Source organism: Pinus tabuliformis, chromosome 9 (assembly GCF_031772625.1).
Source record: "Pinus tabuliformis cultivar Carrire ecotype Pingquan chromosome 9, CPIR1, whole genome shotgun sequence".
NCBI classification, from domain to species: domain Eukaryota; kingdom Viridiplantae; phylum Streptophyta; class Pinopsida; order Pinales; family Pinaceae; genus Pinus; species Pinus tabuliformis.
The window spans coordinates 381884383-381956471 of record NC_142307.1 but is presented as its reverse complement, the minus strand read 5'-3'; positions in this window follow the sequence as shown (position 1 = coordinate 381956471).

Sequence of the window (72089 nt, the reverse complement as noted above, 5' to 3'; positions counted from 1 at the left end):
AATCCACCACAAGTGGAAGTTCCTGTAGAATCGCTAGGCAATCTATTGGATAGACTTAAAATGTTTGAACAACCGTCATCATCTAGGACTGTGTCAAATGACACAGCGACAGCAGAAGCTCCTGCCGTCACTCCGACGATGTTTGCCGGCATACCAGCTGTCCCGACTAGTTCTCAACAGCTAGAAGGAGTCCACCAAGGGACTATTTCGACAGTGTGGTCTGTTCCAGTTTGTTCATCTGGAGTAATACCCGGCAACTCTTATGTTGAGACTCAACAGATTGATCCTCATGGAGGACAATCTGGGCCATCAATCCCTTTTAATTCCGGATTGCTACCGTATGGGGGGCAATATGCCCTTTCATTACCCCCTCCGGGAGGGTATCCATACGTGAGTTCACAACAATGTTCAGGTTATACTGGAATTGCATCAAGTAGTTGCGTACCCATCCTACCTTAACAACCAAGGATTGTATATTCTATGCAACAGTGTGTACCTGTGACGAACATCCCAACCACACCGGCTATTGTAACCGTGTCACAAGTTCAAGCGATACCTGTCACATGTCAACCTCAGGTTGTAATGCAACAGTCGCTTGACCATGGGTCACAACCACAATCGCCAACTGGTGGGTCAACACAAGTACAAACGGGTACAATTACCCCACACCTTGGTCCAATGGTTAGCATGGCACAACAGAACATGGCGTCGCAACCATGGCTTGTGCAATACCAACAACCGCAGTTCCAGCAAGTATACCAAGGTTCTGAGCAGCAGATCTTTGCGAATAGTGGACAACCGTATATCCAAAACGGTCAAAACCAACCACTTTACAGTGGTCAAGTCCACCAACCGTATCAATCATACCAACATCAATTACATTATGTTGGTATGCAAAGACCCACTGCTCAAGCGATTCCATCGTACCCTGGTTACGCTTCGCCTAACCTGAATCAACAGTTACCATTCGTGGCAACTTTAGAGTTACCTGATTTACATCGGTTAACGAACGATCCGATTTCTTATGCCCCTTGGTGGCCAGCGATTCCTCATAAACTTCCATCTGACATTCCTAAATTCAATGGAAATCCAGGTGAAGACCCGTCGAATCACGTGATGACCTTTCATCTGTGGTGTTCATCGAACACCCTTAACGATGATTCGATAAGACTTCGCCTTTTTCAGAGGACATTGACAGGTCCAGCGGCTAAATGGTATATTGAATTTCCAAGAGCCTCTTTCGACAACTTTAGTTCCCTAGCCACGACCTTCTTAACCCATTTTCAATTACCAATAAGGTATGAAACGGGAACAGAAATATTAACCAACTTCAAACAGACAACTGCTACCCATATATCTGATCATATACATGAGTGGCGTCGTCGTCGTAGGATGGTGAAAACATATGTTCCCGATCAACTATTAGCTGAATGGTTTATAAAGTCGTTACTTCCAGCTATTACAGAAGATGTGGCCAAGGGCGGAGTCGTAACAGAGGAGCAAGTGATTGCTCGTGCACAATATTTGGACTTGGTGTATACCCAGTCCGGCACCCTCTATGACAAAATACCTGACGCCCCTAGATAGGAATTTTCAATTCCTCCCCCTCCTAAATCAAATAGTGACTCTCATGCCGGTGATGGCGTGATTGGCACCGCAAACACGAAATCGATAAAGGCTTCCGCAAAGAAAGCCCGTAAGAATTCGGATCAAAATGCAAAAGCAGATATTCTTGCTTCGGAAGTAAATGCCGTTTCGGAAGATAAAGGCAAAGAAACCAATCAACCAGGAAGCAAGAAGAAAAAGCAAAACAAAGGGAAAAAGAAGAAACAGGGTGAGTCATCCCCTGGAAAAAATTCTTCAAACCCTCCTGGAAAAGGGAAACCAAATTATCCATGTCAGATATGTGATGATGAGGATCATTACACAAAGAATTGCCCATTCAAAGTTGAGTTAAATAGGTTCTTTAAAAATTCCCAAACATCAGCTGTGTTAACTTATCCATTTCCCAACCCAGGTCAAAATCTGGTTGATAGCGGAAATGCTTCCCCGTCGCAAGTACTTATGTTGTCGGTTTCAAAATAGCAAAATGATGCTTTGATTTCGACAAGGAACAAAGATTATGGAAATCCTCAGGTGTCAAACGAAAAAGGTAAAGATCAACCAAGTAGTTCGACAACGACTTCGACAGAAGTTACACCCACCATCCCTAAATTAACAATAAAACCACCAAAGGGTGTAGTACATAAGTCGACATTTAATCCTCGCGCCAGAGCGTCGCAGCATTATAACATAGTGGAAGATTTGGCCCAATCGCCATCCGCTATGTCGACCCTTGAAGTGCTACAAAATTGTCCAACCCAAAGGCAGGCATTGTTATCAGCCATTGGTGGAGTAGATCCTAAGGATTCAAATTTGGTATCCTTTGATCACAAGGGATATGATCCTCAGTTACCGGCTCAACTAGCTTTCCTTATTCAAGTGAAAGCCCTCAACAAAACTGTTCACAGAACGATAATTGATGAGGGGGCATCGACATGTATTATGTCGATGAGCTACTGGAAAACTTTAGGATCTCCAACCTTGTCTCGATCATCGACGACATTAAAGGCTTTCGACGGAAGGACTTATACCCCTTACGGTATCCTTAATAACTTGAAAGTTGAACTTGGGGGAAAAACAGTAGAAATTGATGTTGAAGTCATTGATGGAAATCTTGATTATAACATCCTACTGGGAAGACCATGGATTTATGACATGGCAGCTGTCGTGTCGACTTATTTTAGGAAGATCGCATTCCCGTTTGAAGGAGGGATTACGATCTTCGACCAACAGAATTTCCTCCCAAATGGTTCACAAGTTACAGGAAGCATTCCCGTGATCCATGAAAGTAACCATTCAATTCAAGATATCAGAGTAGGATTATTGAAAGACCCCATTTTGATGGGAACTTTCGCGCTACCACCTCCTGTTTATTCGGGAAATGTACCATTTGTAGCAACCTGCAACATGATATCTTCCATGAAGGTCAACATGGATCATGCAAAGGTATTGTCCCCAAGCCCTTTGGAAATATTGTAGCAATCAATGTTTCAGGCATGGGAGGTGAGCCCAAATCAACACTCGTCAAGCGTTTGGGTAGATAGGTCTAGAGAGTATGGAACGCCACTAGATCCTTGGTCGAAAGTACATGGGACTGACGAAGGAATCTTACAATCAATGGTGATTGAGGGGACACCATGGAATGATCACCACCATCGTTCCCTTCTTCCGGAATATGAAGAAGATACTCAAAGCGACCTTTATCACCCTTCAGTATTTGAATTCCTAAAAAATACTGTAAATACGGTGGATTCCGAGCGAAACCTATCCAATATTGAAGACACTATAGCCTTAAATATCTCGACCAAGACAGATGTTGTAGAGAATATTTATGTCGGCAAAGGTTGTTCCCCTTCAGAACTAGAAATATATAACGCTCTTTTTCGCGAATTTAGAGATGTCTTTGCTTGGTCATATGATGAAATGCCAGGCATTGACTCGAGTATAGTTGAACATGAAATTAAAATGTATCCTGATGTCAAACCAGTAAGACAACGGCTTCGGCAAGTGCACCCGAAGAAAGCCGCTGCCATTAAGGCAGAAGTTGAAAAACTTCTCCATGCTGGATTCATCTACCCAGTTCCTCTAACCGATTGGGTATCGAATATTGTCCCTGTTATGAAGAAACAAGGGACGATTAGAGTGTGTGTTGATTATAGGGATGTAAACCATGCTTGTCCAAAGGACAGCTACCCTACACCCTTCATCGACTAGATAATTGATGAATGCGCTGGATGTGAAATCTTTTCATTTATGGATGGATTCTCTGGGTATAATCAAATAAATATCCGCCCACAGGACCAGTCGAAGACTGCATTTATTTGTCCGTGGGGCACATTCGCTTATCGAAAATTACCCTTTGGTTTAAAGAATGCAGGGGTGACGTTTCAGAGGGCGATGAATTATGCCTTCCATGACATCAAGAACATTGTTCAAACCTATCTCGACGATCTTCCGGCTCATTCGCGAAAGCGGACTGATCATCCGCAGCATTTAAGAGCGATATTTCTATGTTGCCGACACTACAAGATAAGACTAAACCCACACAAATGTGTGTTTTGCGTCAGTTCTGGTCGTTTGCTTGGCTTTGTAGTCTCTAAATATGGGATTCGTCTCGACCCCTGTAAGGTTCAGGAAATCATTAATTTGCCTCCACCTTCAAATTTGCTTCAGATTCAGAAACTCCAAGGGAAAGAAAACTTTCTGAGGAGGTTCATTCCAAATTACGCGGAACTTGCTAAAGGTTATACTCGTCTTTTGAAAAAGGATGTACCTTTTGTCTAGGACCAGGTGGCGCAAGCTTCCTTTGATGCTCTGAAAGAATGTCTAGTAAAAGCATCATTAATGTACGCCCCAGACTATCAAAGAGATTTTAACCTATATCTGGCTGCAGCGGATATGACCATTGCGATGGTTTTGGTTCAAGAAGTGGATGGAATTAAACATCCTATCTATTATTTAAGTAAAAACTTAAACGATACAGAAAGTAAATATTCTTATGTGGAAAAACTAGCGCTTGCAGCTGTTCAGGCGATTCAAAGGTTTCGACATTATGTCCTCTTTCGGAAAACTACCGTCTTGTCAGATTGCAACCCCATGACTTATATACTGTCACGACAGTTGCTTGGGGGCAAATATTCAAAATGGATAGCGATCCTTCAAGAGTTTGATCTGGAATTTGTAAAATCCAAATCAAAGAAAGCTCTAGTTTTCGCAGAATTATTATGTGATTTCCCATCATCGTCCAAAGATGAAACATCAAAAGAGTCAATCGTGGACGAAAGTTTGTTTCTCATATCTGCCAGCGATGAATGGTATGGAGATATCATAGTTTATCTCCAAACCCAAAAGTTTAGGTCTAATAGCTCTCACTCAGAACAAAAACGTATACGATACCAAGAAAAAGACTACACGATCGTCGGTGATACACTTTACCGTCGTGGTGTCGATACAGTTCTGAGGAGGTGCCTTACCCATGAGGAGGCTGACAAAGCCCTGAATGATTGTCATTCAGGCGCGTGTGGGGGGCATCAATCTGGATATGCAACAGCACAAAGAATCTTACGAGCAGGATACTTCTGGCCAACCATGTTTAAAGATTGCAGAATAGCAGTCAGAAGTTGCCATGCTTGTCAAATCTTTGATAGCAAAACCAGACGACCACCCGCACCCTTGCAACCTATAGTTGTTGTTGGGCCCTTCGCCAAGTGGGGCATCGATTTCATGCAATGTAACCCCACCTCGACCGGGGGGCATGGGTATATAATAGTCACTGTAGACTATTTTACCAAATGGGCCGAGGCGATGCCTACATTGGATAACACTGGTGAAACAACTGCCCTTTTCTTTTTCAATCATGTAGTCGCCAGGTTCGGCGTACCACAGGCTATAGTTACAGATCATGGATCGCATTTTCGCAATCACATGATGGTCGAATTAGCTGCCAAGCTAGGGATATCTCACGACAGCTCTACCCCATATTATCCACAAGCCAACGGACAAGTTGAGGCAATCAACAAGGTCCTGAAACGTATGTTGCAAAGGATGATCGGGGTTCATAAAAGAAGATGGCACCTAATCCTGTACTCAGCTTTGTGGGCTTACCGGACCTCGGTAAAGAACGCAACGGGGTTCACGCCTTTTCAATTGGTGTATGGCCTGGAATCAGTCTTGCCAATCCAGTGCGAAATTTCGTCGCTTAAACTCGCGATCAACCTCCTCCCCGGAACTTCAGAGGGAGAGGCTCGTTTCTTGGAATTAATCCAGTTGGATGAAACCCGTCGTGATGCCGCTTTGGCTAACGAGGCCCATAAGAAATGAGTCAAGGCTCAGTTCGACAAAAATGTCAAACCCCGTGTCTTCTCAGAAGGTGATTTGGTCTTGCTTTATGATCAAGAATCCGATAAATTGGGAGCAGTTAAAATCAAGTCCTTATGGATGGCCCCCTATATTGTTAAAAGGGTGTTAGCAAAAGGAGCCTACGAGTTAATGGATTACGATGGAATTCCACTGGCGCAGCCCCGCAGCGAGTTGTATCTCAAGCGTTACTATGCTTAAATAGTAACCTGTATGCTTTTGTTGTATTTTGTTTTCGCTAAAGTATTTGTTCTGGTCGAGTGATCCACCTTTTTCATTGATGGCAAATGTCAAACCTTATGGAGACATGTGTTGGATATGCCGACGGAGCGAGTCGTAGTTCGCGGAACCTGTCCTCCGCAGCCTGGGCCATTTTTGATCCAAGCGGCGAGTTAGTAAGTTTCAGAGGTGTATGTATTGGGCAATCAACGAATAACATCGTTGAGTATAGCGCGTTGATAGAACTAATCTCTAATGCCATCACACGTGGCATACGCCGACTAATTGTTAGGCTAGACTCACAGCTCGTCATACTACAACTCAATGGTATATATTCTGTTCGCAATCCGGCTATTTATCGCATGTTCCTAAGAGTTAAGATCTTGGAAAGACGATTTGATTCAATTCAATATCAACATCTTTCAAGAAATTTAAACACATTAACCGACTCATTAGCAAACTATGTGTTAGATAGACATTTGCAACATTTATAAAAAGGACACATCATCAAAGATTGTACATATGGATCACGTAAAACAACCAGAATAAAATCCGAAAATCAAAATATATAAGTTGTTTATATAAGTTCATACATAATGTTCTGTAACCAAGACAAAATTGGTCATGTGACCGAAAAACTCAAAAAGATGCTAGGGGGCACCCTAGCCTAATGGTGCTCATGATAGTACGTCACGGCCTGTGCAATCATGCACAAGAGACGAGTCCATCGTCTAGGCACGCCAATGGTATGACGCTGCATCTGTAAAGGTAACTCATCGATCTGTACATCCGGAAGGCCACGAGTAAGGCTCTCAACCTGCTCCTGCACAGCTGTAAGGGTCTCGGTGTCGTCAAGATTGCGGATAGCAACTCTCCTAGCAGGCTCCCCTGCTGGGGCAGCAGCTGGCGATCTCGGGCGAACTGCTGGACGAACAGGACCAATATCTGCATGCACCCAAGAGTACAATTAAAATTCTTGATAGAATAAAGCACAACAACGTTATGAACAAGAACAATAAACAGTAATGTGGTCAAAGAGTTTACCAATGGCACCCCACTGCTCGCCATCCGGTAGAACCAAATCCGGATCACCTTCGGAAATCCATGCCCACATATGGATACTCAGAAAACACCATCTCCTAGCGCTCGAACCACCTAAAGAAGGCCTCAGTGAAAGTAATCTGAGGTTGACCTGCATGCCTAGACATGTGGTCAACCCACCTCTGCATGCGTGGCTCGGTCGGAGAGGGCAAGTCAAGTATGATGTACTGAGGCTGCATCAGTGGGATTTTCTCCAAGGCAAAGGCAGTCAGAATAGAACCAAATCCAAAGTTCTTCAGCTCCCCGTCCTTTATCTTGGTCAATTGACTTTTCATCTGAACAAGTACTGCATCACACCAGTTGAATACTTTCGGTTGGAGACACTCCAGGGCGTGCTGCATATAGGACCTGTTGGCAACATGTAAAGCTATGCTGCCGGCCATCCTACCAATAGTAAATAGAATGGACCTGAGAGCCCGATCAGTAATCTCACGGATAACAATCTTGCCATCTCTGCTCGGCTGAGAACCTTCCCTGCAATACTGGCGGACATAATCTCTGGTGGAATCAGTCCCCCGGGTCGTACCCGATAAGGAAACGAAGGCACCACGTCTTGACAACCCAGTCAAGAAGTACATGTCCTCTATGGTCAAGGGGATGGTCTTCCCCCTAATCTGGAATACTTGGTTAACAGGATACCAAGCATCAAGCATATACTGCAGTAAAGAAATATGTGCTCTCATACTAGAGATCTGGAAGAACTTCACCAGGCCACATTTCCGCAGCGCGTTCACCGTGACCGGGTCATGCAGGGCAAGCATGTCCTCCTCTTCATGTTCTCGTTCTCACCATGTAAGGGACATTTTTCTCAAGTCACCCTGCAAAACAAACAAGAGAGAGAATGAGTTCCTGTTTTGGTGAAAAACTGGCGAAAAATCATCAAAAATAACCTTAAAACTCAGTCTTTTTGAGCCCAGCGTAGGCAGGAAGTCTCCCACTTGCACTGAAGGTCAGGATGCCTTAAGGCAGCTTGACCTTCAGCGCAGGTTTCGAAAGGGAAACCTGCGCTGATCCTAAGGCGCCCTGGCAAAACCCCAGGGGCTCAGAAAGACCGGAAAACAGGCAAAAAACAGGAAAAGGAAACCATGAAAAGAAAGAGCTAGGGTTTAGCTCCTACCTGGTCTAGACGGCGCCGAAAATCGTCCGCAGAATGTCCTGGAATCAGCTGGTGAAAATCAAGGGGGAAGAGGCACCTCCAGAGCTCCAACAAACCAAACGCAAATGAAATGGTAAATGAGAGCTAAAAAACACCTTTTAATGGCTTTTTACATAGTACAAAGTGAAATATTAGGGTTATATTCTCATTTTCATGCAAATATTATCCATTTCTAACATAGTTTGTTGCAGCAATTGAAAATACAATACTATATTTGAAAAGAGAAAAGCTAGTAATAGTAAAAAATCAAAAAAAGTTGATCACAAATCGAGCAGTTTTAGCATAAAGTTCATGCTCGTTAAAAAATAAACGCAAGATCCGAGCAGTTTTAGCGTCATAGTTCATGCTCGTTAAAAAATAAACATAAGCTTTTGAGCAGTGTTTTGGCGCATTCAAGCTCTTTAAAAAATGAACCTAGTACCGGTAAATAACCATTGTGATCGTAAATTTATTAGCCATAAAAGCCTTGGTCGTGTTTGCACCCGCCACCTCCATTCCATTTGGCCGATCATTCACCCCCATATGATTGTTTACCCATTTTGAGGAACAGCTGCGAAGAGTGATTTCACTTAGCCATCCTTGTGACACTGCCGTGATTGGAAAATTCCAACCTGTACCTGGAATCCGCTGCTATCCCTGTTTATCACTCGTTCCTCAAAAGACGAGTCTTCTTTGAGCTCTTTTCATCTGACTCGTAAAATATGAAAAGTTTGCCGAGTTTTGGCCTTCTAGCTCGTTAAAAGGACCGAAAGAGCTATCCCTCCTCTAGATTTTAATCTTTTTGGACCTGAGGGATTATTGCACAAAAAGGTCGAGCGCTTGTTTTATTCGGCTCGTTAAAGTTATCGAAAATTCATCCCTTTTGTATTGTTTTATACTTTTTCGGACTTAAGGGATTAGATGACGAAAAAGGAATTTTGGAGTTAACTTTCTGTACCTTTTCAGACTCTCTAAAAATGAAAATGACCGAGTTGTCTTTGTCGCTAGACTCGTTAAAATGATTAAATAGCGACAAACTTGTCTTTAGACGAGAACGAGTTTCCCTATCGCTAGGCTTGTTAAAACATAGCGATGGGCTTGCCCGAAGGGTAGGTTATAGAACAAGCATATGTTATCCTCCTCAAGATTGACAAAAATAAAGAGGTACTGGTCAGAAATGACTGGGGAAAAATTGGGAGAACCTCAAAGCTTTGATGGTAGCAAGTCGCTCTTGAACATGACACTTTGTCCTCCGTACCACATCGGGTTGGGTTGTTTCATTCACCGGTCTCATCACCATGGTCCTCGCCAAACCATCCGTATTTGGGGTAATGCTACCGATCCATCACATTAGTGTCGTTATATGTTCAAGAGATGTGTTCAGAAAGAGTCAACCGTGTCCCATCCACTGCCATACATTATCCGTCATCCACCCATGATCGCCACCCTGAATCATATCTCACAGTTTGTTTTCACCTCCACTAAAGTCATTAGCTCCGTTCCGTGTCACTGATGTGGGATTCATTAAGGCCCTCCTTTGACAGATCGCTTCTTGTCGACTTCAGCTCATTATCCAAGAAGTTGATCTAGGAACACCCCCCCAGTACTTTGAAGCTTGCATGCCTCAATGGCAAGTTTCTCACTTCCAGCGACAGGTATACATCAATGACCTTCGACCAGATGATTTTGCGTGGTGTTCGATGCCAAGTCCTTTATTCACACCACGTGAATTGTACTGCAGTACCTTGAGGATCATTGTCATTATTGGTGACTCCTCTCGCGCTTGTTAACGGTTTACATTATTGACCGGTAATCAAGCGATGTCTTTCCATGTTCGACTTCAACGCAATTCTCACATGGATCGACTTGTACTTAGAGTGAAGATCGAACGAGATTGAAGACCCCGGATCTAGTTTCATCCATCCGGGCTGCGATATATATTCAGGAAATATAAAGACATTTGATATGTACATTATTACAGCGGATGATCATCCTACTCAAAGGATGATAATTTCAGCAGAGAATTATCAGTCTATCATCAGACAGTCATCTGTTATATGTACCAAAATGAATTTATAAAGCTGAGCATGGGAATGCCCACCTCAGCTAGATCATGAAAGCAGAATGAAAAATAGTGTATTGTATTGTATTTTATTGCAGGGCACCTCTCAGCCGATTGAATGAACTTCGGATCTTCCTAATAAATCATTTCACCCGATAAACGACCTCATACTTTAGGGGGCAACTGTTATAGACATTTTTGTGCCTAACAGCATGGAGCATGAAATGTCAATAATCTGAGGGATCCAAAGTCCCTAAACATGTTGTTCTTACCCTTAGAGGAACAAGGTCTGCAAACCACAGCACTGAAATTAGTTCTCCACCTGAAAACACTCAGAAACAGGGTATTTCTGGATCATGTCAGCTGCTCCACTGAGCATCTGCACTGAATGTCAACTGCTCCTCCTTGTACCTGCGCTGAAGGTCAAAACTGATGAAGGCTACCTGCGCTGGGCGAGATTGGCCAAGTGGCACAGTCATTCTGCAAGGTGTCAACTACCCAGGAAGCTTCCAAACTGACACTTGGGTCAAGGAATTCGCCTAGTGATGAATAAGAGGGTCTTGATCTCCAAGTGGAAGCAAGATTCTCCAAGTGGACTCAAGAACTGAAGATTAACTAAAGTGGGAGAGGACACAAGTTAGCTTCAGGCCAGTCTCAAGATGACTCATCCTTTCTCCAAAACCCTATATATAGATCTCTCTCATGAGGTCTAGGGAGGCTGGAATTTTGTACAAGTAAGGAAGTGCTGTTGGTTTTTGTATAGAGCTATTGGGTGTTTTGCTTGAAGGAGGTGAAGAGGAGATTTATTTCAGCTGGGAGGTGTTGCTGGATTGGGCCCATTGTGGTTGTAACTCTCTTAGAACTTTACTTCTATTATCAATAAAGTATTTGAGGTTCTTCTTTATGCATGTGTCTTTATGATGAATAGATGCTTGTATATTTGATTTATGCTAATCCTATGATCGATTATGGATGTATGCTTCTTGTAGTTTCCTTTTCTTGTGCTTTTACAGGATCTGTGTGTAGCTGGGCCAGTGAAAGGGCAAGGAGCTAGGAGCAAGCAGCAAGGAGTGAAGACTGGATCGACTATTAGCGCAAGATAACAGTTAGTAGATCATCCTTTTCTTCCCTCTCTCATCTCATAAAGAAGAAACTTTGAATAACTTTGCATTCAGTTGTTGCTGAAGTAATATCACCTTCAGAGTGGGATAGAGGCATTCTGCATTAGATACTTTTCCCCACAACATGTTCCTTTCAGGATACGTACTATTATAGGATTCTAAGCAATACAATTTCTTTTCCCCCTTCGTGTGTTAGAACCCCCCATGAATCTCACTTGTCTCGCTGCAAGGTCACACAATTTCTTTCGATAAAGATATATTTCTTACCTTTGTGCTCTATCACAGTAAAGGCATAGCTTTGCTACCCACATCTCGGACTCCTACTCCAAACATTATGAGATCTAGTTGGGACTTCTTATCAAGGAGATCCCTTGAGATGTTTGCAGGTCTAACACCGTCAATATTTCTAGCACTAAAAGGAGTGCTAGATGAAAATCTCAGTCCTCAAAGCCTGTTTTGAATCTCTTAACATCTTTCATGAATAACATTATAGTTCGACCTTTGACATGCCTTTACCATGGACATGATTTCGAAGTGTCGAAGGATGTCTTCAATGACTTGTCACATAGCTTGTATGATGGTGAAGGTGGAGGAACTTTGTTTTTTCATGGAGTTGCATTCATGGGTTTTAGTGAAATAAATGAAATCCATGAGGATCACATTACCTTCTCGCTATTTGCATTCACATTTCGAGGGCATGCACTACAATGGTGTGTCACATTACCCATAGCATGTATTCACTATTTTGGTCAATTGATTGGCAAGTTGGAGTGTTCTTGCTATCAATACAATCATATAACACTCAATAAAAAAAATTTGTATTTATGGAATGAACCTAATGAATCCGATGATAAATTTCACGACTGCTTTCGTAAGCTTTCACTTCAAATTCTTGAAGATGAAATTTATTGGAAATTTGTCAATGAAATATTTGAGTGTCTTCTTTGCATATCTGAAAATATGTATGTCTTAGAATCAATTCAACCCCTCCCAGCATACCTCGAGGTTAGATATTCCAAATCTAAAAATTGTTTTCCCAAGTGACCCTCCATCTACTTCTCATCAAACATCTCTAGCTCCATAGTGCAAGGTTAGAGAAAGTGCACACAGATATGTTAAACTATCACATCTTCACACCCCACATGCTGTGAACACTTTTGTAGATTTGGCTTGCAAGCTTGTTGGTTCTCATGATGTTTTCGCAACCTTCGTCTGCTCATTATGTTGATCCTCTAGATTGCACTGTGTTTTTTTCTCCTATTCTAGAGTCCACATTTGTTGTTCACGACGATCAAGTTGTTGATGGAGTTGGTTTTGAGCCACCAACTTTTGTTGTCATTTATGATGAGTATGTGTGGGAATCTGAAGAAGAACCTATGATGAAGGATGACCTTCTTTTGTCCACACCTCATCTGCTATTTCGTGACATCTTTTATGATTCTTCCATTTTGAATTTTTCTTGTGAAAATTCATCCCTAGATGCTTTTACTTCTGATCATTCATAGAACATATCAGATGTTATTTTGTCATTGTATTATGGATAGGACAATTATTTCTTTCCAAATACTCCCAATATATCATCTTTTCTTTCTGAAAACTCAGAGGATAAACATTCGTGTTTCTCATGAACCCCTCTGTATGAGTAGTCAGATCATGAGGATGTTGATGATCATACAGAATTCTCTAATCGTGGTTGTCTTAATCTCCTTACTCCTTCATTTGATCATGATGTTGGTTCATTCATTGATGATCTTTCCAAGCCACTAGTATTTGATGATCTACCTACTAATGAACTGGAAACCCCGCAATCTATCGAGGCAGTACACCCTGAGCTAATGGTTATGCCAGGTCCTTGCTTTTTTATGTCGGTTCCACTTCAGATAAGAAATTTGTTCAAATGACCAAGGCTCCTCATCACTCTCTTTTCTACATTGAAGATCAATCTAGTTCACATATTTCACATCCTCCACCTGAATCACATGATCTCAACTCTCATGCATCGGAGGAATCATACACAACAAGCACTCCTGTGAAACGTAATATGTCTTCCTTTCTCATGTTTGTTAATTTGTCATGACCAAAAGAGTGTGCATGTTTATAGTTTGTGCATAGTGTGTTGCAACACCATGATATGTCAACATAATGCTTATCCTGTGCTTTTACATGTTTCCTTTTTGTGTACGCTTTTAAACTCGGAGCATGTTTGTTTTCACTATTTTATCTTTCTTGTTTGTTGGTTTACATGCTTATATTACTTGTTAACTAGGCCTTCACCATGATGGGTCAACCAATGTGTCAGTGGCTACATTGGAAATATCACTTTCCCTGATTAGGCCCATGTGTTGTTTAGTTTAGGAGTAGGACTAGTGTTTTCTTTTGTTTTTCTTTGTTTTCATGTTTTGTTTTCTTTCTTGTTTGTATGCTTGCCTGCTTACATGGTTTTCTTTATTTTTATTTTTGTCTTTTCTTGTTTTTATGTTTGTTTTTTGTGCACCCATAGGCTTAGTTTCGCATGAAATAGTGTGTCCCTCTTGGAACAAGCAAGGTGAAGTACAAGAGGACTTGTACAACTATCAGTACTTGGTTATCTATTGTCCTATCTCTTAATCAAGAGATTTTTTTCTTCAGATGATGCTACCATGATGGAAAATACGTTATGTTCAGAGTGAGTCTTTGTGAAAACATAGCCCTTACACTTTTAACTGGTACTGCCTACTCTAACTATTTTTTGGGTTAACCCTTGTCAGCTTAGTCAACTAGTGTAAGGTGAGGGGGAAACCATAACAAGTATTATCAGAGGTATATATAAAATACTTCTTTGAAGGGACAAGCTATTATTCTCTCAATAAGTCAGGATACCTCTTCTGCCTCATGAAAAAAAATAAGTTCATATGCACATTTCTTTGAGAATGAAAAAAATGAAAATAGAAAAAACAAATAAGGTGAAAGAAGAGAATGGCTTCCTATGGAGAGACGTGATGTAAGTATATTTGTCGAGGTACTGATAATGCTCGCAGGAAATGGGTAGATGCTTTTATTCTTGCATGACTCCATCTAGGTACTATTCGGGCCTGCTGCTAGGGGAGAAAAACCAGAGATGAGACTAAGACTCTGACATTTATATTACTTGTGCACCAATATACCCCTAATCCCCAATCAAAACAAATCAGTTGAATTGGCATGGTATGTGTGCTGAACAATCAAAAGAAGGACATGGAATATATATTTAACTCAAGGTTAGTGCTGAAGCCATGATGATCAAAGAATTGAACAATACTTCTGGATGAGTTAGAATTGCTTTACACAAAAAAAGGTCCATATAGAGAGTTGGAGTTCCACCAGTGTGTTGCCAATGTTGTAGTGTCTACAACCACCATCCAAAAATTTTCTTTAGCTTCATTTTGGAGCCTCCCTACCAAAAACCTAGTAGCCATATTTCGCTACTCAGGTACTTGTGTTTCATTTGACTTTATTTTTTTCCTAACATATTGTGTTCACTTACTTGTTTTGTCGACTATCCGCAAGTTGACCAAGAAACTTGGTTCACATTATTGGGTTGTGTTATATTCTTTCCATGACTATCCCACGTAGTTAACCAAGCGTTAGAAGGGGGGAGGTCATAGGGGGTTTGAGGGGTGCCCGTAACCCAAGTTTATGGGGTTTGGGGCAACACCGCAGAAAATTTTGGTTTTGGACCCTATGTTAGGTTGGTCGGACCCACCTATGGTTTTGTGCAGGATTTTCACACATGTTTTTTGGACACGATGGTTTTCGGTCCATGGTTTTGGATGCGATGGTTTTCGGTCCATGGTATTGGATGCTTCGGCATGTATAAATATGTATTGTAATAGTGAAAGGAACATAATGAAAAATCAAGCTGGTAGTCCTAGTTCTGAGATCCTAGGGAAAATCTCTGTGTATATGTGTTTTATGTGTTATGTTCTCGCATTGTTTATTTTTCGCATTCGTAAGAGGTAATTTCTGTATGGGGTTAAAACCTACATTTGGTATTGTTTTGGCTTCAAGGGGACGCCTTTGTTTTTGAGGGGTTTCACTCAGGTCTGTGGTAGACCCTATTCTGTGGGAGATTTGTGAGATCGATTCTATTGCTGAAAGAACATGGCGAGCAGTGGAAAGATAGAGATCAAGAAATTTAATGGTAAGAGTATTGATTTGTGGAAACTGAAGATGGAGGATCTGTTGGTGGATAAAGATCAGTGGATCACGGTAGATCCAGGTACTAAACCAATGGAAGTGTCCAATGAAGAATGGAAGAAGTTGGATCAAAAGGAAAAGAGCACAATACGATTATATGTCGCAGATTCAATATTGTTGAATGTATCAGGGGAAGCTACAGTGAAGGCTTTGTGGGACAAGTTAGGGATATTATACCAATCTAAGTCTCTGGTGAATAAACTGTTCCTACGGAAAAAGATGTATAACCTGAGGATGAAAGATGGAGACTCAGTGACAAAGCATTTGAATGCATTTAATACTGTGGTAAGTCAGTAAGCATCTGTTGATATTAAAATTTCAGCTGAAGATAAGTGCATCAGTTTGTTGTGTTCTCTACCAGATTCGTGGGATGGTCTAGTTATTGCAATAGGTAGCAATGAAACTCCCTTGCAGTTTGATGAAATAGTCTCATCCTTGCTGATCGAGGAGATGAGATGGAAAAATATGGAGAGCCAGAATGGTGATGCCTTTTGTGTATGAGGATGGTCCCAGAATAGAAACAAAAATAAGTCATCAAGTGGGAGATCTAAATCTAGAGGAAGCTCTAAATCTCCAGGAAAACCTGTAAAGGTGGTGTGCTAGAAATGTAGAAAGGAAAGCCACTACAAAAGGGACTGTAAATCTAAAGCTCCTAAGAAAGGAAAGGCATCTGATGATTCTCTTTCTGTAGAGGAAAAAACCACCTTAGATGAAGGTGGGGATGTGTACTTGGCTTCTTCAAGTACACATGTAGATCATGAGGCATGGTTAATTGACCCAGGTGCATCTTCTCACTTCACTCCCCATAGAGAGTGGTTCTGTGAGTATGAGAAATAAGATGGTGGTGATGTCTTCTTAGGGGATGACAAGAAGGCTAGAATCATTGGTCACGGAGAAGTAAAATTGAAGTTGCAAGGTGGAAGGGTTATAACACTTCTCAGTGTTCTGTATATTCCTACATTGGCCAGAAATCTGATTTCTGTAAGCAAGTTGGATGATGCAGGTGTAAAAACAGTGTTCGAGAAGGATACCTACAAAATGGTTTAGGGAGCACTGGTATTGATGGGGGGGGGTTCAGATTAGAACTTTGTACAAGCTGCAAGGTAGCACTATTATTGATGGGTGCAATAGTTCTGTGGTTCCTTAATGTGGAGCAGACAATCTAGTGGTCTCTGGAGAGAAGACCATGTTGTGGCATAAAAGGCTTGGACATATTGGACAGAAAGGCCTTTAAATACTTCATGGTAAAGGTATGGTAGAAGGTATGAGTAATAGCTCTCTGGATTCTGATTTCTGTGAAAATTGTGTATATGGGAAGAAAAATCGGGTGAGTTTCCCCTCTCATGGTAAGAGGAAAAAATATATATTAGAGCTTGTGTAGAGTGATGTGTTTGGACTTGTGATGGTTACATCACTGGGTAAGTCTGTGTACTATGTATCATTTATAGATGACTTCTCAAGGAATACATGGATATATTTCCTTAAGAAGAAATCTAAATTCTTTGATAGGTTTAAAGAATTTAAGGCTCTCATGCAAAATTAGATAGAGAAGAAGATAAAGGTGTTGAGGACAGATAATGGTGGAGAGTTTTGTAGCAAGGAATTTGAAGAATTTTGTAAGAAGTGTGGTATAGCATGGTAGAAGACTACTCCATATACACCTCAGCAACATGGAGTTGAAGAAAGAGTGAACAAGATGTTGACGGAAAGGGCAAGAAGCATGCTCAGTGGTGCCGAGTTAGGACAGGAATTTTGGGCAGAGGCGATGGATACTACATGTTACCTAGTTAATAGGTCACCTTCATCGGCGTTGGAAGATAAGACTCCACAAGAGTTATGGACTCGTAATAAACCCTCTCTTTCACATCTGAGGGTATTTGGATGTCATTCATATGTACATGTTCCAAAGGAGAAACAAACCAAGTTGGATGGTAAATCTAAAAAGTGCATCTTTATTAGGTACAAGGATGGTGTAAAGGGTTATAAGCTTTGGAACCCAGTAAAATGCTTGTGTACAACCAAGATGTGGTGTTTAGAGTGGTAAAAGATGTTATTAAACATGAATTCCAGCGAAAGGAACCTGAGAAGATAGACTTTGAGCTAAAGGAGGAAGAATCATACTTTATAGTAGAGGAGGAATCAGAAGATGAAGAGCCACAAACTCCAGGTGTGAGAAGATCAGTTCGAGGAAGAAGGCAGCCAGAAAGGTATAGTCCATTTGCTTTCTATTCAAATTTTGCTTCAACTGTTACTGATGATGATCCCAGAACTGTGAAGGAAGCAGTGGATTCAGAGGATGGAAAACTCTAGAAGGAGGCCTTGGTTGACGAAATGGCATCTTTGCACAAAAATGAGGCTTGGGATCTGGTGGAGTTGTCGGCTGGAAAGAAACCCATTGGCAGCAAATGGTTGTTCAAAAAGAAGACAAATGTAGAAGGAAAACTAGAGAAATATAAATCTCGGTTGGTAGCAAAAGGTTATTCCTAGGTGTCGGGAATTGATTTTGGTGATAATTTTTCTCTTGTTTCCAAGGTAACTTCTATTAGATTACTTTTATCTGTTGTTGCTGCTTTTGATTTTGAAGTAGAAAAGATGGATGTGAAGACAACATTTCTTCACGGGGATCTGGAAGAGGAAATCCACATGAAGCAACCTAAAGGCTTTGCGGTTAAGGGTAAGAAAGAACTGGTATGCAAGTTGAAGAAGTCTTTGTATGGGTTAAAACAGTCACCAAGGATGTGGTATCAAAAATTTGATATATTTATATAGGTACTTGGCTTCACCAGAAGTAAAGTAGATCACTGTGTGTATTTTAAATTAATTGGTGACCGTGTTATTTATCTGGTCTTGTATGTGGATGATATGTTGCTGGTTAGAAATGACAAAGAAATTATCCAAGATTTGAAGGCCCAATTGTCGTCCAAATTCGACATGAATGATCTTGGTGCCGCAAACTATATTTTGGGCATGGAAATTAAAAGAGATGAGGCAAAGAGAAAGCTCTAGTTAAACCAGAGGAAGTATGTCAAGACAATACCGCATAGGTTTAACATCCAGGATAGTAACCTTTTGAAGGTTCCTATTCCTATAGGTGTGAGGTTATCTTTTGAACAGTGTCCCAAGACACAAGAAGTGGAAGAGGACATGTCTCATGTTCCATATTCAAGTGTAGTTGGTAGCCTGATGTATGCAATGGTCTATACTAGACCAGACATTACACATGCAGTGGGAGTATTGAGCAAGTTTATGTCAAAACCAGGAAAGGAGCATTTGAGAGTAGTGAAGCGAGTTTTCAGGTACTTGCATGGCACTAGTGATTATGGGTTGTGCTACCAAGGAAGACTAGTATTGGATAGAGTGTTGGATATTCGCAGCTTTGTTGAAGCAAATTGGACTCGAGATCTGGATCAAAGATGATCTACAAGTGGGTATGTGTTTGACCTATTTGGAGGTGTAGTTAGTTGGAAGAGTAAGATACAATCTATAGTGGCACTATCAACTACAGAGGAAGAATACATGGCAGCCACTCATGCAAGCAAGGAAGCAGTTTGGTTGCAAATATTGTGTTCAAGTATGGGGTTTGTATAGGAAGCTATAAGGATATACTGTGATAACCAAAGTGAAATTTTATTGGAAAAGAACCCTGCATATCATTCGAAGACAAGGCACATTGATGTTGAGTATCACTTTGTGAGGGATATGATAGAAGACAAAAACGCGTTGTTGGTAAAGGTGGACACTTTGACGAACACTACAGATGCATGGACAAATTCTGTGAGCTTTGAGAAGTTCTCTTGGTGTAGAGAAATAATGGGTGTTGCATGGCTAGATAAATGACTAAGCTCTCTTGTGGCCCCTTGTGGAAAGAAAACAACAAGGGGGAGAATGTTGGGTTGTGTTATATTCTTTCCACGACTAGCCCACGTAATTAATTAGGGGTTATAAGTGGGGAGGTCATAGGGGGTTTGAAGGGTACCTGTAACCCCACTTTATGACGTCCAGGGCAGCGCCCTGGAAAATTTTGGTTTTGGACCCTATGTTAGGTTGGGCGGACCCACCTATGGTTTTATGCATGATTTTCACATGTGTTTTTTGGACATGATTGTTTTCAATCCATGGTTTAGGATGTGATGGATTTCAGTCCATGGTTTTGGACACAATGGTTTTCGTTCCATGATATTGGATGCTTCGATATGTCTAAATATGTATTGTTACATTGAAAGGAACATAAAGAAAAATCAAGCTGGTAGTCCCGGTTTTGGGATCCAGGGGAAAATCTCTGTGTATATGTGTTTTATGTGTTATGTTCTTGCATTGTTTATTTTCTATATTCGTATGCAGGTAATTTCTATATGGGGTTAAAACCAACACACATCCGATATTTTTTCTATCTGGGAAACTACAAAATCCTAGAAGGAAGTGTGTCTTCCACTCAAAAATTATGCAGAATAGCCCAACAACTTCCTTGCTCCCAGAAATTGTGCAAAGAAGGTAGCTCAAATTTTCTCTGGAAAACTGTGCAGACCATCCCATTAGTGAGCTGAGGCTTATAGGTGTGTGGTCCCAGCAGAAAGTTATCCTTGTTCTGGGAAATTTCTCACAACTTGTGAGACAACTAGAGCCACTCAGCCCAGAAAAAATGAAGAAACTTTCGTTTAGTGGCTATCTATTGCACGTGCTGGTAGGTTTCTGGTTTCCCTGAGAACTACACAATTCTTCCTTGCATGCAAGACAAATTTTCCCAAAAAAGAAAAAAAAAAAAGTAAAGAAAAGCATCGCTATATTGTAGGGATCAATTTTTAACACTCAGAGTTACATACCAAATCAATTTTATAAATGGCTTGCCAAATGTCACATTTTACTATATTTGTGGCATGCATGTTATAAACCCTAAAAATAAAAAATCTATTTAATCGACGAACCATAGCTCATTATTAACATTCAATATTGGAGCTCTGGCATTCCGAAGACATCTAGGAAACCTTCAGCACAATCGAAACAACTTTTCGAGGTAAGTTTTTATTTTCATGTGTTTTATTGCTTCTCTGTCACTTTTGAGTTCTTGGATTTTCTTATGTTGTTTTTATTTTTTTATTGGACAACTGCTAGTGATTCAATCTCTTTTAACTTGTAGAAGTTTTGTTTCAAGTTTTACATTACATTTCCTTAATGTTGAATGCATAAACCTATTTTTGCATTGTTAGTCACCATTGTGGAGACTCTCATCATGAGCTTCATTGTCCTTCTGTTTGACTAATTTCTACACTTTCTTGGATTGCATGTATGTCTATTCACTCAAATCTGCATGGTCTTTACACACTCATTTCAATCGTTCTCATTTTTAGGTTTTCCATGGGAAAATTTGAGTTGCCTTGACCGAGATCTTTCTTCTCATGGCATCCACTATGCATTCCTGGAAGTCAAGGCTTTGCCTTGACTCTAGGGATTACAAAGAGGTTTCATGACACTAGCTCCCAATTATGTTCTACGCAATTCTCGAATACAATTTCTAGTCCGACCCACTGGGACTGCACAATGCACAGTTCCACCAAACAATGCAGCTCAACTAAATTTTCCGTTAGTCAAAATTCAACCACTCTGTACTGTGCTCTCGGAAGTTCTAGTCAGCAAAAAAATCCCACTGACAACTCATTTTGCGCAATACCTATTTCCGATTGATAGTCTCCTTGCCTCTCAGATTCAATGCTCTGCAATATTTCCTAGCATTCACGCAGTTTGTTACATGATTGATTCCCTAGTTTCTTTATGTTTTTTAGCTCACATTGGCTTGTCGTGAGTGCCTTCTTTGTCTTTAGGTACAACAAATGTTGACCAACTTCTCAGTAGTACAGGTAACATGGACTCCAAGAGAGCTGGATGAAAGGACACAATTGAAAGTAGTACTGGAGATGTGGTTGAACATGTGTTTATGAGCTTTCCCATTTATTTTGACACACATTTTTTTATTGATAAATACATTAAGAGAAGGGAAAATTTTAAGAACCACCCTAAATTTATATGTATAATAAATGGGCGAATCCCCATGATACATAGGAAAAATGGGAGGCTATTTTATCATTAATATAATATGTGTATATAATTTTTTTGACGAATTTATCACTAGATTATATTATCTTATAAAATCATGGCGAATATTTCACTGAATTATAGAATCTTGTAAGATCTTGGCAAATATTTCACTAAATAATAAGACATTTTGAAGTTTTGGCAAATGTTTTGTTAAAGTATGAAACCATATATGATAATAGGAAAACATATTCATTAAATTGTAATATACTAACATACCTGTTTGGAAAAAAGATACATAATTTTCTCTTCTAGCAAACAATCTTGCAAGTTTCAATGGCCTTGTTTGTCAAGGTTCTTACTTACACTCTTTCATATCCTTCTATTAGTTTTGATAATATTCCATAACAAAGTTCTTGTATGTGTTTATCTTTACCACCAGTTCTGTCAATGTAGGAGAGGTTAATCTTTTCTCTACCACTTTTTTCAAGATATCAAATTTCTTTCTTATTCCATAGACTCCAACTGTGAGATAAACAAGAACACATCAAGTTTGTTTACCCCAACATACCAACAAGTAGCAAGCCCAAAATATATAATATTAGAAATTAGTAGCTATCTTAAAGGCTTGAAGAGGATCTAATGGAAAGAAGTGACCATTTTCAAACACGTTCCAATCAGATATCTTTTTGGGATTCAACTGCGTTAAGTAAGTCATTCACATATGACCTATTTCCATGAGAGGTAGTCGTAACTGACTAATTTCTCATGATTTTGAATAGTTCACTTAGCACCTTCAAATCAATTTATAAATATATAAATGTAGATTTATTATTATCTTAATTGGAAATATTCAATTAAATAATGAAATTTAATTACATCTCTCCCAATCTAAATTTCTTATTAGCATTTTTTACTACTTTCATACGTCTTTCATTTTTTAACAATGTTGTAACATGTGGATTAATTTCTTTTTTGGTGCACAATATCTACCTTCTAGGACAATATCGTCCACTGGCCCAACCCCTACAGATCATTACGACAAACTAAAAAGAACATAGAAGATGAAAGGTTGTACAAACCAGCATATTTTTCAAACAACTAATCCAACTTCAGTACCTTAACTTTTTCATGAAGATATCATATTGAGAACGTTTGAAAAATGATGGGAAATCTGGGAAGCGACTATCTTTCTTCTGTGAGGGTGATGAGGAAAGAGTGATAAGATTTCACTTTTTTTATTTTCTTTTTGTTAAATCATAAAAGAAAAAAATATTAATGGAGATATTGGTATTTTTTACTAAATTTTGTGAAGTGACTAAATGTAGCTTTAACCATTCACCTTAAGATGTTTTCTACAATATAATTTCCTAAGTCTATTTAATATCTTCATTATCATAAAAACCAACCTATATCCATCTTAACTCCACATCTACCACTCTTAGAGGGATGAAATCTATTTATCCCTCTCAGCACTTGGTAGGCTTGGAATTAAGATCGATCTAAGCTGATATAATTTCCCCTTTAAATAGTTTAGGCTCACATGAATACCATGTTCTTACCATGGGTCAATACCATGGGTTATCATAAACTTGGAGCTTGAAGAGTACTATTAGTATTTTATAAAAATTAATAAAATAAATAATTGATTTTTTTTAACCAAGTTAAAATGTTTAAGTGACATTAAATTACAAGATCAATTTTTACTCTTGATCTACCAAGCCCCGAGAAGGGTCAATTTTTTTTCACTATATGCTAGTTTGCATATCACGATATTTGATCCCTCTTGGCACTTAGTAGTTCGAGAGTGAAGATGGATCTATGATGGTTTAACTCCCCCTTTAAATAGGCTACATTCCACGTGAATACCACAATTCAATACCATGTTCCATCTTTATCTTTATTAATACTAATATTAGGATTAATAATTTTTTTTGCATGGTATTAATAATAATTTGGCCCATGGTATTTGGCCCATAGGCTTCACCTAAATATAACCCATTTTTTTAATGTTCGTAAATACAAGGTGAATTATGGAGTAAATATAAAAAAATGTCTTATTTATTTACCATACCACTGGTTTATTTATATTTTTACTTAATTTACCATACCTATTTTATAAATATGGTATTTGGCCCATAGGATTCAGTTAAATAAAACCTATTTTTGAGCCTTCTTAAATAGAAAGAGGGTTATGGACTAAATATAAAAAGAGGTTTTATTTATTTACCATACCTCTAATTTATTTATATTTTTATTTATTTACCGTACCTTTGGAGTAAGTATAAAAAGAGGTTTTGTTTATTTACCATACCTCCACTTTATTTATATTTTTATTTATTTACACCCTTGCGTGTTTGTAAATATAAGATGATTTATGGAGTAAATATAAAAAAAATGTTTTATTTATTTACCATACCTCTTTTATAAATATAGTATTTGGCCCATAGGATTCACTTAAATAAAACCTCTTTTTTGAGCTCTCTTAAATAGAAAGAGGGTTATGGACCAAATACAACCTCCCAAACCACCTCCCAAACCAGAAAATGGGCGATTGCAAACGAATTTAACATTGCAAAGCAAAAAATTAGGCGATTGTAATGGAATCTAACCTCCCAAGCTAGGTGAATCAAGTCAAATGAGTCTTTTCATAGTTTATTCGCCATTTTTTTTTGGCTAAAATGAAAAAAATATTTATTTTTTAAATAAAATTTGGGTTAAATATATGAAATGGGTGTTTTATAAAAATTTCTCTCCTCTAAAATTAAAAACCCCTTAAATTTTGCCTTTGGCCTAAAATTTGCCCCTAAAATTTACCATGACTAAGAGCACATGGAAAGACATCAACATTATACTTGTATTAAATTTTGAGGAGAATGTGGACGACTGTCATGTCTATGTCAACACTCATAAGTCAAGATTGTAAAAGATTTCATGTAGGTATCTCACCTCCCTGTGCACATACATGATCCACTAGATTGTCTCACTTACTGATCATGAGAAAATGATACTTACAAGTGTGAGTGGAGTAGATTTGGCTACCTTCATGGTAGAATATTGTCAGCAAGTGTATCATTTGTCACACCTAGTGAATAGGATGGATGCATCGTTCTACGCTCCCAACAACAGTTCAAACACAAGAGACATCTTGAAGTGTTGGGTAAGGGAGCCATAAAAATTGAGGATGATACCAACCTAGCTATACAAGAAAAAGAAACTCAAGAAGTCTTACCAAGTCTTGGTCATCTTTGCATGTTGCGTGTATGGAAAAGAGAGTAAGGAGACATTCCTACCTAGTTGGGTAGTTCTATTAGATCAGCTTTCAAGTGAAGGTAAACCCTTCAACTAGTTTGACATGTTGGCTCTTCATCTAAAAGTTCATGTATCGAATGCCCAAAATGCACCCAAGGATTGGTGAGAAAGATTCTTCATGTTCACCTACCTCCTTGATGCAATCTATGTCCATCAACAATTTCTTGGCATGGTTTGGGCATGAACACCTTCAGAGAATGCTGTGGACATATATTGTAAGTTGTTCTCACAGTGCAACTATCGAAGAATCATGGCTAGACTATTTAACTACTTCATTGCCCCTCTATACACAATGATATTTGAACAAGATACACCTTGTATGTTCGAGGCAATAATGGAGGCATGTTGGAAATACTGAGAGGGGGGGTGAATCAATATTCCTTCGCAATTAGCACCCTTAAATATTTTCAGAGCATTAGTTAATCTTCAATTATTATCAATGTTTATGCAGTAATAATAGTAAATAAAAGTACACACTAGACACAATATTTTAAGGTGGAAAATCCCCTCGGGTCAAAAACCATCAAACAATTTTCTAATAAATTCTTTAATATTCAGACTCAACTGAAATGAAAGCAACAACTTCCTAGAATTCTAGAAAAGAATTCTTCTTCAAATCCCACTGAAAGGATGCCCCAATACCTTGATTTCTTCAGTAGTCAACTGAATTGATGCCTCAACATCCTAGACTAACCTACCACCTTGAAGTGTTCACAGGATCCAACATATAGGAGACTTCATGCACTATCCTAGCACCTCCCAACCACCCTATAATGAGTGAAATGAGACAACAGTGTGGATTCCCACACCAGGGACAACAATCCATGATACATTATGGTTTACAATTATTTTTACTGAACACCCAATCACACTATGACTTGTAACCCAACCATGACATCCTCCCAACAGAGACTACTATACCTCCCAATAATGCCTTTTTGACTATAGGCATATTAACTCTTTTACAATAATGACTCTTCCATGATGACACTTTTAAGAATGGCTCTTTTAGAACTTTACAATGATGACTCTTGGCCTTGACATTGATTCACAATATAGATATGGCTTTCATGTCTTTAAAGGATGTCTCGTTGCAATGCTTCCCTTGATTTGATACTTGTGCTCTTGAATTGTTTCTTTAAGTTGTACTTGAATCTTCTTCTACATGCATGCAAAATTTTCCCAGTGAAACCAATCCCAAAACAAAACAAAATACCCTTCAACTTACCTCTTCCTGCAAAATACATGTAAGTAGATAATAATGGATAAATACAAATTAAAATTATAATGCATACCTAAAGTGTGCTTGTCACTTTTGTTGTTGACTTGTTGCAGCAGTAAACAAAGACTCCCAATCTTGATATAGGCCTTGACTCTATGCAAGACTATATCCAAAATTGACCTAAAGATATATACAATAAAAACTTATGACGGGCCTTCGACTTGTGATGGACCAAGTTCTAAGTACAACAACATGGACCATTCTATCAACTATCATAAGACAAGTAACATGAACTTACAAAATCATATAGATTTAGCAGACTTGGTGAATCATCATGGATATGTAGCATTAGATGTGTAGTATCAAGAATAGGACATTCAAAATGTGGTATCAAAACAAATTGTGACATATAGAGACATAGAGATATAACCAAGACCCTGTATGTACTTCTGTTGTCCTATAAAAACATATGTTAGAGATGATACTCATATTTCAAATGTAAACACTAATCATATATATCTTGTTGTAGGATACTTACCCTTCATTGTTGATGTGTGGTCCTTACTACAGTGATCATTGAATGCATTCTTTTTCTTGCCTTCTAGGATCTTGATATTGAATCTATGGTATCTATGTAATTTAGGATCTGCAGGGCCTGAAATTCCATCCTTTGGTATCACTTTGAGTCCTCTTTGTAGCCCCATAACTCTGATCAATATTGGATTCTTCACAAAAGAGTTACGCTCGATACTCCACGATAACCTAGTTATAGACTATTTCAGTAAAGCGAACTTGTATAAAGTTCTGCGTGTCATTCTTGCAACCTCTGGCCCTAAAAAAGCTATTCAATAAACTATAACCTATCCTTTTCCTATGACTATTTACGAAATTTTAATTCGAGGCTCAGAGAGAACATTATGAAAGTTTTCCCAACGTCACCTGTTTGACATGGAATTTTGGAGCCTCAAAAAAGGCTAACTTCCTCACACCATATCTCCAAAAATGTTACAAACCAAGATCTGAAATTATTTCAAGAGGTCCATCAATATTTTGGTCAAATGGTTTTTAATTGTAGCTTCTTAAGATTTTTAGGAAACAAGTTATAGCGAAAATGCAACGATGATCTGTTTGATGCCTCAAAATCCCTACTAGAGGACGATATGAAGATCATTATTTATATGAATTGCTTGAGTTGACATGGTCCTCAACAAGTGAAAATTGGAGGGATTTTAGGAGAATTTTTTTATTATTAATTATTGCCTATTCAATGACCACAACCAATTATGAGTGCCATGCAACAACCCCATAGGGTTTTAGTACACTGACTTGGGTAACTAACTTCAAACACAAATATCTCTCAAATCGTGAAGAATTATGTGGCATGCCATATATCAGCAGAAACATATTGGCACATAGAATCCATATAGAAGATCCTTAACTCTGAATAGAGTAAATTGTCAAGTGAAAATTCCAATGCAAGATCCGTGTAGCCCATGTTGTTGCTTGAGTTGACATCAATGACAACCACTGATCAAGAAGGCATTGTTGAACATTGTAAATTGTTAAGCCTCACCTAATGATACCTTCATCAAGATGTACAATGCAGAGAAGGCTCCACATTTTTTTCTAAAATTTGCCATGAACAAGGTGGTCATGCAAGAGGTTGCATACCACATCTCGATAGGGTTATCAGGTGAATTTCATGAGAAGAAGAAGGCACCATGGCCTATGGTTCCTTTTTGAATTGGGTTGTACGTGATCTAGAGTTTGAAATAAGCAGATGTCAAGGTTGAGGATTTAGAGAAGTTTAAGTTTTGCATGGAGGGTTTCAATCCATATGATTTGCATCAGTTATGTAGGGACCATTGTACCAGAGTGTACTATCCTTGGATCCATAGGGAATGCCATTGGCCAAAGGAATACCCTTTGATATATTTCTCTAACTCCTCTAGGCTCAATGAACCATTCAACATTGCAGTAGAGTGGCTATCAACATTCAAGGTAGCAGCACCACAGGGAGTAGCCACAACAACAACAAGAAGTAGCAAACCTGCACAAGATAAAGGAAAGAGGAACATTGTTGAAAGTGCAGAAGCGAAGCAAAGATACAAGTTTAAGGAAGATCCACTTGTTGAGAGAGTAGCTTTGGATATAGAAGAAAAGAGGGGACAATGCAACACTAGAGGAGCACAAAAAATAAGAGTTAAGAAAATACTCAAAGAGACAGAGATGATGTTGCAGGAAGTAGAGCAGAAGCCCAAAGAAGAACAAGAGCTATGTAGAAGAGAAAAGGAAGCGCAACATGGATAAGAATAAGAAAAATAATAGGAGGAAGTGCAAGGAACTCAGACAACATAAATTGTGCCATTAAAGGTTGAATACTTAGATCCAATAGCAGTAGATGATGAACATGGTGAGTAGTCACGAGAACAAGTACTTGGTCAATAGGATGAACCAATAGTAGAATTGATGGACATGGAGATGGTATAGTCAGAACAAGATCAAGACACTTATCTCATGTCAAAAGCAACCGAGGTCACCCCATAAGCTTCACCACCTCCATTAGTAGAGAAATTCACAAGTGAAAAAGGGGATACCATTCTCATTCGGGATCATCTTGAACAATGTGTACAACATAGCCTTTGATGAGTCATAACACAAAGTTCTACAACCACAGAGAATGCACATCCTATATTAGAATGAATCACCTGTGCACTTTGAATAATGTGTGATTGTGTTAGATGTACGAAGACATCTTGATACCTTGGTTGATGCTACAAAGGATTATGCCAAAGCCAGGAGCTCAAGTTTCAAGTTCTTCATAGCATAAAATGAGTGTATGGCTAAACAATTTCAAGCATCCAGGCAGAGAGAGGAATAATCAATAGGATCCGCCAAAGGAGAGATGGAAATAATGATACCTGATGAGGTGTTGGATCTTGATATAGTCATGCCAAGACTGTATGATAGGTTCATCACCACGCATAAGGTAGTTTCCCATCTACATGGTCATCAATGGTGTTGGATCAAGATAGCGCACACTCACAGACATACATGCCATTTTTGATAATGTATAGACATGGAAAGTGAGGTATAAGGGAACCCCGCTTCACTTGCACAAGGTAATTAAGCTGTAGGTAGAGTTGGACAAAGAACGCATTTGAATTTTGATCCAGAACTATGTGGAACTCCTACTGCTCATCACCAATGTGCACGCTTCGTACGCATGGTTTTTTAGGAGTTTGGATGTCATGGTGAGAAAGTATGACACCCCATCAATTGGAACACTCACAAAAGCTGAAGAAAAGAACTAAGTCTGACTTGAGCTAGACAAATACTTTGATGAGTTGATGCACATGGACACCAGTGTAGATTTACACATCGACACAGAGCACATGTAGATATATGTCATCAGTCTAGTCATGCTCAGGACTAAGCTGCACATGTTACAGGACAAGTCGGACAGAGATTGTAGATCAATATACCCAGAAGCAATGGAGGCAAGAGTTCATTTCCAGAAACACATCATAAAATGGTATGTGGACACCATTTTGCACTACCAATCTTAGCATCATTTGGTCACCAAATATCATGGAGAGGATGTTGACGAGTTAGTATTTCCATAGTCATATGAGTCTTAGTTTTGTCTTATCTAGTTGACTCAAGCCTATTTTTTTCCCACCTGGGTATATGTGGAAAATCTATTATTATTGTAAACATGATGAAAAGTGAAATCCCAAGTGTCACTAGTGGAATGCAAACAATCATATGTAATGTTCAAAGTTATATGTAATGAATTTAAAGATTTATGAAAGTATTCCAAGAGTCAAAGGGGAATGTGAAGGATCACCCCACCCTTTGCTATATATAAAACCTCATAACTCATAGAACAAGATTTTGAGAACCAAGGTTTTAGCTAGGCATTACTTAGAGGAGGCTTGGAGATTATCATGATGAGATTTGGCTTATCCACTATTAAATGTGAATACATCTCTTTGGAGGAGCATGCTTGTTGATTCTAATGTTCCACTATTGGGGCTAGTGGCTCTCAATGGTGTATGTATGGATGGAACTTTCACTTCATATATATATATATAAGAGAGCTAGAACATCTTCATGCATATGTTGTTACTTTAGTTCTACTATTACAGTTACATTAGCAATGTATGTTATTTAACTTACGCATTTGTGTATGAACTACTTTTTAAATGATTTTATAAATCTTGTTGGCATCATGTTGTTGGTTTAACCCATCTGTTATAGGTCAATTTGGGAACATCAACCCCGACTTCGAGATCAGTACTATTAGGGTCCATCCAAACCCTAATTTACTTGTTTTCATTCCCTAATGAGGTCAACCTACATCATGCTTGCCTCCCAAGAGCTTCCATGACACCATTCATCCAAAAAGTGTCCCTAAGGAGATGAGTGTAGGTAGCCTTCTATCAGGCTGCATTGTGATGCAGGAACTGCACTAATTGTGTGCCCTGTAGTGCACTTAACCTTTGTTTCACTTGTGCTGAGTAGGTTTCAACTAATATTTTAAATTAATCCATTGGATTCCTCATCCAATGGATACTTCTGGAAGTTTCCAAGTTGCTTGATCTCGCATTTGGATGAGGAAGAGGATGAGTGAACCTCAATCCATTATCCCTTCCTCCATGGAACCACCTCCCAAATTTGGCAGAGCATTCATGAGGGTCATTAATTGCTTAACCTCCTCCATTAAGCTATAAATTGATCAAGCATTAAAAGTTTGGTATAGGTTGGAATTTATTGTGCTAAGGAGATGTTGTTTGAATAAGATTAGTAAGAGTATTGTAATGATGTCAAATTTTTGCCTCATGGGGAGAGAAGGTATTGAACTGGAAGGAAGGCATTGAATCAAGCATGAAAATTCATGGGTTCTAATCTTTCCTTCTATCAATAAATAATTCAAAGCTTTTTCCATTCATGTTTATATATGATGTATATCGTATTCTGGATTCTATGATATGTTTAATTAACAGATCTCTATTGTATGCTTTGATGGGTTTCTGTCTTGGCTTGTGTGCAGGTACTTTCCAAGCAAATTAAGTACGGAAAGGATCGGCGGAATCAGTCAAAGGAGAGAGGGAGCAAGTGAAATCTACAAGTTAGTTTCTCTTCTTGCTTCTCTTATTTGTTGATTATATGAAAAGCAGTGAATTACTTTCTCTATTATTTCTAGACTAGCTACTAGGTCTAGAGGGTTAGGCATTTGTAGAAACACTAAATTTTCCCATAACAAATTTGTGACTCCATTGGGGAAATCTTTGCCCTTTTAGTACGTTATCCACCTCCTTACACTCCTTGACATACTTTACTTGTTGTAATTCAGTCTTTTGCATTGAATTTTGGTGAAAATTTGAGGTTAGATGACTCTTGAGTTGCCTCACAGGAACTAGTGCAGGCTAGCCTTAGCGACAGTGTGCTCTAGTGTAGTTAGGCCTTCCTTCACCTACACTGATTAAGATTGGAATATTTTGATCAGTGCAGTTTGGCCCTCTCCACCCTGTGTTGATCAGTGTAGATTGACCCTCTTTGGCCTGCACTGATCAGTTTTGTAATCATTGAAATTAGCACAGTATTTAGTGAAAGCCATACTCTGCAGCACAATTTGGTCCTCTGTGATGTGTGCTAATCAACCTTAGGTTAAATTCCCACCTTTGAATTGATTTTTTGCGAAAATTCTTCTGATTGCTTGCTTGCTGAATATCAATGATGTCTTATCTCTGAAAATAGTTTTTCATATCCTTAATCAAACCTTACTTTGATTGGATTTATTAATGTTTCTTTAATGTTCCATTTGTCATTATCAGTCTATAGTGAAACTTTGAATATAGTTGATTGATCTTTGTTGAAAGAAAGTGTTATAAAATTGTCTTTCCCTTCGAAAGTTGAATTGTTGTAAAGTCTTCATTCATGCGAGATCGATTGATTTATGTGTGCATTTGATTTGTATTTTCGTTTAAAGTGTCAAAAATATTCATTTCATTAAAATCAAATGTGTCGTACAATCTTCCTTTCCCTTTAAAAGAAATTGTCGCAAATCGTCATTTTTTATGAAAAGAGTTCTAAATCATTTGGGTATTACTTTTTCTTATTGCATCATTCAAATTAAGAGAAACTGAAAGGAAATCCATGTAATTTTCATTTTGTAGTTTTTGAATGCTTGAAAGGAATAGTGTAGGGAATTGCATTAGTTTGTGCTCTTTGTTGCTTGTTCAAAAAGTACTTGTATGCTCTATCCCTCATAGCTAGGATTTTCATTGCTTAAATTAAATGGAAAGAGTGCTTCTCATTCTAGTTGTATTCTTAGGAATTTCGAAAAACATGACGTGGTGAACCTTGAAAGGAAAATTCTAAAGAAGATAAACTTAAAATTTATCTGAATTAATCTGATAATGCATTGGAACTTAATGAAAAATATTTAGAGGTCTAGGCTAGATACGTGTTCCGGCATATTTAAACCTAGTGGCTATTGTTTTCACTAAGGTTGGGTGATTCCTCCTCTCTCATTCGATAAGTGCTAGTACGGACTTGTGCTCCCTCTACCATCGAGTATATGGTGGGAGACCCTAATACGTTGAAATCCTTTATCCCTAGGAAGCCAAGTCTGCCACCTTACTAATCGCAATGCATCGAACACAGCATTCAGGAAGATTGATCGTTGTACGTAAAGTCCTTGGTCATCCCTCTTTCATTTATCACCAAGGTGTATATTGCAGTTTTGCGAATTGTCTGGTAAACCCTGTTGTCTAGAATCTCTAGCACAGTCACTTTCGTTCCTTTTTGACTCGTTAAATGTAAAAGGATTGTTTGAGTGCTTGTCCTTTCAGGCTCATTAAACATCAAAGGTGACTAGAGTGATGTTTTGTTTTTTCTCGACTCTTTAAAAATGAAAAAGCGAAGTTGTGTTCCAGTGTCGTAAAAATTAATTGACAGCGGATAACATCGTCCACGCTCACTCTTTAGTTGATATTAGGTTGAAAAATATGGCAACAAATCCGAAGTTCACCGATCAAGGAATTCCTTTTGATGGGAATCCTAGTCCTTTTCTTCCTTTTGGAAATATTGGTGCTCCATATATGGATACATTGTCCCTTCCAAGATTTACCATTGGCTTGTGAGTATGGTTGTTTTCAACCTGCTTGGTTCAAAATATCGTGATTTCTCTGCAATTGAGTACTCCTCCAACTGGACAAAGTCAACCTAATCCTAAAGTTGACCCTTTGCCTTCTTCCTTGGTTGCTTCTTCCTCCCCTTCTTCCTCTTCGCCTGGTGAAAGTATTAGTACCAATAACTAGGTGGCTAAAAAGAAGAAGAACGAGAAGAAGACAAAGAAAATTCAACAAAGGCGCAACCAAGGGACCATTGCTTTGAATGAAACATCTAATGAGAAACCATCCATCAAGCCTCACAAATTTTGGTATCCATGCAAACTTTGTGTGAGAGACCATGTTCTTCGAAATTGTCTTGATATTCCTCACATCTAAAAAGAATGGTCTTCTTGTTCATATCATCTTATGTCATCAACTTCTAGAGATCATGTTGGTGACACACCATCAACTAGTGGTAGTAAATATCATGGAAAGAAGGTAAAAGTTAAGTTTCCATGTAGGTTATGTGAAGGGAATCATCCCATTTACCTTTGTCCCTATATCGATGAACCCCAAAAAGTGTTGGATAACCGTCCTGCTTCACCACGACGACTTCCATTTGGTTACAGGAAACTCTCCCTGAATCCTTCACTAGTTGACGAATTGACTGATTAAAATCAACAACCAGTTGAACCCGCTCTCTATGGAAATGAATCCTATGAGTCTATACCTGACCCAAATCAACATGTTGAGGTAACAGTTGACCTGATTTCACCTTTAGCTAATCGTACCTTTCTTGAAGAGAGTGAAAACGATACCACTGAGGTTATTTTTGTTTCTTCAGATTCAAATGAGCTTGGGAGAAATCCTCTTGTTTCATCAAGACAGGAGGAAAATCCTTCTGCTTTCATAACTCAAGGGGTTAATTCTCCCATTTCTATGGTACCCCCTACAGGTAGTCTGGTCACTTCCTTTGATTGGAATCGACTAGCAAGATTTTGTCTTCCTTCTTATGTGCCTTTCCAAATCATGGTACAAGTTTGTAATATGATTGTATCTGGCACTATTATAGATGAAGGTGCATCCGTGAGTATCCTTTCCTCAACTACTTGGCTAGCACTCGGTTTACTGTCGCTTGTGCCTGTTATGTAGAATTTGTTGGCTTTTAACAGAGGAACCATTCACCCACTAGGGATCCTCCATCAGTTACCCATTACATTGGGAGGAAAAATCATTTATCTGAACGTGATGGTAGTCCCAAGCCCTTTAGATTATAATTTACTTCTTTGGCGTGAATATGTTTATGACATGGGAGTTATTGTTTCAACACTCTTTCGAGTGATTTGTTTCCTGCATGAAGGCAAGATTGTAACTGTTGACCAGATTTCATTTCCCAGTCCAAATATGGCTCCTAGTCAACCATCTTCCCTAATTGGTCCTTTTGTACCAATGGTATCATCCCTGCCACAGGTTAATTATGTTGTAACCTATTCCATACCTACATCAAATCACGATCAATTTAGTGATGTACTGGGGGAATTGGAACCAGATATCCCTTTCATGACCTCTTATGAGTTGTGATCAGGTGAAGGAGGATAGTTCTTTTATTGTGTCAACCTTGTTAAAAACTGAAACAGGTCCATGAGGATAGTTCCTGGTCTTGTGTCAACCTCGTTAAAAAATGAAACAAGCGTCTATGAGGATAGTTCATTTTATTGTGTCAAACTCATTAAAAAATGAAACAAGGGTATGAGGATAGTTTGTTGTCTTGTGTCAACCTCGTTAAAAAATGAAACCAAGGATATGACGATAGTCCTTGGTCTTGTGTCAACCTCATTAAAAAATGAAATAAGGATCTCCGAGGATAGTTTGTTGTCTTGTGTCAATCTCGTTAAAAAAATGATACCAGGGGCTATGAGGATAGTTCTTTTACTATGTCGACCTCACTAAAAATATGAAAGAGCTCCCATGAGGATAGTTCCTGGTCTTGTGTCAACATTGTTAAAAAATGGAACAAGGAATCTAAGCAGGATTCCTTGTCTTATGTCAACCTCATTAAAAAATGAAAAAAGGTCCCCTGGATAAAAGTTCCAAGTCAAGTCTTTGACTAGATATCATAAAACCCCGATCGAGTCTTTTACTTGATCTTGTAAAAGAACCTTCATTGCATCCACCAGATAGCCACGAGTAGTCTACTTAGGTGAATGTAATGAAACTTGGGGGGCATGCACCTAGTAGTAAAATTAAGTTTCCCTCTAAGTTATGTGAATGGAATCACCACATTCACCTTTCTCCCTATCTGGACAAAGCAAAAAAGTGATGGATAATCATCCTGCTTCACCGCATTGACTTCAATCTGGTTACCGGAGACTCTCCTTTTCATTATGCTAGGGGCATGTAAACTAATCCAGGCATATTTCTTCATTTTAAGCTTGTGTAAAAATGAAACTGAATTCAAGCATACTTTTTTGTTTCAAGCTGGTATAAACATGAAACTGAACCCAAGCATAGTTCCTTATGGTTCAAGCTTGTGTAAAAATGAATCCATTTTCATTTTAACCCTTGTGATTGCCATTCTATCAGCCTCTTTCACCATATGAGCCTTGGTTGTTTTCATCCCATCGCCACCATCCCTTTGGTCAATCATATGCTTTCCCTTGGTTTTTTTACCCTTTTTGAGGAACAGTTGCAATGAGTGCTCTTATTAGCTAGCCTCTTCACATAAATAAACTTGTTTTCAGAAGTTCCAACATCACCGGAACCAGTTGCTACCCTAGACACCACTCATCCCTCAAAATGGAGTCCTCTTTAAGCTCTTTTTAGACTCTCTAAACATGAAAATATTGTCAAGCACTTGTCATTTCTAGCTCGTTAACGAATTAGAACCAATATCTACTTAGTATAGTTTTACCCCCTTTTCGGGCTGAGATAGATTAACTACGAAAAAGGTACTCATTGATTGAACATGATCAACAGGTTCTCTCTTGTATTATTTTATGCTTTTTTGGACTTGAGAGACAAATTTACGAAAAAGAACTTGTGGAGTTTCCCTTTAGTTCCTTTTTAGACTCTCTAAATGTGAAAAGGACCGAGTTATCTTTGTCGTTGAACTCGTTAAAAACATTAAACAGCGACAAACTTGTCCATCTAGACAAGACCAAGTTTCACCTTTGCTAGACTCATTAAAACATCAAATACCGATGGATTCACGTAAAGGGTGGAATTATACAACAAGCATATGTTATCCTCCTCAAGCTTGATAAACAATAAAGAGGTACTGGTCAGAAATGACTGGGGAAAATGGGAAAAAGTCAAGAAAAATTTATGGTAGATGGTCGCTCGTGAACATGACACTTTTACCTCATCATTGTGACTATGTAGGTTGGGTCATTCAGCTTGATGGTTATCACATTGTTGGTCTATCATACCATCCATCACTTTGTTTTTGGTCAATGCTACAAATTCACCTCAGTGTCACCGATATGTTCAAGAGAAGTAATTCAGTTCAAAACTTCATCCTTTACAATACAGTAAACCTTCATTTTCATGCCCACCATTCCTAAACCTTATGTCATGATTCGATGTTTCATCTCCAAAATCATTTACGTCATTTCGTGTCGTTGAAGTGGGATACATCAAGGCCCTCCTATGACGAGTCGCTTCTTGTCGACATCATTACATCATCAAATAAGTTGACTTAGAAACACCCTTCAGTACCTCAAGGCTTGCATATATCAACAACAAGTTTCTTGCTTCCAGCGATAGGTTAACATCATTGGACTTTGACCGAAAGACTTTGTATGGTGTTTGACTTCAAATCATTTATTCACACCATGAAAAATGTACTGCAGTACATTGAGGGCCATTATCCTTATCGGTGATTCCTCTCGCATCTATTAATGGCTCACATCATTGGCTAGTAATCAGACGATGTCTCTCCATGTTCGACTTTAGATAATCTATTCACATGGTTAGATTTGTACATTGAGTGAAGATTGAATGAAATTGAAGACCCCGGATCTAGTTTCATCCATCCGGGCTGCGACATATTTTCAGGAGTACTATATCAAATGTACAAATGGCCTTACATTAATGGGCATCCATTCAGTGGTCTATATCTCTAGACGACTATATTTTTACATGTAATGAAAGTTTATAAGCTGAGCACGGGTATGCCTTCCCTTAGCTAGTTCGTAAAAAATCAAATTATCATGATATTTGTATTGTAACTAATGCAGGTCACCTTCCACTTTGAAACCTTCTCTCTAAATGGTAAAGAATCTCACTCGACATGTTTATTTTCAACTTCATGCTTTAGGGGGAAACTATTATAGGTGAAGTTGGGAACAACAACCCTAATTTCTTGATCAGTACTATTAGGGTCCATCAATCCATAATTCAGTTATTTTCATTCCCTAATGAGGTCATCCCACATCATGTTTGCCTCCCAAGAACTTCCATGACACCATTCATCCAAAAAGTGTCCCTAAGGAGATCAACACAGGTAGCCTTCTATTAGGCTACATTGCAATGCAGGAACTACACTGACTGGGTGTGTTGCAACGCACTTAGCCTTTATTTCACATGCACTGAGTGGGTTTCAACTAATTTTTTAAATGAATCCATTGGATTAATCATCTAATGGATACTTCTGGAAGTTTCCATGTTGGTTGAGCTTGCATTTGGATGAGGAAAAGGATGAATGAACCTCAATCCATTATCCCTTCCTCCATGGAACCACCTCCTGAATTTGGTAGAGCGTTCATGAGGGCCATTAATGGCTTAACCTCCTGCATTCAACTATAAATTGATCAAGCATTCAAAGGCTAGTATAGGTTGGAATTTCTTGAGCTAAGGAGATGTTGTTTGAGTGAGATTAGTAAGAGTATTGTAATGATGTCGAATTGTTGCTTCATGGGGAGAGAAGGGATTGAACTAGAAGGAAGACGCTGGATCAAGCATGAAAATTCATGGGTTGTAATATTTCCTTTTATTAATAAAGAATTCAAAGCTTTTTCCATTCATGTTCTTATATGATGTATATGATATTCTGGATTCTCTGATATGTTTAATTAACAGATATTTATTATAGTCTTTGATGGGTTTCTATATCAGCTTCTCTCCAGGTACTTTCCAAGAAAATTAAGTAGGGAAAGGAGCGGTGGAATCGGTCAAAGGACAAAGGGAGCAAGCAAAAGCTATAGGTTGGTTTCTCTTCCTGCTTCTCTTATCTATTGATTATAGGAAAAGCAGTGAATTACTTTGTCTATTGTTTCTAGACTAGCTACTAGGTCTAGAGGGTTAGGTGTTTGTAGAAACACTAAATTTTCCCAAAACAAATTGGCGACTCGACTGGGGAAATCTTAGTCCTTTTAGTAGCTTATCCACCTTGTTAGACACCTTGACATACTTTACTTGTTGTAACTCAACTTTTTGCATTAAATTTTGGTCAAAATTTAAGGTTTGATGACTCTTGAGTGGCCTCATAAGAATCAGTGTAGGCTACCCTTAGAGACAGTGCGTTGCAGCACAATTAGGCCTTCTTTGACCTATGCTGATTAGGATTTGAATATTTCGATCAGTGTAGTTTGGCCCTCTTTGCCCTGAGCTGATCAGTGCAGATTGGCCTTCTTTGGCCTGTGCTAATTAGTTTTGAAATCATTGAAATTAGTGTAGTCTTTAGTTAGAGCTAGTGCTCTGTAGTGCAATTTTCTCCTCTGTGACCTGCGCTGATCAACCTTAGGTTAAATTCCCACCTTTGGATTGATTTTTTTCCAAAATTCTTATGATTGCTTGCTTGTTGAATATCAACGATGTATTTTCTTTGAAAATAGTTTTTCATATCCTTAATCTAGCCCTACTTTGATTCGATTGGTTAATGTTTCTTTAATGTTCTCTTTGTCATTATCAGTCTATAGTCAAAGTTAGAATATAGTTGATTGATCTTTATTGAAAGAAAGTGTCATAAAGTCATCTTTTTCTTCGAATGTTGAATTGTCGTAAAGTCTTCATTCATGAAAGATCGATTGATTGATGTGTGCGTTTGATTTGTATTTTCATTCAAAGTTTCGAAAATATTGATTTCTTTAAAACCGAAAGTTTCGTACAGTCTTCCTTTCCCTTTAAAAGAAATTTTCACAAATCGTCATTTTTTATGAAAAGAGTTATGAATCATTTGTGCATTAGTTTTTCTTATTGCATCATTCACATTAAGAGAAACTGAAAAGAAATACATGCAACTTGCATTTTGTAGTTTGTGAATGCTTGAAAGGAATAGTGTAGGGAATTGCATTAATTTCTGCTCTTTGTTACTTGTTCAAAAAGTACTTGTATGATTTATCCCTCATAGCTAGGAATTTTATTGCTGAAATTAAATGGAAAGAGTGCTTCTCATTCTATTTTCATTCTTAGGAATTTCAAAAAACATCACGTGGTGAACCTTGAAAGAAAAGTTCTAAAGAAGATCAACTTAAACTTTATGTAAATTAATCTAATAACGAATTGGAACTTAATGAAAAACTTCTAGAGGTCTATGTTAGAGATGTGTTACAATGTCTTTAGACCTAGTGGCTATTGTTTTCACTTAGGTTGGGTGATTCCTCCTCTCTAATTCGATAAGTGATAGTACGGGCTTGTGCTTCCTGTACCATCAAGTATATGGTGGGAGACCCCAATAGGTTGAAATCCTTTATCCCTAGGAAGCTAAATCTGTTGCCCTATGAATTGTAATGCACCAAGCACATCATTCGGGAAGATTGACTACTGTACGTAAAGTCCTTGGTCATTTCTCTTTCATTTATCAACAAGGTGTATATTGCAGTTTTGCGATTTGTCTGGTAAACCCTCTTGTCTAGAATCTCGAGAGCAATCACTTTCATTCCTTTTTGAGTCCTTAAAAATAAAAGGATCATTTGAGCACTTATCCTTTCAGGCTCATTAAACATCGAAGGAAATTAGATCCATCTTTTGTTTTTTCTCGACTCTATAAAAATGGAAATGTGAAGTTGTGTTCCAGTGTCATCAAAATTAATTGACTGCGGATAACATCCTCCACACTTGCTCCTTAGTTGATCTTAGGTTGAAACATATGGTGACAAATCCGTAGTTCACCGTTCAAGGAATTCCTTTGATGGGAATCCTAGTCCTTTTCCTCCTTTTGGAAATATTGGTGCTCCATATATGGCTACATTTCCCTTCTGGGATTTACCATTGGCTTCCGAGTATGGTTTTTTCAACCTCCTCTGTTCAAAATATCTTGATTTCAACCTACTAGGAGTTGTGTGTACTCCTACAACTAGACAAAATCAACCTCCATTTGATCCTAAATTTTACCCTTTTCCTTCTTCCTCGGTTGTTTCTTCCTCCCCTTCTTCCTCTTCATTTTGTAGTATCCCTACCAAATTTTCACAACACCTTTTCTTGCTTTGTCAAGTACACAAGATTCAGTGTTTTTCTTGCATGAAGACAACGTGTCGATCAAATATTGACGCATTCCCCTCATAGGTTGTTCATCTAGACTTGGTCCAACTGTAGGTTAAGTAGCTCCCCCAATAAATTGCACAATTTTGGAGAGAAACCAGCCTTCCCTCTGGAAATTGTGCAATTATGTTTTGCATCCTATTGGGCTCTAGAATGGTGCAATCTTTCCAGTTAGGTTTCACCCAGAAAATTGCGTAATCCTTCTCAGAAGGGCTGCTCAGCCTAGGAATTGTGCAATCCTAGGCAACAGTTAGTTTCCTTGCCCAAGAATTGCACAAATCTCCTAGGGAGCCAACCCATCTCCTAGCTAGAAATGCACATTTCCTCTTAGAAGTTCAGAAGCCTCATGCATGAGTAGATGGGTTGAATAGTTCGACCTGCGACCAAGGAAGCTTCACATGCATGCATGGCTTTCGTTTTCCTGTAATAGAAAAAGGGAACATGCAAAAATCATCCCATGATTCAGGGAGATATTTTTAGCAGTTAGAGGTTACATGCTAAGTTCATTCATAAACTTTCCACCAAGTGTTGCTTTTCCCTATATTTGTGGCATGCACATCATGAGCTCAAACTTATTTATTCAACGCATCAGAGCTCATTATTTCACATCGATCTTATAGCTCTAACATCCCACAGCACATCAAGGGCTCTTCAATGCATCCCACTCAACTATTCACGGGTAAGTGGCCTCAACTAGTCTTCTTTAGCATTTTTGTCGCTTTTTGTGTTTTCACTTGTGTGACTGTTGTTCTCTTTATTTCTTTGAGTTATTGGTGTCATTTACGCGCATGCATGAAATTATTTTTCACGAATGGTCGCCGATTTAGCAACTCGCTTCACTCACATGCATGTTGATCTATTTACTGAATATTTCATTCATGTTTGCATGCATGATCAACCACTTATGCTTTCACTTAGTTTCGCCATGCACTCACTTTCACATTTTCTTTTAGTTTCCAGTCGGTGAGCATGGCCAACCTCGACCCGGACTCTGCCTTCACTGAGATAACATTGCACAATCCGGGGAAGGAAGGATCTGTCTTCGTCTCCATAAATGCACATCTCTACCTAAGCACTATCCTCTAGGAATGTTTTTTTTATTTCTGAGGGACAGTGACTGTTGGCCCAGAAAATAGCGCAATGCAGTCCTTGAGCCTAAAGTCATTGCCAGCTGGAATTGTGCATTGCGCAATCCCAGTAGTTAGCAGCTAGTTTAGATTTTGCATTGCACAAATGCAATAACCATTACTTCCTCCCAATCAACTGAGATGACCTTTTGCACAGTTCTGGCAGCTAGTCACCTAGCCTCCCAAAAGAAATTTCCCAATCTTTCCTATCAATCCTCAAGTATGTGTTATGTCATTCCCTGAATTTGCTTTGGTTTTCAATGACAGATTTCTTGCCATGCATGTTGTTTTGTCTCTATATCTTTCAAGTGTTCATCCACCTCTTAGTAGTACACGATCAATGGCCTCCAAGAGAGTAGGATGAAAATACACTGATGGAAATGCAACTAGAGAAATAGTTAAACGGGTGCCTACATGTCTCTTGATCTATGAATATACAAAGCTATTTCTAGACAAGGACATCAAGCTGAAATGGAGAGAGGTTAATGAAGCATTTACAAGAAATTTTGTGGAAGACATCAAATATTTTTAGGTGTATGTGAACATTCACAAGTTTGGCTTGTACCGGATTGCATGCAGATACCCCACGTTCCAATGCGCGAACATGATACACTAGATCGTCTTTCACACTAACCCTGAGACGATGACCTTGAGTAGTGTCAGTGGGATGAAGATTGTAGCCTTCTGGGTAGAGGATTATGATGAGATGTATCATATGTCATAGCCCCTGACTGTCATGAAGACTCCCTTCAACTTACTCGATGGCAGTGCTAACTTCAAAGACACTTTGAAGAACTGGGTAAAGGAAAAAGCTCAATTTAGGTAGACACCCAACGAGATCTATAAGATGAAGATACTATGGAAGGAATATTAATACGTGGTCATATTTGCATTTTGACTGTATGGCCAAGAAAGCATGGAAACCTTCCCACACAGTTGGATGATCTTGCTAGGCCAACTCGCCAGAGAAGGAAAACCATGTAACTGGTTCGGAATGTTGGCTCATCAGCCAAAGGAATAGGTAACAAAGGCTAGATAGTCACCTAGAGGTATTCAAGCATATATCTACTTGTCTCCCTACATCTTAGATGCAATATGTTCCCGACAAGAGTTCACGGGCTTGGAGTGGGCATGGTCACCAGCGGAGACTGTTATGAACACATATTGTAAATTGTTGTCTAAAGGCGATTGCAGAGGAGTAATCACATGGGTGTCAATCATTTTTTCACCCTAGTTTAAAAAATGATATTCAAACATGATCCACCCTACATGTCAAAGGAAGCAATGGAGGAACTGATATACATTATTGGTTGGTATGCCTCACCATCTAGCACCTTCATCTAAATATTCAGCATAGAGAAGCCTATGTATGTTCTATTGAAGCTCACCTTGGGCATACCTGTCATGGAAGAAGTAGCGTATCACATCTTGGCAGGATTGACAACTAGACTACACTAGAAGAAGAAGGCACCTTGGCCCGCTCTTCCATTGCAGATTAGGTTATATCAGATCCGTAGTTTCAGTCAAGCAGATATCAAATCATAATAGATGAAGAAGTACCCATTCAACCCTCGAAGTTACAATCCATATGACACACAGTAGATTTTTCAAATAGATGAAAGAACACCTGTAGAGGTACTGGATTCATTAGAATAACTAGCATTAGGTAGACACAGTGAACCATCATAGGAGAAGGACTTCACTCATGGGATTGAGAAAACACTCTAATAGTTGGATGTGGACAATGGAGAAACAAGAATTGGAATGGGACATTGACCCCTCGCATCAACACCAAGAGGTCTACTTAGCCACTTTTGGTTATCCATATGATGAGCAAGTCTTAAGTGACGAAAGAGGCACTGAAATCCTTGGAGATTAGCTGGAAGGAGAGATGCACAACATCTCATTCGATGAGTTTCAACACAAAGTTGCGCAGTCTCATAGAGTGTCAACTCTAGAGGATAATACATCTCTTGTGCAAGTTGAGGAACGAGTGATTTTGTATGATGTGTATAAACATCAAGCAACCTTGGTTGATGCAACCAGATTGTATACCGAAGCCACTAGATAAAGTGTTCTCCTTTTGATAGATGAGAATGAGTGAATGGAAAAGGAACTATAGACGGGAAAGCAAGGAGGAGAGTTAGTGATAGCGTCCTTCCGAGCTGAATTGAAGAAGGAAATACTAGATGAAGTATTGTCCCCTAACATAGTTATGCAACCTTTGTACTCCAAGTTTGGTACTCTGCATAAGGCAGTCATCCATCTCAATGGATGGCAGCAACGATGTGCTAGGAGAGCACGTATCTTGGAAAACTTACATGTTTTTGTTCATTACATGAAAGCATGGACGATGAGATACAAGGGTGCCTCACTTCACTTGCCTTAGATGATTAGGGCTAGTGCAATCAAGCTGAAGGCACACATCCTTAGTCAGATCCAAAACTATGAGGAGCTCCCGCATCTCATCACTAGAATACATCCTTCCCATGCACAAGTGTTCAAGAGTATGGATGTTGTGGTACATGCACACGCAATCCCATTCATTAGGACTCTCACCCAAGTGAATACAAAGGAACAGGTCTGACTAAAGCTTGACTCATATTTTGACGAGTTGATGCACATTTCCACTAGCCCATACTTTCCCATCAATGCAAACATCATGCACAAGTGTGTAGCTGGTTTGGTCACATTAAAGACAATGATGCACATGTGTTATGAAACCAGATCATAAAATGATAGAAAAGATAGTTGAATGCCTTAAAATTCAGCCTCTTCGAGGGGGAAACCTCCTTTACATTACACAAATGAACAATTGTTGGATGATACAAATGACAAGACCTCCTTTCTATATATAGGAGTCTAAGGGGTCATAATATAATCAGAGCCGACATAACAATAATAATGTAAGGGCACAATAATAATAATAGTGGGCTTCTATAGGGTACAATAGTAATAATATGGGGACTACATGGGTACAACAATATAATAAGGTGGTTGTACTAATAACAATAAGGGGTTACACTAGTAGTATAGGGGCCTAACATGTCCCTCTCCTTAAAAAATTGTTATCCTCAACGCTTGAGTAGTTCTTGATGCCTCTGTATAAAATTCTTGTCCTCCCATGTGGAATCTTCAGAGGGTAAGTTTTTCCACTTGTTGAGATACTCTGAAATTGATCGATTTAGTAGCTACCGGGTTCCTGTTTTTGTGACTGCTCGAGGTTCCAATATGATTTTTCCTTCCTCTTCAAGTTCTGGCAATATTGTTTGAATTGGGATCTCCTGCAACTTTTGAATGAGTGGCCACACTTCTTTGTCCTTCCTCCATTAATCCCTTGGTTCGCTTATCCAATCTGGTTGGATAATAGAAATAGCACAAAGCAATGCTTCCACATCCTCATTCGTTCTTGAGAGTGCATCTACAACAAAAATTTTCTTCCCTTTTTTTGTAGATGATGTCAAAGTCATAACCCAACATATTTGTGACCCATTTTTTTATGTTCTTCTAAAGATAATATTTGTTCTAAAATTTATTTAAGACTATCATGATCCATTTTTACCTTAAAATGTCTTCCCATTGGGTAAGGTCACCATTTCTTAATTGCATGTAGTATTGCGAAAATTTCCTTCTCATAAATAGCTTGCCTGAGATATAGCCATAAAAATATCCAATCACCTACATCAAAAAATTTTCACTGTGTTGTTGATCTACCTATTGTTTCATTCAATTTTGCACCAAAGTGTCGTTATCCTTTAAAAGTTGGAGAACTTGTTGTTGATACTCGATGTGATCTTTCACTTCTTGATATGTCCTTCTATCATGAGAGTTTGAGTGGGAATTTTTGCCAATGCTTTACAAGATATGGTTGGATTCATTTCTTCTTTCTATGGGGTTTTTTCCTAGCATATATCCTCTTCTTTTGATGTTTCTTCGTCCTTTTCTTCCTCCTCTTCATACTCTATCTAAAATAATTTCTACTTAGCACACTTATGACCTTTAGTGTATTTGATATCACAATTGTAACAAAGTCCTTTTTCTCTTTTTTCTTGCAATTGTTGTGTTGTAACCCTTGTAGGTTGTGGAAGGATAGGAGAAGAAACACCTCCATAATTATAGTCATCAGTGGTGGGATTCCTCGTTTCCATAATTTCGCTTTCAATTTTTCTTGCCCACCTAAATGCCTTCTCCAATGAATCAGGTTCCCAAAGACGAACCTCATATTGAATGTTATCCTTTAAAGTACCTATGAAGACATCAATCCTTTATTTCTCTAGAATATCATTTACCCTTATATTCAATTTTTGGATGTCCTCAATGTGCTCTGCCATTGAACACTTTTGTTTGAGATTTATCAATTGGCTAAATAAGGTGTTTCTCTTTGTATCCTCATAATGTGCTATCATTTCCTCTGTGAAAATTGACCAAGTAACGAGTTTTTTACGAGAACAAATCCCTTTATACCATAAAAATTGATCCGATTCTAAATATGAAGATGCAATACATACATTTTGTAATAGTGGTACACCATGTATATCAAAATATTGCTCCATCTGAAATATCCAATTTACCAGATCCTTAGCATCAAACTTCCTCATATCGCATTTTCTTGATTTTAGGAGCTTGATATTGAAATGATTATAACTCTGTAATTTTAGCTCTTCCAGTTCTGAAATTGCGACCTGTAGTAGCCCTCTTTGTGCTCTTTCCAGTGCCACCAATCTGATCAAAATTGGATTCTCAAAGAAAGATGACCCGATTATATACCTTTTCAGAAGAGGAAACTTGTATGAAGTTCCAGGTGTCATTGATTTGACCTTAGGACCTAAAAAAGATACACAGAAATCTATGGCCATCCTCTTTTTGAAATTTTTTACGAAATTGCAATCTGATCCTTAGAGAGAAAGTTATGATGATTTTCCCTAGGTCACTTGTTTATAATGTAATTCATGAGTCTGCAAAAAGACCAACTTCCTCAGATCATGTCTCTGCAAATATTGCGCAAAAATCTCTAAAATTCGAACTTGAGGTTTAGTGTGATTTCGTCTCAAATGGTTTCTTCTTCACTTTTGAAACATCGTAAAAAAAAAATTATAGCGAAAATTCCACGATGACATAGTTGGAGCAGCAAAACCCTAGAATCCAAAGCTCTGATACCAGATGTTATGAAACAAACTCACAAAAAGATAGAAAAGATAGTTGAATCCCTTAGAATTCAGCCTCCCCGAGGGGACAACCTCCTTTACATTGCACAAATGAACAATTCTTGGATGATACAAATTACAAGACCTCCTATCTATATATAGGAGTCGAAGGGGTCATAATATAATCAGAGCCGACATAACAATAATAATGTAAGGGCACAATAATAACAATAGTGGGCTTCTATGGGGCACAATGGTAACAATATGGGGACTACATGGGTACAAAAATATAATAAGGGGGTTCTACTAATAACAATAAGGGGTTACACTAGTAGTATAGGGGCCTAACAACATGCTTTCAGACGAGTTGGATAGAGGAGCCCAAGCAGTATATGTTGGGATCCAAAAATGGCACTCATTACCATACATTTTTCACCTATGCTTCCATTATTTCACTCACTATTCATCACCTTGTCACTCCATTTTCCCTACTATTCACCATTAATGGGTCTCATTTATATTTTCCAAATATTGTTTATTTTTAAGCATTTTTGAGAGAAATTCTTGATTAAATATTAGAAAATAATATATTCTACTTTATATATGGAAAGTGGGTTGTTTTGGTGACATGTGTAGGTTCCAAGGAAGCTTCCAAGACACCTATGTGGCCTTGAATGATCAAATTCGAATTTGATAAGATAAACCTCATGGAAAAGATCATGGAGAAGATCATGGACCTCATGGAGGAAATCATGGAGGATAGGGTTATGTGTCTAGATGGTTGAGAAATGTATGGAACTAAAAGAGAGATTAGTGGATCATCATTATGAGTTTGTTATCTCCTCTCATTGTATAAATAGGAGTACCTCCTCCATTCCAAAAGGAGGACTCTTAGAGCATTGTATCCAACTTATGATGGCATAGAATAAAGCTTCATTTTTCATACATTTCCATTATGTAGTTTTATTTCCATTATGTAGTTTTTTAGATATAGGTTTGCTTAATGTAGTATATGGAATAATTTGTCTTGTTCTTAGGAGAATTGAGCTCACTCTAAAAGGAAGAGAGAAACATGTTATTTCATATTTGATTTTATTTCATTTCATTGTTTAGATGTTTAAGGATTTGATTGGTGAATGAGCTTTGAATTAAAATCTTATCAGCATGTGAGAGAACAACCAAGGGTCTAAGTTAGACTCTCTCTCTATTTGATTTGCATGATAATTAAAATTCATTCTTTTGCTTTTATGTTTCAAGTATCATATGAGGAGATACCAAGAGTCTAAGTTAGGCTCTCTCTCCAATGATTTATATGGTAATTGAAATTATTCTTTTGTGTTTATGTTTCAAAGTTATCTCATTTCTTATGCTTATGAATGAATCCTAGTTTAGTTTGGATTAGTACATGAGAGGACAATCAAGAGACTAAGTTAGTCTTTCTCTCTACATGAATCTAAACAATAACTAAGTTCATTCTCTTGTTTTCATTTTAAGTTTTTAGTTTTATGAATGATTTCTCTATGATACTGTAGGGAAGGACAACCAGGACCTCCTTAGTTAGGAGCCTCTTCTCTTGCATATTATATTGAATCGTAAATAATTTAGTTAGACATAGAGTTAGTTGCCTAATCCTGCATATATTTGCTGGCATCATCACAAGCTTACGAGTTTCCCTGGTCGATAATTTATGCAGCAATTTAAGCCCAATAAATTGCCCAACATTTTGGCGCCGTTGCCCGGGATGGTGCTAAGGGATTAGGCATTAGGAATTTAATTCAATACTAGTATTTTTCTTTAAGACAAAATAATTTGTGAGACCTGGTGACAGCAGGATCTTCACAAAGAAGTTTAAGTTTGAGTTTTTTGATGGTTTAGTGTTTAGTTAGTTTTAAATTTCGTCTTTTCAAAAACACCCCCCAACATAAATAAAAATGAGTCAATTGATTAGTATGCTCTCTGTTGGAAATAATACTGAGAGGGGGGGGGGTGAATCAATATTATCATATTAATAAAACTTTTTCATTTCCATAATCAGATTCATATATGCTACTTCCACAACTTCTTATGATTAAGTTAATCGATCTTCAATGAGTGCATTAGAACATTATCAACCATATTATCAGTTAACAGATGCAGTAACATAAAGTAGATCATCACACATAAGGCACACACATGAACACCCAATGCGGGAGAAAAACCACCTGCTGCAAGTACTGGTGCAGCCTTATACCAGTACGGGAGCTACAACCCCCTTTGCTCTTGTACTAGCCGATCCATTTACTAGTACGCAGGCTACTACCTGCTACAATGCTCCAAAGATTTCCTTTAGCTCTTGTACTAGCTTAGATACTAGTACGTAGGCGCCGGCCTACAATCTTCTCTCCTTCAAGTACCACGTTTCATCAATTTTCATACTGGATACACTGAAGCACAACCCATAAACTGAAAGGCCACATTTCATCCAATTTTCATACTGGACCCAACAACAACATTGAAGCTCAAACAAGCTTCTGAAACACCCAATCAACTGAAGTAACCAGATCAACAATAATAGGACCAAACCCAGAACACAACAATGATAAACAAAGATTTTAAGAGAAGGAAGCACCTTGCTCAACTGCTAGCCTGAGTCCGGACTCACCCTGCTCAACTGCTAGCCTGAGTCCCGGACTCACCCTGCTCAACTGCTGGCCTGAGTCCCTGGACGCACCCTGCTCAACTGCTGGCCTGCGTCCCGGACGCACTCTGCTCAACTGCTAGCCTGAGTCCGTCGCACTGAGTCTACTGAACTTCCTGCGTCCCGGCGCACCTGAACCCTTCTGCGCCTACGTCCGACGCACCTGAAACTCTTCGCTCCTGCTTCCCGGACGCACCTGAACCCTTACTGCACCTGCGTCCCTCCGGGGATAGATGATTTCAAGACTTCAGAAGTAACCCAGACAATCAGATGCACAGATCTGAACATGCGCCGAAGAGATCTCGGTCCATCAGTAGATTCGCCTTGTTTAGATCTAGACCAGATCTAGCCCTCATAAGATATTCAACACAAGACTTGCTCAATCCAAATGAACTCCTTTGCTTTATATAGGCAAGCTCCTCCTCAAAACATGGAACAATACCATGAGCCGACACCATAGAAATATAAAACCGTCGGCTAGATACCACACAAGAAACCCCCACGTGCTTTTCTCTGCCTTGAAATGTGTGCACTGGGTAGACGCACCCCCTGAACGGCTGGCCGGCGTCCCTGGACGCGGGTTCTGCATGGTATACCTGCGGGGACGCACATTCTGAACTGGCTTCCTACGTCCTTCATAATTTTTCAATAAAATGAGAGCTGATCATCAACTTCTGCTGCTGACTTGAATAATAGTGAACTACCACCTGAATGGGTTGCCATCAAGGACAACACTTTAGCCATAATGCCAACAATCTCCTCCTTTGGACTTGATGGCAAAGCTTACTAAGAACTTGCCATTTGATTCCTTTGAGCTGTCCTGCATCTATGTATTATGTTACATCTGATATCTCTTCTGAATGTATATAAGTGAGATGGTCTTCTATGAGGGGGGTTGCCATCAAGTACAACACATGCATCATAATGCCAACAATCTCCCCCTTTGGACTTGATGGCAACAACACCAGATCACTCTCCCCCTTTGACATCAAGGGCAAAGGGGTATGCTCCCCGTAAGAACATGCTCCCTTTGACTATGAACCAGATCTGTTGAAGTCTCTGAATGAGCTCCCCCTTTGTATATGTCATGGTGCTCCAATCTGATAATGGTCTTTCTCGGAACCAGCTGAGATGTCTGCTCTGCTGTATGGTGTTTGTTCATGGTCAAGCTCCCCCTGACTGTAAGCAAGGTCTGCAAAAAAAATGTTCTACAAGAAGAACATGACTTTATATATATCATAAATGACCTTCCTATCACCAAAAGACTCAATACATACATCCATCACCCATCACAATAAGGATCATCCATCCAACCAAGTGGGAATACATCAGAAATATGAGAACCAAATACATTACATCTTCATCCCATGCATAGTGGGGGGATATAGGCCGTTACATGACCTGAAGAGATGACTATAATAGATAGACCATTACAACATGAGTCTTGCTACGACCTTCCAAACATCTAAAGATCATGACAAACAACAGCACTGTATAATCTACTCCATAGTATCTGTCAACATCAACTCATAACCATCCAGATCTACATGAATCAAGGGCCATCAAATGAAAGCATCAGCATCAATTAATATATGTATGAATAATCATCCCTGTACCCAGCCAACAATCCTTATCCATTTGTGCCAAGAAAGAATTCATGCATCATGCTCATGTCAACATCATCATGAAATGCGTATGAGTAACTCATCATCATCATGTCTCCAACAATGCGACTTTCAGTAATCATCCACGAAATCAGCCAACCTCATCCATATATGTGGCAAGGATAATAAAGACTTCATGCAAGCATTATTAGAGAATCAACCATACATCTGATCATGTGACCAACTCATAATAGCAAGATGAATCATAAACATTGTCACCAAGGACCATAATGCCAACAATGCATTTAGGACATATGCTCCCCCTGAACCAGTGCCATCTGTTAAATCTGATCATGCATATCAAGAAGAATCAGCCAATAAATGCTTTGAGACAGGTACGCACTTCATCTTCTGCTGCGCTGCGTCCTGTTGCTGCAGGGACGCACCCAAAAATACTATCGCGCCGCGTCCTTCGCTACAGAGATGCACCTGAAAACACTATCGCGCCGCGTCCTTCTGCTTCAGGGACGCACCTGATCCTCAGTCGCTCTGCGTCCCCACGCAGATCTTCAGTTACTAAACTGCGTCCTGGACGCACCTGGACTTGGTCTGGCCTGCGTCCGCACGCAGGTCTCCTGTTACTGCACTGCGTCCTGTACTTTCAGCTTCCTCTGATTCTGGTATGTCTGTACATTGTACTATGCCATCCTTTTCTGACTGTACTTCCTTTTTCCTCCATATCTTCAAGCGTGATGATGACATTTTCTCCTTTTGATATGGTGCCCAAACTTTGTTCCTGCATTCCTTGGCTATATGTCCAAGCTTGTTACATGCATAACATCTTACATGTTTCATATTCCTCCTGTAACAATCAGTAGCTTTGTGACCAAACATATTGCAAGCAAAGCAATATCCATAAAAGTACCTTGATTGAGATGACCTTTCTGCATACTGGTCTTGAACTCTTCTTCTTCTACATCTAGCTGCAACATGTCCAAGATTATGACATACATAACATTCAACATTATTCATAGGAGGAGTAAAGGGTTTTCTTTGAGGAATCTATTTCCTTGGTTGATGATGAGATTGATCTTTCACTTCTTCGTTGATCACTTTAGATTTCCTTTTAGAGTTTCTTGCCTCACCTTGTGAATTAGATTCACCTTCAACAGATTCATGGAAACCAAGACCAGTCTTTATAGCAGGGGACCTTTGACTACTAAGAATATCATCCAATACTTTAGAGCTATCTTGAAATCGTAAAAGCTTATCCTTTTCTTCTAGTTTACCTTTCAAGATATTTACCTCAACCTGAAGCTGTTCTTCCTTTTCAAGAGATTTCTTTTTCAAAACTTCTTCAGCTTTCCTTCCTTCTTCCATTTGTTCCCTTAGTTTGAGAATCTCCTTTTCTTGTTCTTCATTCAGATCCTGCTGCATTTGACGAACTCGGAAGGCACATTCTAGTTGAGATTTTAAGCTGATGACTTCGTTTTCTTGTTTTGCAATAGCTTGGAGTAGATCTGTATTCTGCTTCTTTGATTCTTCAAGATCTCCTTTTAGTGAGAGGATTGTAGCTTCAAGATTTTCATAGTAGCTGGATCTATCTTTGAGTTTCTTGATGGTTGTGCTTCTTTCGTTGACTTCTTTTCTTAATGATGTCACTTCATGCTGCAATTTTTGACATTGGTCTTCCTTGTCCTTGAGTAGCTTTCTTACCTTGTTTCCTTCTTCTAGTTGTGCCCTTAGTTCGGTAGCTTCTTCTTTGAAATCACATTCCTTTTTGTTCAATAGATCTTGTTGATCTCTAATTTTGTCTGTCAGCCTTTTAAATTCTACCTCTATTTGATATCTTTCTTGTTCACCCATAAGAGCAAATTCAGTAGTTTCGCTATCACTTTCATCTCTTTCACAAGGAAATATAGCTGGAACATCAGAGGATAACACATTCATACCTGATAATGACTCTGAATCTGATTCTGAATCTGAAGAGCTTCTTATGCCTAATCCCCAATCGATTCTTCCACTGTCATAGTTCTTCTGAGATGACTTATTTTTCTTATTAGCTTTCTTTTTAATCTTCTTTCCCATTGTTCCATAGATCTCCTTCAAGCGATCAAGCTTCTATCAAAGGACCTGCTCTGATACCAATTGTTGGAAATAATACTGAGAGGGGGGGGGTGAATCAGTATTATCATATTAATAAAACTTTTTCATTTCCATAATCAGATTCATATATGCTACTTCCACAACTTCTTATGATTAAGTTAATCGATCTTCAATGAGTGCATTAGAACATTATCAACCATATTATCAGTTAACAGATGCAGTAACATAAAGTAGATCATCACACATAAGGCACACACATGAACACAATGATGTAAGGTGGAAACCCAATGCGGGAGAAAAACCACCTCCTGCAAGGCATCTCAATCTTCTTCTTAATAAGAAAATTCTTTTACAATATTTGTACTGGTGCAGCCTTATACCAGTACGGGAGCTACAACCCCCTTTGCTCTTGTACTAGCCGATCCATTTACTAGTACGCAGGCTACTACCTGCTACAATGCTCCAAAGATTTCCTTTAGCTCTTGTACTAGCTTAGATACTAGTACGTAGGCGCCGACCTACAATCTTCTCTCCTTCAAGTACCACGTTTCATCAATTTTCATACTGGATACACTGAAGCACAACCCATAAACTGAAAGGCCACATTTCATCCAATTTTCATACTGGACCCAACAGCAACATTGAAGCTCAAACAAGCTTCTGAAACACCCAATCAACTGAAGTAACCAGATCAACAATAATAGGACCAAACCCAGAACACAACAATGATAAACAAAGATTTTAAGAGAAGGAAGCACCCTGCTCAACTGCTAGCTTGAGTCCGGACTCACCCTGCTCAACTGCTAGCCTGAGTCCCGGACTCACCCTGCTCAACTGCTGGCCTGAGTCCCTGGACGCACCCTGCTCAACTGCTGGCCTGCGTCCCGGACGCACTCTGCTCAACTGCTAGCCTGAGTCCGTCGCACTGAGTCTACTGAACTTCCTGCGTCCCGGCGCACCTGAACCCTTCCGCGCCTGCGTCCGGCGCACCTGAAACTCTTCGCTCCTGCGTCCCAGATGCACCTGAACCCTTACTGCACCTGTGTCCCTCTGGGAATATATGATTTCAAGACTTCAGAAGTAACCCAGACAATCAGATCCACATATCTGAACATGCGCCGAAGAGATCTCGGTCCATCAGTAGATTCGCCTTGTTTAGATCTAGACCAGATCTAGCCCTCATAAGATATTCAACACAAGACTTGCTCAATCCAAATGAACTCCTTTGCTTTATATAGGCAAGCTCCTCCTCAAAACATGGAACAATACCATGAGCCGACACCATAGAAATATAAAACCGTCAGCTAGATACCACACAAGAAACCCCCACGTGCTTTTCTCTGCCTTGAAATGTGTGCACTGGGTAGACGCACCCCCTGAACGGCTGGCCGGCGTCCTTGGACGCGGGTTCTGCATGGTATACCTACGGGGACGCACATTCTGAACTGGCTTCCTGCGTCTTTCATAATTTTTCAATAAAATGAGAGCTGATCATCAACTTCTGCTGCTGACTTGAAGAATAGTGAACTACCACCTGAATGGGTTGCCATCAAGGACAACACTTTAGCCATAATGCCAACACTCTCTTCCTGCACTTCGTGTGATCAGGAAGATCAGAAAATCTATAGATTTCGTTCGAATAAAAATACTCTTGCTGGAAAACTAATCTGCAATGCGACAATAAAGAATTTTGTGAATGAGAAAAAGATCATCTTCAAAACGCAACCCCTTAAAAACGTCAGTTTTGAAATTTTGTTTGTCATCCAACCAGGGAAAATCTGGACAAACTAAGAGATGGGTTTTTCCCAAAATAGAATGAATTATATAACCCAGAAATCGTTCGCTTAAATTCCTAACGATCTAAGAGTAAATCGTGTTTCTTCGCGACCTTATTTTGATAACTGCGTGAATAAAAACAGTTTTTCTTTACATTCATTGTGCTTTTCTACTTCTCCACCTTACATATTTCTGCTTTCCCATTCCAATTTTTTTTCAGATTTTGCACAAATTCGACTCAAAATTCACTAGCAAATTAGAAAGTTTCTCTACATTTCCTCTACCAAATTAACTTCCAAAAAGAATCAATCTTTGGTTTCTCAAATTTGTTTGGGCAAAAACATAAGCAACAAGAGCCCATCCACGGAAAAGATTTGCTGCTCATTAACAGAACAGGGAAGCCGATATGAGGGGCTTCCGCTCCATGCATTGCAACTTCACTCTGTCGATCCCGAGGTAGAGCTCCGGTGAGAGGAGCATTGTAAGCCAACTTAAACTGCAAAAGATTTGAGAGATTGCCTAAAAATGGCGGAATCATAGTGTTGAGAAGATTGGAGACGAGGTTTAAGACTTGCAACTCTGGCAGCTGGCCGAACGAAGAGGGAATCAGACCGCTTAAGTTATTTCCAGAAAGATCCAGATTCTTTAGCCTTGAGAGCTCGGAGATTCTGCGATAAATCCAAACACTGGAGTTTAGAGCATCTTCCCAAGTCCGCGGGAATCGAACCATTGACGTAATTATTCACCAACGAGAGGTTCTTGAGGCTTTTGATTCTGCAAACAACGATTAGAAACGGTCCCATTATGTCCTTCCACGAACTTTTTGCCGGCATTGCACGTAATTCCCGTCCAATTACAGGGGGAATTGTCATTCTCACTCCAGTTCTTGAACGCGCCTGAAGGATCGTCGAATCCGCCAATAGCAAAGCAACTTGATGTTATCAGAACAAAAGAAAAAAAACAGAAAATGCACAGAGCTTTCCCGTGACATTTTCTGGTCCATGGCTTCAAAGTTTCCTGGCAATGCGCAAACACAAAACTTAAACTTCCTTTCGCTTCCTCGAACCTCTTTCCTCCTCGTGTCTCTCAGTTTCAAAGCTCAAAGTGCAAGCTTCCACGTTCTGGAAGAGCCAAACTCCATTTTAACCAAAATGATTTCTACATTTGCTGGTGATGAATAAAGCGAGCACAAACCCTTGTAACAAAGGAAACCATGAAGAATAAAAAAACGTGCAACGTGAGTCCACCAAATCCCACTTTTTATTGTGGGTTTGGTATTTTTAGCTTAATTTTGTTATTGTATTTATTTGTTTTGATTTGGTTATACATAATTTTTTTTTTCATGTTTATTGTAATTTATTAATGTTTGTTATTATAATTAATATATTGATATATTAATTGTATTAATATATTATTATAATTGATTTTGTTGTTATTTATATTTTTTTTAAATTCATTGTATATATTAATATTTGTTAATTGTAATTTGTTATTCTTTTTATAAGTTGTTGTATATATTTGTTAATCATTTTATTTAATTATTAATTAATGTTTGATATAAAAATTGTATTAATATATTAATTATATTAATATATTAATATGTTTTATAACTGCATTAATTAATATAGTTATAATTTCTTGTTATTTGATTATCGTTATGTTGGTTATTGATTGTTTTTTTTATTATGTGGTTATAATATATGATTGTCTTAATACATTGTTAAAAAAATTAAGTGTTTTGTGATTGTTTTTGAAACAAAACTTTGGTGGCATGAAAATTGAGAGAATCAGGGGAATTACAAGAACAGGATGAAAAACTTTGGAGGCATGAAAATTGAGAAAAACATGAGAACAGGATGAAAGAAAAAATAAAAATAAAAATAAAAAAACACAAACAAACAAACACACTTTTCACAAAATTCACACAGGCTTGAAAATAAAGAATGGAACATTTGGAAGCATAATTTGAAAGAACATTTGGTGGATTATTTAAATGTTGACTAATTTGTTTAGAGTTGGCAAATTGATATTGTTGTCTTATTTTATAATGTACTAATCTGCAGGACACAACAAATCTATGATGCCAAACTTTTCGCCATGCACAGAAGTCAGCTGACACAAACAGGGAGTATTACTCTTCAAGGTTATTTTCACAAATGGATTGATATCAATATCATGAATAAGTCAACTTTAACACTTAGTCTATCCTTAATTTATTTTATTTGGTATGAAATTTTTGCATAAGAATCATGAAGAAACTGGCCATTTCTTCTAGAGCCCACTTATGTTTTCTTTGTACCAAGTTTTTTACAGGTTACAGGATAATCAAGTGAACATAAGGAGATTACATTGTGATGACAATTGGTCTTCAAAAGACTAAGTCATGACAAATTCTAAAGACAAATCCAACTCTACAACCTTTGCGACTCCCTTTTTGCAAAAGATTTTCAATTCCACCTATTGTCAAACCATAAAGCATGACCTTTCCATATCCATTTTTCACAGCAAGAGATCTTATTCATACACCATGCATTTCCTTACATCCATCCATTTTCCATGTCATTACCGTTCCCCTTCATTTCCGCAATAAAACTCTGCTTCAGTCAAAGTCCTAGAGTCTAAGTATCATTGAAAAAACACCTAGAGGCTTGCATGCCTTAATCGCAAGTACTCTTGCCAATGGACAATGGGAGTACATTAATATCCCTTGTTCGTTGGATCTTGTAGGTGACTCGACCACGACACATTTATTCGTACCTACAAAGATGTGTTAGGCATCCTGACTCCCATTGGAATCAATGATGGGAGTTCTTGTGTTGGCTAGGGGCATTCATTAACGGCCACTAATTCAACAACTTCTTACTGTGTTCGACACCGACACATTTAATCACATAGTAAGATTTGTGCCATCGAGCGTTGAAGACTTGAAGACCCATATTTTGTAGCATATGAAGCCAATTTCTTTTCATTGTTTTTCAGTTTGCCATCACTTGAGGACAAGTAAATCAATAAGGCTGGGAGGGAAATGTAACTTATATATTTTCTATACCTTCCAAGCCTTATAGATTTTCAGCCATATTTAGCAGACTCATCAGATTCATCATCCAACAGCAGAAGATCCAGCAGCAGATACAAATTTCAGCCATGTTCAGCAGACTCCTCAGATTCATCATCTAGTAGCAGATGATCCAACAGTCGATACGACAATACAGATCCATCTTTCATCCACAACTTGAAGAAGAAGCTTCAGATCAGAATTGTGGCAGCTGAACATGCATGATTCATCCACTTCCTTAGGTAAGTAAGGTATGATGTTTTCTAACCTTTAATCTTGAAATTCATTTTAGACGCTAAAATGATGATATTTGGAAAATATTCCACTATTTCACTATTTCCTTTATCATTTAAAATTGCCAAAAACCATCAGTTGGGAAGGGGGGAATTTCACACTTCATTCTTTTTCCTCATTCATATTACATCTTAACCCACATAGTCTTCCCACAATAAAAACTACTACAAAATGATGAGCATATGATTGATCTCAACAAAGTAAATAATGATTGTAAACACAAGAACCAATCATTAAAAAGAGATCAAAGTAAATAATGATTGTAACACAAGAACCAATCATTAAGAAGAGATCAAAGTAAATAATGATTGTAACACAAGAACCAATCATTAGAATATGTCAATGCTTTGCAAACAAATAAAAGTTATCCAAAGATGTGCAAAGTTAAAAGGAAGTCCATGATTGAAAGATGTTTGTTACACAAGAACCAAACATATTGTAAAAGGAAGCTCATTTAAGAATCAAATCAAAAGTCATTGTAGTAGCTTGCATGAGGACATGCAAGAACTTCAGTTGGGGAGTATGTTGGGCTCTAAAAATGGCACTCATTACCATACATTTTTCACCTATGCTTCCATTATTTCACTCACTATTCATCACCTTGTCACTCCATTTTCCCTACTATTCACCATTAATGGGTCTCATTTATATTTTCCAAATATTGTTTATTTTTAAGCATTTTTGAGAGAAATTCTTGATTAAATATTAGAAAATAATATATTTTACTTTATATATGGAAAGTGGGTTGTTTTGGTGACATGTGTAGGTTCCAAGGAAGCTTCCAAGACACCTTTATGTGGCCTTGAATGATCAAATTCGAATTTGATAAGATAAACCTCATGGAAAAGATCATGGAGAAGATCATGGACCTCATGGAGGAAATCATGGAGGATAGGGTTATGTGTCTAGATGGTTGAGAAATGTATGGAACTAAAAGAGAGATTAGTGGATCATCATTATGAGTTTGTTATCTCCTCTCATTGTATAAATAGGAGTACCTCCTCCATTCCAAAAGGAGGACTCTTAGAGCAATGTATCCAACTTATGATGGCATAGAATAAAGCTTCATTTTTCATACATTTCCATTATGTAGTTTTATTTCCATTATGTAGTTTTTTAGATATAGGTTTGCTTAATGTAGTATATGGAATAATTTGTCTTGTTCTTAGGAGAATTGAGCTCACTCTAAAAGGATGAGAGAAACATGTTATGTCATATTAGATTTTATTTCATTTCATTGTTTAGATGTTTAAGGATTTGATTGGTGAATGAGTTTTGAATTAAAATCTTATCAGCATGTGAGAGAACAACCAAGGGTCTAAGTTAGACTCTCTCTCTATTTGATTTGCATGATAATTAAAATTCACTCTTTTGCTTTTATGTTTCAAGTATCATATGAGGAGATACCAAGAGTCTAAGTTAGGCTCTCTCTCCAATGATTTATATGGTAATTGAAATTATTCTTTTGTGTTTATGTTTCAAAGCTATTTCATTTCTTATGCTTATGAATGAATCCTAGTTTAGTTTGGATTAGTACATGAGAGGACAATCAAGAGACTAAGTTAGTCTTTCTCTCTACTTGAATCTAAACAATAACTAAATTCATTCTCTTGTTTTCATTTTAAGTTTTTAGTTTTATGAATGATTTCTCTATGATACTGTAGGGAAGGACAACCAGGACCTCCTTAGTTAGGAGCCTCTTCCCTTGCATATTATATTGAATCGTAAATAATTTAGTTAGACATACAGTTAGTTGCCTAATCCTGCATATATTTTGCTGGCATCATCACAAGCTTACGAGTTTCCCTGGTCGATAATTTATGCAGCAATTTAAGCCCAATAAATTGCCCAATAGTGTACTCGGATGTTATGGAGGCAAGAGTGAGATTCCAGATAGATTTCACCTTGGAGCACATGGACACCATCAAAGACTATCAATCTCGATATCAATATGTTATTGTTGATCAACATAAGGATGTTGAGGAGTTGGACTTCCATGGTTTTCTACGTCATAGTGATGTAGCATGGCTTGCTCAATCCATTTTCTCTCACATGGGTACATGTGCATTGTAATGTATTGTCTTGTCAAGTGTAAGTCAAGTGTCGATAGTTGGATGTAACATTCATAGAGTAGATGAAGCGTCATGAGGGTAGTTAAACTGTCACAAAGGGGATTGTCAAGGGCCACCCCACCCTTTGCTATAAATAGTCCCTCAGAAATAATTGTAAGGGCTTTTGGTGAGAAAAGATTCTGATAAGACTATCTTGGAGAGAGCTTGGATAGTATTGTAATGAGCCTTGGCTTCTCCACTACATAGAGCTAGTACATCTCTTTGGAAGAGTAGGCGGTTGTGGCTGTAACGTTCCACTATCAAAACTAGTTGTTGGACATGGATGTATTGTATGACTAGAACTTACACTTCTTAATATAACAAGAGACAACACGTTTCATGCATATGTTGTATTTTATCCTATGTTATTTACTTTACTCTAAATAATATATGTATTGGTTTTCTTACGCATGCATGTATAGACTATTCTCTATAATTATGTATGAATATTTCTTAAATGTGTTGTTGTTTTAACCATAACTTTGGATTGCTTGCTAACTTTCGTTCCATGTTGTGATGTATCCTTTCTCGTGTGTTCCTTTCCAAACTACATGCTATCATAGGTTTCGAACGGGTGCACTCATCTCAACCCCCATGTGTTAGAACCTCTAATGCACTCACCTTGACTCACTATAGCTGTCACACCCTTGCTACCAACAAAGTTATCTTACTTTCCTATGTGTGAAATCACAATCAATGCATTACTGTAAGACCCACTGTTGGGAATACTACACAAAATGGTCTATGGTCTAATTGGAACTTATTACTAGGGAGATCCCCTCACATATTGGTGGGTCCAACACTGTCAACATTTTTGGTGTTAGAAGAAGGGCTAGATGACAAGCTATGTCCTCTCATCTTGTTTTGAACCTTTTCATATCTTTCATGGATTCTTGCACTCCTCTCTCTCCACGATGTTTTTTGAACTATGAAGATTTCACCATCATGAGGGATTTTTTCGATCACTTGTCCACTTAAACATATGATGGTGAGCGTGAAGTGGCCTAGCCTGAGTTATTAGATGAATTTCTTTCCATGCTTCATGAGGGAGATGGGTGTTCTGACAAACAGGCCAACTTTCTGCTTGCATACACACTTCACGAATCTCCACTTTGATGGCTTTGTAGCCTACCGACTAACAATGTGCGCTCACTTGAGCACTTATGTGATCTCATTGAAGACACTTTCTATCATTTTGATCTAGACCATCGTAACCAGAAACTATTGGAACAATGGAAGGCTCTGCATGAATCGATCATGGAATTTTGGTCGTACTTTCGTGACTTGTAGTTTCAAGCTCCAAGGAGCCAGATGAAAATTATCTATCTTTGGAGCCGATTCAATTATTGTGTTAAGATATATTCTCATCCGAAGAAGAAGTTTAAAATGAAACCTCGCTCAACATTCCTCAGTGATGGAGCCGTGCCATCTCATACAGATGCAGTCACAGTCACGAGTGACTGTCCACCATTCCCTCATTAAACAGCTCCACCACTACTAAGTGATGTTGAGGATCATGCTCTATTGGGTCCCCATAATACTAGTGATTACCCCATTACTATTGTAGTTATACCCCTTATTAATAATTTTGTGCCCCTATTGCCCCCATATTGTTATTACCGTGCCCCATAGAATCCCTCTATTGTTATTTTTGTGGCTTTATATTATTATTGTTAGGTCCGCTGGATTATATTGTGACTCCTTAGACTCCTATATATAGAAAGGAGGTTTTGTCATTTGAATCATCCAAGAATTGTTCATTTATGTAATTTAAAGGAGGTTTCCCCCTCGAAGATGCTAAATTCTAAGGTGTTGATCTATCTTTTCTATCTCTTCTTGAGCTGGTTTCATAACATTTTGTATCAGAGCTTTGGATTCTAGGGTTTCACAACTCCAAACAGGTCATCGTGGAATTCTTGCTATAACTCTTTTTCTACAACGTTTCAGAAGTTGCAAAAAAAACCCATTTGAGAAGAAATCACACTAAACCTTGGATCTAAACTTTAGAGCTTTTTGTGCTATATTTGCAGAGATATGATTTGAGGAAGTTGGTCTTTTTGCAGACTCCTGAATTACATTCCAAACAGGTGACCTGAGGAAAATATTCATAACTTTCTTTCTGAGAATCAGATTGAAATTCCGTAAGAAGGCACAGAATGAGGACAGACTGTAGTTTTCTTGTATATATTTTGGAGAGTCATAGCTCGAAAAAGTGACACGTGGAACTTCATACAAGTTCGCTCTACTGAACTAGTCTACAATCAGGTCACTACAGGCGATTTTGCATAACACTTTCTTGGAGAATCCAATTTGGATCAGACTAGTGACATTGGAAAGAGGACATAGAAGGCTACTACAAGTCACAATTTTAGAATTGGATGATTCGAAATTACAGAGATACATCTGATTCAATATCAGGCTTCTACAAAGTGAAAAAAGGTGTGTAGTTTTCTTTTAAATTTTTGCGTAAGCTTGGTTTGAAGGAATTCAAAGAGCATAGTAAAGCATTATTATCGGTAATTGATGCCCCGAGGAAAGGAAATGAAAACACCTAGTAAGCAACCTGAAAGCTCTAGCATGACTTATGATGAAGAGGAAGAAATGCAACATGATATAGCAAAATTACGAGACCAAGTGCAACAAGTGTCACTTGCACAATAAGGAACAAAATCTAAGATCGATGGTTTAAAGAAAGATGTAGAAGCTAATATGGATGGTTTAAATAAAGGCGTAGAAGCTAATATGGATGATTTGAAGATATATTTGAAGAACGACATGGAAGAATTGAAGAAGTTGCTACAAGAAAGGGTCACTAATGGTGAACGAGTAGTAAAGGAAACTCATGATGAGAAAAAAAGAAATGATAATCATGATTCCATAGACTCTAATGTTGGATCAAAGACCCACCACATTCCAAAAATTGATATGAGGAAGTTTGATGGCAAGGATCCCACAACATGGATATTAAAGATGGAGAAATTATTCAATCTCAATAATGTGCAAAACACACAAAAGGTACGTATGGCAACTTTATATTTGGAACCAAATCAGTTTGTATGGTATCAATGGCTTTGCTCTTGTAAATAATTTATCACTTGGGAAATTTTTACGGAAGAATTGATAGCACATTATGAGGATACAAAAAGAAACACTTTTTTTAGCCAATTGATAAGTCTCAAACAAAAGGGTTCAATAATGGAGCACATTGAGGAGTTCCAAAAATTGAACATAAGGGTAAAAGATATTTCAGAGGAGCATAGGATTGATGTGTTCATACGGTGTTTAAAGGATAATATCCAACATGATGTTCGCCTTTGGGAACTTGATTCATTAGAGAAGGCATTCAGGTTAGCAAGAAAAATTGAAAGAAAAATTATGGCAACCAGGAAGAATACCACTCACAACTATAAAGACGGAAGTGTCCTTGCCCCTTGCTGTGGGGAAAAATGCCTATGCAGGACGATCCTATCCACCTAAGGTGTGACAGTGCCTTAGCAACAAACAGAGACAGCTATTCTAGTATTCTTCCTTTATGAATTACGAATGAAGAGAGATGAATGGACTAACAGGTGTCTTCCGTTTGTCCCTCGATCCAGATACTCTTCTCTTTGAGAGTTCACAGCTACTTGTCTTCTCGCTCGCCCAGCTTCAATAGGTGTCTGCAAGATTACAAGAGAAGAACACTACACAAAGACATATATTCATAAACATAACTAGTTCAGGATTAGAAGTAAACTAAACATACTAATGCAATCATACATCAAAGATACATCAGTATATAGGAGGAACCAAGATAGCTTTATTGATGAATAACAAGGTTCAGGAAGAGATACAACCCAGAGGGCTCCAATCCAGCATCTCCTTCTTAGCAAAATGGAAATCCTATCTTCACCTCCCTTCAAAGCATTAAGCACCCAATGATTCCAGTCTCAAACCAACAGCAATTCTTTGCAATAACAAAATTCCAGCCGCTAGATCCCATGGAGGAGAGATCCATATATAGATGTTTTGGAGAGAGGATGAGTCAGCTTGAGATCTGACTAGCGTCCTCTCCCTCTGTCAGTTCTTGATTCCACTTGGAGGTTCTTTCTTCCACTTGGAGATTTGGAACCTCTTACTCATCACAAGTCGAATTCCCTGAGGCAAGTGTCATTTTGGAAGCTTCCTGGGTTTAGAAACCTTGAGAAATGAGCTTGCCACATTTCCACTCTCACTCAGCGTAGGTAGCCAGTGTTGGCTTTGACATTCAGCGCAGGTAGCCAGTGTTGGCTTTGACATTTAGCGCAGACAACCAGTGGAGCCATTGACATGATCCTGAATTGACTTGTTTTTTAGTAGTTTTTGGTGGAGAACTTCTGTGAATTGCTGTGGTTTGTTAGCCTTATTCCTCTAGGGGTAGGAACAACATGTTTAGGGACTTTGGATCCCTTAGATTATGGAAATTTCATGCTCAGTGCTGTAAGGCACAAAAATGTCTATAACAGTTGCTCCCTAAAGTATGAGGCCGTTTATCGGGTGAAATGCTTTATCCAGGAGGGTCTGAAGTTCATCCAATGTTGGGAGGAGACCTGTAGTAAGATACAATACAATACATTATTTTTCATACTGCTTTCATGATCTAGCTGAGGCGGGCATTCCCATGCTCAGGTTTATAAATTCATTTTCTGTACATAGAACAGACAATCGTTTGATGGTAGACTAATAATTTTGATGAAATTATCATCCTTTGAGTAGGATGATCATCTGCTGCAATGATGTACATGTCAAATGTATTTATCTTTCCTGAATATATATCGCAGCCCGTATGGATGAAACTAGATCCAGGGCCTTCAAACTCGTTCGATCTTCACTCTAAGTACAAGTTGATCCATGTGAGAATTGTTCTGAAGTCGAACATGGAAAGACATCGCTTGATTACCGGTCAATGAGGTAAACCGTTAACAAGCGCGAGAGGAGTCGCCGATAATGATAATGACCCTCAAGGTACTGCAGTACAATTCACGTGGTGTGAATAAAGGACTTGGTGTCGAACACCACGCAAAATCTTCTGGTCGAAGGTCATTGATGTATACTTGTCGCCGGAAGTGAGAAACTTGCCATTGAGGCATGCAAGCTTCAAAGTACTGAAAAGGTTGTTCCTAGATCAACTTCTTGGATAATGAGCTGATGTCGACAAGAAGCGATCCGTCAAAGGAGGGCCTTAATGAATCCCACATCAGTGACACGGAACAGAGATAATGATTTTGATGGAGGTGAAAACGATCTGTGACATGTGATTCAGGGTGGTGGTCATGAACGGATGAAGGATAACGTATGGCAGTGGATGGGACACGGTTGACTCTTTCTGAACGACTTCTCTTGAACATATGGCGACACTGATGCGATCGATCAGTAGCATTACCCCAATTATGGATGGTATGGCAAGACCATGGTGATGTGACCGGTGAATGAAACAACCCAACCCGATTGTGGTACGGAGGAAAAGTGTCATGTTCAAGAGCGACTTGCTACCATCAAAGTTTTCTTGAGTTTCTCACAATTTTTCCCCAGTCATTGCTGACGAGTACCTCTTTATTTTTGTCAAGCATGAGGAGGATAACATATGCTTGTTCTATAACCTGCCCTTCAGGCAAGCCCATCGCTATGTTTTAACGAGCCTAGCGATAGTGAAACTCGTTCTCGTCTAAAGACAAGTTTGTCGCTATTTAATGATTTTAACGAGTCTAACGACAAAGATAACTCGGTCCTTTTCATTTTTAGAGAGTCTGAAAAGGTACATAAAGTTAACTCCAAAAGTCCTTTTTCGTCATCTAATCCCTTAAGTCCGAAAAAGTATAAAACAATACAGAAGGGATGAGTTTTCGATAGTTTTAACGAGCAGAACAAAAAAAGCGCTCAATCTTTTTGTGCAATAATCCCTCAAGTCCAAAAAGATTAAAATCTAGAGGAGGGATAGCACTTCCTGTCCCTTTAACGAGCTGGAAGGCCAAGGACTTGACAATCTTTTCATATTTTACGAGTCAGATGGAAAGAGCTTAAAGAAGACTCGTCTTTTGAGGAACGAGTGATAAACAGGGTTAGCAGCTGATTCCAGGTACAGGTTGGAATTTTCCAATCACGACAGTGTCACAAGGATGGCTAGGTGAAATCACTCTTCGCAACTGTTCCTCAAAATGGGTAAACAATCATATGGAGGTGAATGATCGCCCAAATGAAAAGTGGAGGTGACGGTGCAAACACGACCAAGGCTTTAATGGCAGATAAGGTTACATTCATAGTGGTTATTTACCGGAAGATAGTTCATTTTTTAATGAGCTTGAACGCGGAAAAACACTACTCAATCTTATGTTTATTTTTTAACGAGCATGAACTATGCGCTAAAACTGCTCGGATCTTGCGTTTATTTTTTAACGAGCATGAACTTTGTGCTAAAACTGCTCGATGATAAGTTTGCATGCCCCCAGCATAACAACACAAATCGAGGTGCATGCCCCCCAAGCTTCATTGCATTCAACTTGGTGGTTGGAATGAAGGTTTACCTTTGAGATTTGGGAAGGAGATTGTTTCATTTTTTAATGAGGTTGTCACAGTAAAAGAACTATCCTCATGACTCCTTGTTTCATTTTTTAACGAGGTTGACAAAAGATTAGAACCGTCCTCAGAGCCCAGTGTATTTATAGTATTTCTATTAGGGCGATGATCCACGCTGACAAAATGTTTAGGAATCTTCAGAATCCATTAGATATAGAAGATTTCATATTGTAGGTTTCCACTGTGGCCACTTCCGCCAGATTACTTGCAGGCGGTAGGGAAAAAGTACCCATTAAGGCAGGGTCTTTTAGGAGACCTACTCCAATATTTTGAAGCGAATGATTGCTTCCATGGATCATTGGAATGCTTCCCGTAACTTGTGAACTGTCGGGGAGGAAAGTTTGTTTGTCGACGACTGTAATTCCTACTTGAAAGGGAAGTGCAATCTTCCTGAAGTAGGTCGACACAACTACGGCCATGGAATATATCCAGGGCCTTCCCAGTAGGATGTTGTAATCGAGGTTTCCATCAATTACTTCAACATCAATTCCTACTGTTTTGCCCCCTAGTTTAACTTGCAAGTTAAAATCCCATATGGAGTGTATGATCGCCCATCAAATGCTTTTAACGTCGTTGATGATCTCGACAAGGGTGGTGAGCCTAAATTCTTCCAACAACTCATCGACATAATACACGTAGATGCCCCCTCATCAATAATTGTTCGATGAACAGTTTTGTTGAGGGCTTTCACTTGAATAAGGAAAGCTAGTTGAGCTGGTAACGGAGGGTCATATCCTTTATGATCAAAGGCCACAAGATTGGAGTCCATTGGGTCAATTTCACCTATTGCTGATAATAAAGCTTGCTCTTGGGAGAGGCAATTTTTCGGTGCCTCAAGCGTCGACATAGCGGACGGCGATTGGGCCAGATCCTCTATTATATTATAATTCTGTGCTATTTTTGCACGAGGATTAAATGTTGACTTGTACACTACTCCCTTTGGTGACTTTATCATTTGTTCAGGAATGGTGGGTGGCACAACTTTGGTCAAAGTTGTTGTCGAACTACTAGGTTGTTCATTAGCCTTGTTATTCGACACCTGTGGATTCCCGTAATCTTTATTCCTTGCCAAAGCATCATTTTTCTGCTTTGAGATAGACAACGTAAGCACTTGGGATTGGGAAGCATTTTGATTAGCAACCAGTTTGGTACCCGGGCTTGGAAACGGATCAGTCAATACTGCTGAGGTTTTTGAACTCTTAAAGAGTTTCTTAACTTTAGCTATATGTGGACAATCTCTCGTCCAATGATCCTCATCGCATATATGACACCCCGCAGGGGGTTTCTTTTTTCTCCCTTTCTTTTTCTTCTTGCCCCCTGGTTGCTTCAGTTGTTTGCCCTTGTCGGTCGATGCAGCATTTACTTCCAAGGCAAGAAGTTCCTCATTTGAATTTTGACTGGAAATCTTACGAGCCCTTTAGATGTAGCCTTTGTCGATTTCGTGTCTGTCGTGCCAATCACGCCATCGATGGCATGCGAGTCATTGTTTCATTTAGGAGGAGGAGGAATTGAGAATTCCGATCTAGGGGCCCAGGTATTTTGTCGTAGAGTGTGCCAGACTTAGTATAGACCAAGTCCAGATATTGCGCACGAGCGATGACTTGCTCTTCCGTTACGACTCCCCCTTTTGCCACATCTTCCGTGATTGTAGGAAGTAAGGATTTGATAAACCATTCAGCTAATAGCTGATCAGGAACGTACATTTTTACCATCCTACGACGACGTCGCCACTCATGTATATGATCAGATATGTGAGTGGCCGTTGTCTATTCGAAGTTGGTTAGGAGTTCCGTTCCCGTTTCATACCTTATCGGTAATTGAAAATGGGTTAAGAAAGTCGTGGCTAAGGTACTGAATTTGTTGAACGAAGCTCTAGGCAATTCAATATACCATTTTTCCGCTGGACCAGTTAACGTCCTCTGAAAAAGGCGAAGCCTAATCGAATCATCATTTAGGGTGTTTGATGAACACCACAGATGAAATGTTATCACATGATTCGACAGATCTTCACCCGGATTTCCATTAAATTTAGGAATATCTGACGGAAGTTTATGCGGAATCGTTGGCCACCAAGGGGCATAATCAATTGGATCATTCATCAGTCGGTTTAGATCTGGTAATTCTAGAGTTGCTACAAAGGGCAACTGTTGATTCAGGTTAGGCGAAGCATACCCAGGATAAGATGGAATCGCCTGAGCAGTGGGTCTTTGCATACCAGCAGAATGTATTTGATGTTGGCAACTTTGACAAGGTTGATAGGCATAACCATTATAATATGGTTGTTGATTACCGCTTTGGAAATGCGATTGCCCATTACTTACAAAGACTTGTTGCTTAGGTCCTTGATATGATTGCTGGAATGGGGGTTGCTGAGTTTGAACCATCTCTGGCTGTTGAACCATTTGTTGTTGACCAATACTGAATGATTGACCAAGATGAGGAGTCACAGTACTTGTTTGATCCTGAGTCACTCCAGATAAGGAGGCACTAACCTGAGGTTTTGATTGAGTCGTTGAGACAAGAGGCTGTTGTATTGCAACCTGAGGCTGTTGGGGTTGACATACAACAGGTAGCGCTTGTACTTGCGACGCAGTAACCATAGGAGGTATAGTGGGAATATTCGACACAGGGTCGACTGGTTGCATTGAATATACAACCCTTGGTTGTTGAGGCAGTATTGGTACCCAACCGCTGGATGTAATTCCAATTTGACCAGAACTTTGTTGTAAACTCCCATATGGTTGTTCTCTGGGAGGGAACAATGAAAAGGCATACTGCCCTCCATATGGTGGCAATCTAGTACTTAAAGGGCAGATTGGCCTTTGAAGACACATTGGATCAACTTGTTGAGTTTCAGCATAAGAAATACCAGATGATAATCCGGATGAAGAAATAGGAACTAACCATGTCGTCGAAGCAGTCCCTGATGGGACTCTGGTTTGTTGTTGATAACTTGCCGGGACAGATGGTATACCATCGAACATCATTGGGGTAGCAGCAGGAGGCTTTGCCACTGCTGTGTCGGATGACACAGTCCTGGATGTCGACGGGTGTTCAGACATATCTAGTCTATCCAAAAGATTTTCTAGCGATTCTACAAGAACTTACGATGAAAAGAGACTAATCTTCGAAGATCAATGAGGGAATGGTGATGATTATTCCGTTTAAAATAAATTTTAACGATGCTTAGACACAACCTGTTTTTTCAATTTTAAAGAGTCGAGAAAAAAAAAAAGATGACTCTAGTCTCCTTCGATGTTTTAACGAGCCCGAAGTGACAAATGCTCGGATGGACTTTTTCCGTTATAGAGTCTGAAAAAGGCCAAAAGGAACTGCTCTAGAGTTCTAGGCAGAGGGTGTGCCAAACTTTTCGCAAAACCGCAGAATACTTTTTAAGGTACGGGCGGTCGATCTTCCTGAATGATGTGTTTAGTGCATTGCGATCAGTAGGGCTGCCGACACGGCTTCCTATGGATAAAGGTTATATTCCTATAGGGGTCTCCCAATATATACGTGACGGTACATGCGAGCACAATCTATACTGGCGCTATCGTCCCTCAGGAGGAATCACCCACCATCAACGAGATCGACAGTCACTAGGCTTTACGACGTCGGAACACGTCTCTAGCCTAGACCTCTATGTTGTGCGTTATGTTGCAAAGCGTTTTTAAGTTCATTCAATTTATTTTAAGTTGATCTTTTTAGAAATTTGCCTTTATGGATCACCACAAGATGTATGATACAATTCCTAAATGCAGTCTAAAGATGATAAGCAAGCTTTATATCTTTTCAATTTTGAAAATCCTAGCTACTAAGGGAAAAGAAAGACACCATCTTTTCTCAAAGAGCAATGAGCACACTCTAATGCACTTTTCCTAAATCAAGCATGCAAACTATCAAAATGCAAATGCACAATGCAGGTGTTTGTTTTCCGCTTTCTTAGTATTGATGCCTACAAAGAAAGCCTTTTGTACAACTTTGAATTTGCTTTTAAATGACAAGTACAAACAAGTTTACTTTTTCGAAATCAGAAAGGGTAGAAGAGATTACAACACTTTTCGACTTTCGAAATGAACACTTGTTTCGACACTTAAAAGAGACAAACTCAAACCAATAAGAAAAAGCAAATGTATAATCAATTGTAAACAACCAATGAACTCTCTCCTAAGATCACAATCAACAGATCTGAATCAAGGGCTACAGGATGATTATTTCACTCATTCAAAGGAAAATTGTAAATGACGCCACAAACACATAAAAACACTCACAGTCTTTTTGTACAAAAGGAGGCGGAATTTAAGTAGAGAAAAGGAGTTATCAGACTGGTACCTATGCTGGTTACAGGCTGCAAAAAACAGAGATCAAAACAGGGCAACAGAGAGCAGAGAACCCCAGCTGCACAAGGAAAAACTGGTTCAGCGTAACCTCAACACTAGGGTTTTGACATTCAGCGCAGGTGGCCTTCACGGGACCTACATTGAAATGCAGAATCCCTTCACAGGTTTCGCGCTGAACGAGAAACGAGAGTTCCTCACTGGGTTCTGGGTCACAAATTGCTAATTAATCAACGGTTTCAGGCCAAATAAAAGCAACAAGCAAGGTATAATCAAAGGGATGCTTTGAGGGGGTACT